The sequence below is a fragment of the Nipponia nippon genome, unplaced genomic scaffold (genome assembly GCF_047370975.1).
Source record: "Nipponia nippon isolate SJK-2023a ecotype South Korea unplaced genomic scaffold, ASM4737097v1 scaffold_1, whole genome shotgun sequence".
Classification (NCBI taxonomy): domain Eukaryota; kingdom Metazoa; phylum Chordata; class Aves; order Pelecaniformes; family Threskiornithidae; genus Nipponia; species Nipponia nippon.
Window position 1 is genome coordinate 51,659,933 of NW_028262290.1, and position 72,089 is coordinate 51,732,021.

Below are 72,089 nucleotides of genomic sequence, written 5' to 3' on the forward strand. Positions count from 1 at the left end.
CCGACACGCGTTTTATTGACGTTTACTGCCATTTCCGTTCACAACGGCTCTTCCCACCCTCCCTGCAAAGAAAGGTTCTTTAGCACTTCCAAAATGAACATCAGTGCAAAAATCCCAGCTTTTGTCACCTTACCTTTAAGTGTTCCCAGTATAGTTTGATCATTTACCAACTTACTGTGAAATTTACTCTTTCTGATAGTTCTTAAAAATAGGATTTATAATAATTCTTTAAGAAACTTTTTCATATAGCCTGCTTTATAGCAAATTTTACATTTGATGAGTTACAATGTGTCTCCACTTTTCTTTTTCTGGACATAACTTCTACTTTGTAAAGCTTCTCCCTAGTTAAAAGCAGCCTCCTACCTTACTTTCTGTGTCAAAAGCTTTTTTTTGATGGATAAATATTTATTCAGACCATGTAATAATTGTCTTAAAACAATTTTCAAGATACCTGCAAGAATTCCACCTTTTTGGCAGCACCTGTTAATTTTCTTCAAAGCTTTCTAATTTTCAGGTAACTGGACCTTCCTTGGCATGGATTCTTTGACTACCTGCTCCAAGAAATGAACATTTACAGTGTGTAAGCATTTATTGTCATATGGGAATGACTGAAGATTTTAATTGTTATTTGGCTTTGTGCCTTTGCTATTCCTTAGGATATATCCCTGTGAAATGCTAGAGCAAATCAATCAGCTAAGCAGGTAGGAGGGGGACAGTGCCTAGTGATACACCGTCTTCTATTTTTCTGCAAGGCCTGTGGTTTCAGCCTAAGAGGATTTTGTGTTACTTAGTTTTACAGTTAAATTAATCAAATATTTTTAGTTTTCTTTTTAGGCATATGCCATAACCTCTCCACCAGCAGAACCTACCACAACTCCTATATAACTACACCTGGAATTAAATGGTCTTATCCACCAAGTTTTTACACACATATCTTTTTATACACACACACACATATATATAAAATAGAAGAACAGAAAGTACAGATACTTTTATTTAGATATATATATATAAATATCTGTACTTTCTTTTATTTTGGTTTAAGACATTTTAACAGTTGCTTGCTTTATGATCTTTTTAAAGAGAATTCTTACTGGTTGAACCTACCTCCTATTGTATGCTGCTTGAACATTTTATTCTATCCTAGAATGCTATTTTATTCTTAAGTATCTTATAGTGATCTTTGGCCTGCCTACCTATGTAAAAGCATTACCCTGCCTCTGTGATACTGTATGCTTTTAGTTTCCAAAAGCAAGTATGAAACTATATCCCCTGCTAGAAAAAATTAATTTAAAATACCTCTGGAGAATTGTTGATAATCTAGCGGACAGCAATGGTCATCACCTAGGAGAACTCCATGCATACCTGTCATCCAGCTTTAGAAATAACAATGCTTATCTCCTCATCAATAAATGAGACATAGATACACAAAACAGATCCAAATTAAAAAAAAAAAAATTGGATATTCTAATTTAAATGCTGAGGAAAACGTGGTCCTGTACATATAAAAGAAAAATTTAAGAAAGACACAGACTACATGGTTTTTATACCTCCAAACTATTAACAGTAGATACCTTTCATATTTAATACAGCTTTATTACAAGCAGATATAACCATTATTGTCAAAAGAGAAAGGCTATATAAAAAAATCCAGTGCAAAATAGAAGCATCCTACAAAATCTGCATTTCTGTTCCCATTGACAGGCATTTAGACCTTGCAAGAACAACTGATTTCAGTGACTTCAAAGCAGTTACTCACTGACACAAAGTTTACACAGGATTTGCTGGAATTTTAGCTGTTGACTTCAAAGAAAAAAATGGGAGACTCTGTCTGACAGGTGCAAAAATTAATACAAAATGTATTAACACAATATGAAACAAACATACATTAAATAGTTTTGTGTCCTGGTACATCAGATTTTCAAATGAATTTTATAAAATTTACATATTTAATGAAATGATTTATCTATCATTGTGGAAAACAGTTCTTTATTTCAAGTTTATATTACCTATAAATATCTAAGGACAGGAAAGATACTCTTCAAGTTGGCGTGCCTTACTTCGCCATCCTTTATGTCTTCTGCTCTTTGCCTTTCGGAGAAAACATTACAGCATAAGGCTGCCGTCTTTTTGGACGTTGACAGGGAGCAAGATCCTCTTTAATATATCCTTAAAAGAATAAGAACAAATCTGAGGTAAGAAAGACAATATAAAAACACACATAACTTTAGTTTCATTTTTTGTTTACCCTCAGAAACCAACTTGTTACTTTTTTTTCCTTTTGTGGCAACTGGTTCTCACTTGACAGAAAGGTAGAGATCCCAAGGTGCAATATCATGAATGAAAACGCTCAGCTGCTTTCTAGTAGATGACTGCATAGTAATGCAATACAGACAGATAATACTGGAGAATGGAAACTATGAACTGTTCATCTATTCAAAACAAAATTGCATTTGTCGTTGTCTTTTCTACTGAAGATTTTTACGTAAGAGTAACAAAGTATGTAAGTACTGCAAATTCCGTTGACTAATAAAAAATCACTTTTTGAAATGTATTTCCTAGTCACACACAGGAAACTTCAGCCGTGCATGCTTTGTGGGTCTAAATAGTACATCCCTCTGTTTTGAGGTCATTCTCATTTACTGAAGATTTATCCATCTGGAAAAGGGCAAACATGAACCTGTGGATCAAACACACCTTGAAAACTCTGATAAAGAAAAGTATATAGAAATTTTCTATAACACGCTCAACTTGGCTAACACTGGTAGGAAGCAGACATTTTATGCAAATCAGTTACAGCACCTGGCTTTTGTCAAACCCTTACTGTTTATCAGCACTAACATCTGCTGAAGTGAGAGTAGTAGATTCCTACTTCATAGTTGGAAAATGCTGTCTATGCAACTCAGTTATTTAAAAAAACCAACAGAAATCACAATTGGTTCAAGATACCAGTAAGAAGTAGAAAATACATCCTTTGTACTCCACTATCTCTGAATGACAGCTGCAATTGCTCATCATGGGAACTCTCTCTGGTGTTTTGGTGGTCTTGCTGCACTCTTGTATAATACGTCTTTTTACCAAGAAAGGGCTGATCTAAAGTCTGCCTCTGATATGCTGTTGAGGACCCTTAACAACTGAACAGCTCTTACTCTAGCAGAACAAGGAGATAGCCAAGAAGATAATTTTAACGAGATTGCAAGCAGATTCCAAATGGGTAGTAACAGACAGTCTCCCTAACAGGATCTCTCGATCACCTGAAGTTATAAATGGACATGCCTAGTTTAGACCAGCTTTCTCACCGGCTGGAACAGGTAAGAGGCAACCAGGTTGGAAGAGGAAGGACTATGATTTGTTCATCTTAAAAGGTAATGATCAAGAACCAAAAGATGATTGTAGAATGGTGAGAACTCTCTCATTACTTAAGGTAAAGGAGGAATGGATTAGCCCCAGCCAAGCCCTCTCTAACTGGATACACAAGAGAGGAAAGAGACTACTCACAGAGGAAGCGGCAATTCAGCAGCGTTCCTGAGGTGCTGGCTAGCTGGACTGAGGGATTCACTTTCCCTTATGTGATACCAGAGACAAACTGATGGGAAAAAAGAACCATTTTCCTCAAGCCTAACCAAGCCCAAGGAAGCTTAACGGCCTGTAAATTCTATAACTAGCTTAACCCTTTGCAGTGGATATTTACGAAGGGGGAAACTTGATTAGGGCTTCAAGAGCAAATTTGACATTTGTCCCCCACAATGCGGGGGAGGCTTAAAGTTCTGAACATCGTGTTTGAAATACACATATTTCTTGGAAATACAGCTTTAAATTTAAATGAACTCAACTCAGTATTATCTTGATTGAGCAGTATGATTTGCACTAAGAAAGTCATGTAAGTCCCTAAAAATCCAGGCTCCCTGATCCGAGAGATTAAGGATGATACTGCAACACTATCACACAAGAACACATACGCATCTCTGGCTACATTTTCCTATGCCTGACCTGCAACTGTTACAAGAATAGATAAAAATAAAGGAAGATTAATGCTTCACAGCTAATAACATATGCACAAATAAAGACCTAAGTAACTCAGAGTTCATATAGGGCTCCTTACCTCAGAGTTTCACCACTTCTGAAGAAATGTACATATAGTACACTACAAACTCACCATGTTTTAACATCATTAGTAAAAATTCATTTTTATACCAAGCTCTAGGATTTAGAAGAATTATGTAGGAAGAACAATCTCCTGTGTGAAGAGGAGTCAAAAAACCCAAAACAAAACCAAAACCAAACAACCCAGCTTTTGAGTGTTACTAACAAGCAGGGTACCCGTATTAAAAACTATTTAATGACACCCTACCTTCAACATTTCCATTATCATGTGGTATTATGGAGCTCTAAAGATACAGACAAAGGACATGAACAGGGCTGCCTGTCTCTCCTCAGTAAGTACAATCTCTCAGCCTTTGCCTTTGAAAGTGTTGACCCAATTCTTGCTTTGGTTCAAAGACATGTAGGGTTTTAATTAAGTTCTATGAAAATCCCATTATTTCTGCCTTCTCTGTCTAGGCTCTAAGAAAGTTTCCTTTTATTCCCTTCTTATTAGTAGTACAGGAGCTGCTAAAAAAAAGAAAATATGTATTTAAAATAATGGCTGCTGATAAGTAAACAGACCTCAACAAGACTGGCTAAGAAAGGCTGCTCTAGGAACTAGAGATATTTCAGGGAACTATTTTAGGAGGAAAAAAAAATAGGCTTTAAAAAGTGCTTTGGAAGCCTTTTTTGCACAAACCTCTTTCCACACAAGTTTGGGTGGAAGGAAATCCAACCTCCCAGAAATTTTCAGGAGTATTTGGAGGAGTGTAGCGAAATCTGTGTCTTGAACAGGAAGCTAGTTTCTTTTCTCTCTCTTCTTCTGGAATGTCTGCGTAATACTGAATGTCAGGGGAAAAAAAAAAATCAAGTTTACAAATTCATACATATGGAGCAATTGCTTTACACAATGACATTGTCAATCACTGTTTATTAACACAGTTATCTAAAAATAATGGTGAGGATAGCCAGGAGTAGACATCTGTTATCCAAAATGACAAACACCTGGCCATTATCCTAAAAGCTTACTGAATTTACAGATTAAGTGTAACCTTATGGTGGCAAGTTTGTTAGCTTTATATCTTTTAACATACCATAGATATAAGGTTTAGGCTTGTCTACAATTACTTATGTCAACAGTTTTACTGACTGATTTTACAAAGCTAAGTAGCACAGGTGTTGAAGTAGATGGGAATTTTCTAATACTCTTTTCTAAGTATCAGCTCGCATTTTCAAATAAAATAGAAAAGTGAAAAAATGCACTACAAAATCCATACTGCAGAATTATTTCCCGTGTCTAAATTTACAGTAGTAACAGCAAACTTAAGTCAAAATGCTTCTTACTTTATTACCCTCAAATTAGGAGTAAATAAAGAGCTAGTTTAACTAGCTGACTGACAGTGGGGCTCCAGAAACTACTTGCCACCTGGGCATTTTCTAGAGTACATAGTAAATTGGCTAGCTACTCTTTCATCCCTGTCAGCTGTACTGGGGGCTGCAACAAGAAAAGTATCTACACTCTCCAAACTTTTTTGCTGGGTGTTCCCACGAGTAGCATTATAGAAAGACAGGTTTTTTTTCATGCAGTTTTCTACTGTTTTAGTTTGTGATTCTAGTTAGCATCTCCTGAAAATATCAATCTGGCACTTAGATATCATAGAGTACCAAAATACTTTCAAAGCAAATGCACTATCTCATTCAAGTGGCAAGCCAACAGTCACCATCTGGATTGCACAAGAAACCTGACCCTCATAAAAGTGGTAAAATAATTCTACTGAAACGACAGTGTTACAATTCAAAAAGGCAAACTAAAGTTTAAAACCTCATCCAATCAGCTGGAAAGTGATCTAGACTGGGGAAATCAGGAAAGGAACAGAGATTACTTCCTGTCTCCACCTACTGGTAGGATTTCAGAAAACCTACTTACTTGGAATCATAAAGTACACTAATAAACCCCTTTTTTCCTACTAGATGGCAGACAGAGTATAAAATAGGCATAAAAATCCTCCTCCAAAAAATCATGAGAGATAAATACTGATGATTGCATAGAAAAGAGTAATCACAGCTGTGAAAATGTCAGTGACAAAACTGCATGAACTAGGAAAAATAGACTTGTTTCATTTTGTGATTCTGTAGTTTGTGGAAACTGCAACTCTGCCTGAAACTGAGGTACATTTTCTTCCCTCCCCAAATCAATTCACATTTCTTGCCGTTTTACAAAGTGTGACACCAGAACATATTCTGCTCTTGAAGCCCTTACTAGTACAGGAATCTGATGTAGTAACACATGCGTCTCCTGGTCAAGAACAGAGATTCAGGTTGTTAGCAGGTTGCACCCAAAATTTCAGATGACTGGTCTGCCTACAAGTCCTGGTACGCAGGATAGAGGAAACTGTCAGTTCCAAAGATAGTATTCAGGAATGGTTATGAGCTCCTAGTAAAAGGTTCTTCAAAATGTATTGTGTATAAGCCCAGGATACTCCCACACTTCTGACAGCAGAACTCCTTTCAGTCACTGAATTTGGAGGCACTTAGTTTGAAAAAGTTTGCCACTGCCTTATACAATGTTCCCTTAAACAAGAAAAAGCCTGTGCCAAGACCAGAACTTAAGTGGACATCAGTAGCTTGGGGACTGAGTGAGATAGAGTAGGGTCACTTATGCAGCTGGACTTCAGAGACCCAGCTAGAAAAATGTCTGTGTCACTCAGTTGAAGATCTAGAGACTAATGAAAGAAAAGGAACAGGTAATTATCATCTAATACACATCAGTCTTCACTGATAAAAGTTAAGAAATGACATGGCGTTAAGTCAACAAAATTAATTATAAGAATTCTACAGTATCTGTGTAAACCAAATAGATTAATAGCTGAGTCTTATTTAGGGATAATTAGCAGTGCACCTTATGTTTGTCCTTTAAATAGCCTGGAATTTTCGAAATCGGCCTACTAAAAGTTTACAGTGTGCTGCATTTTTTTTGGAATTAAAATGTTTATGATTGATGAGGAATATTTATGGATCAAACAATGAAAAATACAGTACAGTTTGTAGGAACAGAAAATAAAAAGACCAATCAATAATCAAGCTAAGTATGTATTCAAAAGAAATTTGAAAGTAACTTTTTTTAATTTTGGCTTGTTTAGAAATCTATTAGGGTTGACAAAGAATGACACAGCTACGTGTCTGCTAAAGAGCAAAAAACTCTCAGCTGTTTTCTAGATTGATTTCACTATCCACAGCATTTTCAACCCACACAAAACATTCGAGCTAGGCTTTTACATATGTGAAAAGATATGCAAAATCTCATCCTGCAGTATCTTCACTGTAAAAGAATTGTTTACAGAACTCTACAACTTGCAGTCTCTAAAAAGAGAACAAACCCTTAAAATGTTCCTCTCATTAGTTTAGCACAAAGATACTTATAGAGTATTTTTTGTAATCTAAATATATATGAAAACATCTGACTGATTCTCCTACTTATCTAAAGCGCAGCTAGACTTAATAACAACACTAACGAACGTTACTTTTACAAGCTACCAGTAACTCCTGCATACAATCTTTCTCTGATTGCATTGCAAAGTCATAACAAACCAAAACAAGACCTCTTATCAAATGTTCTACACTGTAAAGTGAATGAGATGCTTCCACAAAGTTTTAAGATAAGGGCCTATAAAGGACTTTGATATCAGTCTGCTATGCTATGTACAGAAGTCAAGTCTCTCACGTCTTCTCAAAATGACAGATAACTCTCCCCACTCTCATACTGCATGCAGCACATAGCCAGAAACAATCTACTGATTTCTACCGACTCCCTAAGTATTTCCTTAGACCTTGGAGACTCTTCAAACCCACATGACTAATAAGTAAGCCAAGACTTTTTTAAAGCATCATTTATGCTTTGTCTAATACTCTTTTTCCATAGGCATTTCATTCAAAGCTAGTTTTATTATGGTGCAATGACACAGCCAAGCATTCCACGCATTCCAAGACATTCGTCTAGATGGCATAGACTTAAAAAAAACCCAACACCCCCCCCCCCCCCCCCGAAAACCCAAAACCCGTTTGTAAGGTTTAATGTAGAAATTTAATGTTTAATATTGTAAAAATGGAGCTGTAAATGTTTCCAACACCATAGTTACCACTCTTAACTTGCCAGAAAGTAACAAGAACTGGATTTGCTGAGAGATCTGTAGCTTACAGAGACAGGAAATTAAAACACTCAACACATGTCTCTTGGGCCAAGAAACAGACTGAAAGTGTGGGGTTTTTTGGTTTTGTTTTGGTTTTTTTCCAACATCTTGTTTTCTTTCAAACTTTTAAAATCAAACATATTTTTGAAAATGGTAGTTATAGTTGACTGTAAAACTTAATTATTTGTATTTAATGAGTTTTACCAAAGCTATTTTTCAGGAATGTGTTTTTGTTAAAAATAAACTCTAATACATTTCTTCAGCTAAGTAAACGTGACTTAACTACAAAGTGAACAGCAGGAGAATCTATGAAAAAATGTTGGTTCTATATAGGTGTGGAAATTAAGTGAGAAGATTCCAGAAAATCCATCACTATTCAGTCATTAATCCATACTCCTGGCAAGTCATAATGTATAAGATCATGACCTAATTAACTCCAGCCTCAAAATCTATTAACGGCCAAATGAAATATGTCCTTATTACACATGTAATTACTTCAATATTCTGTCTCTATACCAAGTATCTGAAAGAAATATAGTAATTTGAAAGGGAAGAAAAAAGTGTAACGTGAAACCTAAAATTTCATACTTTTTAACCTGCTAATGTAAACATTTTTGCATGCATTTGCACATATATACACATTGGCACCTATGCTGGTGCAATTATCTGAAAATGCAGACGCCCCAGAAAACAAGAAAAAAACCAAAACAAAACCAAATCAAGATATACCTATATATAGCGGTACAACAGGACATAGAACTTACTTATTCCAGTACCTGTAAATTTCAGTAGAGTTTCTGAGCTGAAGTTTTGAAACTTGTAATCATTCTTTGACTAGCTAGTGTATTTTTCATTAACAAAAATCTTACTGGAACCATGATGTGAAAAGTTTCTATCCTCATACAGATATGCACAAAAAAAAAAGACTTTTTAAGTTATATGCAGTTACTACAGTTAAAAACAAACCAACCAACCCAAAACTTGGTAAAACAGCTTTGGTAAATGCTTACTTCTCTGCTACTGTAGGTACTGACGATGATGCAACCAGATTCACAATTTCAACAGCACTTTAGCACTTAGATACTAGCAGAGTTAAAAAAATGGAAGACAGCTTTTAACGCACTACTTACTATTTCACATTCCTTACAAGTATGGCCAGGCAATTTTCTTCTTTCTTCTTTTTTTCGAATAACCTCAATATGAGGAAAATCTAACACAGTATTCTTTCTGAAAAAGAAAAATGTTTTCACACGATAGTACATTTATTTCTCTTACATGTCTGGAAATTTTTGGTGTTTAGAACACAATGAAGGAGAGTCTCAAGAAAAGAAAAAATATCAGAAAGTGCCTGCAAAACCCAATCATACTGCATTTCACAGCTGAATACAACTATTTTTGTAACTAAAACAGTTCCAGGGTCTTTTAAATGTAATATGGTCTTTTACATAAACAGAGACGTGCAGCTCCTCATTATGGCTTTTCATAGTGTGAAAGTAATTATTATATCAAAATTACTCAAATATAGATCTTCTGTAGAATATTTATTTTGTCCATGACACAGCTGTGCTTGCACTGACTTCTGGAAGAGGAATGTATGTTGGGGTTCAAGAACAGAACTAACAGATTCTTTTCAACTTATCTGCTCACAAAACACTAAACAAGTTTTCCTCTACAAAGAAAACATATGCTGAGGTGAAAAACAAGCTAACAACTATTTAACTGAAGGGGTTGGTATCATCATGAAATGACGATTCAGACTACCAATGATGATTATACAGAAAGGCAATAGAGGAAGCACTAAGAGGTACAGTTGTTAAACATTACTCATTTATTGCCTAGAGGAAGGGGCAAAAAATGCCAGAGAAGGAAAGGTTTTTATTTGTACAAGCAACCCTTAGGCTCTTTGCTCATAAACTCATGCATGACCACATGCCTGTAAGAAACAATGTGGATTACAAAATACTGCATTAAATAAAATTATAAAAAGCAGAAGAGGCAATTCCTTCTCTTCAGCAAATGTGATAGATAAACATATTGAGATGCCTATTTTTCCCCCCCCTGCCCCAGCTTTTATCTAAGGCTTTTATCTAATTCACTAGATCTTTTACCTGTGCATCTTCAGCCGCTAGTACAGTATACACAAACACATTTATTTTATGGAAGAACAAGTTCCCAATAGGGAGGATGTAAAAAGCCTTAAAATGCCTATACAGAACAAACTAAATTACCTGTCATCACTTTTGAAATATGGCTCTACAAAAGCTTTCTGCTTGGTTCTATCTTGTTTATCCTCATGTTCTGTAAATATACATGCAAAACAAAAAATTACATGTCATTTAAGGTTAACAGACTGCCTGGAGAAACGTCTGTAAAATTATTAGCCAGCTATTAAGAAATACAAAAATATCATGTACGTTCAGTCTGAGACAACAGATTCAAACAGATACTAAAAATACATAGGATTGAACCAGGGATCAAAAAGCATTACTGGAGTAGAAGGAAAACAGCAGCAAGACAAGTAAAAAAGTAGCAAAGGAAAGGTTGCTTAAAATACAAAACACTGCGAAACCTTCGATTGAACCTAGGATAGGGAGAAGAAAGGAAGCAAGTAATCTGCAGCCAAAACCTGGTGTTTTCTGTAAGAGTCACTTTGCTGTACACCTCCTATGCCAACTTCCATTACACGTCCCATATTTGTGTGGTGGCTATATAAATGAACTACCAAAATAATTTTCATATTCGTTTATGTTATGTCCTTACAATGAACAAATTTTCCCATGTATTTACGAAAAATGAACTCATGGTTTATTTAGCATATTTGTTCCTAGAGAACAGAGCTGCATTTCAAATCAACTTTTGTAGTTTATCCAGGCTAGCAAAGACAAAACAAATTATATCCCACTCTTTAGTTTCTTGCTTGCTGCTGTTATTCCCTTATCCTGTTCTTCATCATGAAGAGTTTCTTTTTCATCACATGCAGCAGAAAGACTGTCTTCTGGTAGGTGGGATTCATATTCTTCATGGGTTGTCCGATCAAACATTTCTGTTAAAGTATCATTCATTTTTTTTTCTCCTCCTATTACAAAAAGCATAATGAACATCCAAATCAGTCTCTCAACAATTTAAGTCAAGAAAGCGTATTTTGATTGAATGTGTATCAAACGAACTAACATTTACTTCCTACTCCAGTACTGCTTAACTAAACACCAGTGATACGTTTATTCTTTCTGCAACTTCTCTGTCAATCTTTTAAATGTGGACAATGCTCATCTATTTTTCATAAAGATACCTTGATTGCATTTCTAAAATTTTATTAATTACTAAATCACTTTGATATACCTTTAACCTTAATACTGGATACATGAAATTTTTGTTCTTGTAATTAGGGAGTTATCCAAGCAGAAAGAAATACTTTCTGCGGGTAGGAGATAAACTACGGAAATGTGATCAAGTTGCAACAGCTTAAAAAAACAAAACACACCATTAAAAGTCACTGCCCTGCAGCTGTGATTCACCACATACCATAAATTAAATGTGATAGAAACACATTTGGATTTAAGTATACTAGTTCTATTTATATGCCATTAAAAATGAAATTAGTCTTCCCACAGAAAGTCTGATATGATTACATAGTGAACTTTCAAAGCTGTCGTAAGAGTGATTGTTGCAGGTGAGATCAGAACTATTATATGGTTAAGTATTTAACTCTAAGCACTATAAAAGCATAGATACTGGCTCTATCTCAGCACAATACCTATCATTTTCTTAATTGATGTTAAAAAAACCCCTCAACAACAAGCACTGATTCTACTAGGAAACAGACTGATCTTTGTAACTTACAAAAATACATCTGTGCTGTTTTGCTGCAAACCATTTTCTACTATTTATTCATACAGGGGGAAAAAATTGCCCTTCACTCTTTCCTCCTCCTCCTCCAAAAAAAAATGCAAACCAAAGGGGGGAAAAAAAAAAAAAAAAGTCTTACTTGGACTGCCTTCCTGGTTTTGCTCTTGATTTTTCAATTTTAATAGCACACTGTCATTAACATATGTATAATCCATATCAACAGCTTCCCCTCCGACTCTTGACTGAGAACCACCCTAGGAAAAGCAAACATGACAATTGCACTCAGAAGCAACTGGTGTAGTCAGTGTCATCGCTGTATATCTGAAACACTTTCACAACAGTTACTGGCATCTTTTTGGACACTTTCTGTGATGTTTTTTCTGCAGTAATGTCTGTATGATAAAGACCTAATATCTAGGTAAGAGAATAACATGTTTTGAAATTCAAATGTGAAGCATTCATCTGGTGGATTACATTACCTGATAGGCAAGAAATGCCTTAAAAGTTTTCATGTTAAATTCTACAAAGATAAAAAGTGACAATGAAACATACAGAAATTAAAACGTGGTCAAATGAAGACCTTTTCAGAGACAAAACAAATAGACTTCAGGAAAATTCTCAGAGATCCTAATAACCAATGTACACCCAACTCATAGAAAGACAATAGTCATTATCTGCACATTTTCTATTACTTAAGATAAAGAGCTATCACAGTGAACATTTTCACAGAAAAAAATTATGAGATTTAGAACATTTTTTGGTCTTAACAGAAACCCCAAACCACCCCCAAACGCATCAGTTTCATACTGAGTAGCCACCTGGCTGAGTTTATCAAATACAACTAGACAGTGGAAATGTTTTAGGATAACTAGTGTACTATGCATAAACAAACATTTCAGGAGTGCAAACAAATATCAAATGAGCTGAATTTAGATTTTTGTTAAAAAGTGGTTTTGGTCTGCCCAGAATAAAGTTCATGATACTAATTTCATAGGCTTTTTTCAATATCATAGAATATGCAGACTTGTTACACAAGTTTACCTTTGTATCAATCACGGTAACGTCCATTTTGTACTGTGAAAGGTCAGCTCCTGGGTCTATGCTCCACTGGAGGTTTTCTAAAGAAGATTTATCTTTCAGGTCTGGGAGCACAGAACATGAGAAAAAAGGGAAATAATCAGAATCCAATTCTGCAAACAGCATCCTATAGTGTCCAAATTATAAGTCAGCTTTCTGTTTATCAATTCATCTTTGGGTTTAGGGATTGATTTTTCTCAAAAAATAAACATGCTCATTTGGTGTAAATCACATTTTGTCTGAAGAGTTAGAGATAGATCTTTAAGTTTTTTGTCATATTCAGGGAGCATACCACTCTTGTGTTTGTATGAGGTATGTAATATATAAAATACTCTTCCAGGTAAAACCTCTGTACTGTGTAAATCAAGTAGTATTACTACTGGACAGAAGACACTAGACCAATAAGAATACAAAAGTCAGGTCTTAAAACATGAAAGAGTACAAAAGTGTCTGGTCATTTTTCCAGAGATGGCTCATGACTTAGCTGTGAAGTAGAGGTTTAGATTCCAAGCTACATGGCCACACTAACAGCTGACAGATTTTTTTTTTTTTAAATTCACAATGCAAGTATTTCTAAATAAGTATGCAGTGTAACAGCTCAGCTAAGGAGTACAGAACCAGTGAGTCTACAATCCCAGTCCAAAAAATAAGTTTTCAGACTGGGACCACTTAACAGGAAAGAAGATACAACTTCTAGGAAGAGTATTTGGCAGCATCTGTTCATTATCATTAAAGGTACAAATGTAACAGATCATCAGGAATCATGAAAAATATTAACAAAATGGTTTATCCTTACACTTAAGTGCAGTTTTCAGGCATTTGATATAGATAGTTTAAACTCAAGCTTCCTGAGATTTTATTTCAGTATCTGTTATTCACATGCTGCAGTAAACAACAACGCTAAATGAGAAAGAACAAGATTCCTAGCCTGTTGAGTTTAAAGACAGATTAAAAATGTGGAGGGTAATCTTGAGAAGTCCTGAATAGGATGAGACTAAGTTAGAAGCAGAATAGAGAAAATGGTTAAGTGGAAGAAAAGAAGATATGAAAAATTCTATTCAACCACAGCACAGGCTGGAAGGGCAGGAGGCAACAAAAGGAACATTTTCATCAAGTTACCTTGCTCATTTTGCAGTGCTTTATTTTTTGATAGTCTACAAGGGTTTGGTTGAAGTACAGATGCTGGTTCAGACTCTCCATGTCCTGTCCTTGTTTTCTTTCTATTTGGTACATGGCCACTGGCAACCTAACAACATATTGCAATTTTACTATATCCCAAGACTTAAATATAATATTTCAAAGGAGAAGAAAAAAAAAAAAGTCAGAAAAGCATACCTTCACATCATCAAAAAGCTGCTCTGTCTCTGCGGAACTCGGCAGTGGTGCAGTTCTGAAGGGAGGAACTTCTTCTTTCATTTGGATCTCGTTTTTCTTATCTGGGAATGTTTTTCCTAGCATTGCCTCCTGTACATAGGATTCCTCTTGTAAATCTCTGCCAAACAAACAGCTCTCATTGTTGGTATTTTGAATGGATGATGAACCTTCAGGAATGGGCTTCCCTAGCTGTGAAAAAATGTCATGCAGAGTCACCTGTTTCAGTCTATTTTTACAGGTCTCCTCACTTCCTTGTTTTTTCTCTTGACAACGAACTCCAGAGAAGCGATCAGACAGATCCAAGGGCTTATCAACTGTATGTTCCCCATTAATATGGTGAACATCTGATCGAAAGGGCATAGAGTTCTCTTTGTTGAAGGATGTTTTTTCACAGCTAATTGCATGCTCATCTTCAGCTTTCCTTCTCTTAGCACACCTGCTTTCTAGCTGCCTCTGGCGCATGAGAAGGAAATCGCTCTTGGTCACCTCATTTTTAGCTGCACAAGTGTTTCCAACACAGGTTACAGCCTCATTAGTATTCTTTTGCACAACCATTTGCCTACTGATGGAGGCCTGGCTGATAACTGAGTTAATTTCAGTTCCAAGATTCAGTGGTGCAACAAAAGCAACATCTTCAGATTTTGATCTACTTTTATGAGATCTGGAACTGGAAGGATTGTTGAAGAGGTTGGTTTTGAGATTAGGCTTCAATCCTGAATCTAAAATACAAGAGGCATGACTTGTACTGGCGTTATTCTTCATATTGCTAGGAGCTCCAAAAACAGGAGAGGCTACCTGAGAATCCCAGTCAACGTGTGGTGGAGTGTTCTGAGATGGATCTGAAAGACTGAATACAATGAGAGATGAGATATTTTTCTGGAGTACGGAGGGGGCTGGGAGGAGAGAAAGGGATATACGAAAACTAAGTTTCCTATCAGTGATCTACTTTAAAGCTGTCAGAGCTGCTAGTATTAACTGAAAACAGAAGGAAAAAGAAAAGGGAAATTTTTGGTCTAGGAGGTAAGTACTGTTGCATTTAGAGCTGTAAAAGGCAAACAAAACACAGACCTTGTCCTTCATTTGAGTATGGTGTGAAATTCTGTCCCACGTTCAACTGAGAACCAAGGACAGAATGAAGCCTACCTAGGAATCTCTCCTACCAAAGGACTCCCTACCTTTCAATGCAGTGAAATGGAAGAAAGTGAGAATGGTTGTGATAGCAGTATAACCACGATAACAGATGCTCAAAGCTTCTGCAAGTGAAGGAAAAATGTGCAAGCTTCCTTCAGGCACTCTGTTTATAAAACATAGATTTAAGATGACAAATAGGGGCTAAAAGATATATCAGTTTAGATGACAACATCCTGAGAAGACTGGGAAGGGCAACAGTCAACTGGTATGATACCTAGTCAGCAGAAAAGTTTTATGATCATTTTCCTACCCCAGCTCCAGGCCCCTTACCCCCAGGTTTATGGGCCTCAGAAGATACCTCGCAATAACAAGAAGTCAGTGAGGGAGGGACTGTGTACATAGAAAGCCCAAATCAGAAGTTTGAGAATGAAGTAAAAGTCTGCAGTTTTGCATTCTATCAGCTCCTTTGCTTCTGATGTTATTTACTTGAAAGAAGCCTGCATAATATGAAAATATTTATTTCCATGTATGTACCTTTAAAGTAAACTGCTGTAAGTTTTTAAATTCTACTAAAACCAGAACTTCATATAAGCCTGTTTAAAACAGTATTATTATAAACAAGTGGAAACACACCCTAAATTGTTGTCATCCTTTCTTGATTCAGAAGCTGGATGGACTTCAGTATTAGTGCAGGGAGGACTCAGTACACTCTGGGACTCCTTGCAAGTGGTGAAGGAAAACAAAGAAAGGAAGTGGGAGAAGCTATTAGAATTAAACATTAGAAATATGCTAGGTTTGCACATATATACTCTGAAGACCCATTCAAATTGAACCATTCAAAACTCTGAAAAATAAAACAAGTTACAAGAGAGATGAGATTTTGACCAACAACTTTAAAGAAATCTTATGGAAATTAAAAAAATTTAATCATTCAAATGCACACACACACAAAAAAATAGTCTGCATACTATAATTTTCACTGCAGTTACCAAGCAAAAACATCAAATAATCTCACCTGAGTCACCAGTCTCACTGCCAAATAATCTTTTTTAGTGTCTTAGACTTGATTATTGCACAAAGGGAGTTTGGCAGACCCAAGGATTGAGTCCACTGTCTTAGTCAAACTTGAAAGTTGTATACCCCAGCAGGAACTGCACCCCTACCCTCCTCCCCAACCCCAGGACAGGTCAGCAGAGTTATATCTCTTCTTGCTAGAGCAATTCTGTAATAAGCAAGCAAAAGCAAATCAAAGTGAGATTATTTGAACTCTGAATACTTTTGCAGAATTTTAATGCAAAAGAGAAAAATACCGTTTTCGAAAACAACTGGCACAAAAAGCTGATTATATAAGAAATCTGGGAATACTACTTACAGATTCCTCTTGAACAGCAAGTCCAATTGTTTCTGCCACAACTGCAGCCAAGTTAAAAGATGGCTTTGGAATAGGATAGCCTCCCATCCTTGGTTTATCTTTACGAGTAAAAAGAAGTTCACAGTAAGTTACATATACATTATATCTTACTCACATAGATGGTACAAACACAGAACTAAAAAGATCACAAATTAAAATCGGTAATTATGGAAATAGTTTGACCTGTGTCAGATAAAAATCGTATCTGGAAGCATAAGTGGAGAAGGGGGGCAAAAGAATTTCTGATGAGAGCAAACTGCTGCATCATCACAGAGAAATATGCTTCCAATTTGAACACAGCTCCCCAAAATTAAAATACAAAGACAAGTCAATGTAAAAGTTGCTTTTCAAACTCCCAGTCCAGGGCATGAATAGTCAGAGAAAAGCATATAGAACAGCGATAATGTATATTTATAGTAAAATGCTTGTGTTGCATATTTCCGAGGCGACACTTATAATTATTCTTCCTGTGTTTTTTATTAGGAAAACAAATAGATGAGTTTCCCTTATTTCAGGGGTTTAACATTACTCAGTTTATTAAACTGGGGCAGGGTAATATGATGGGAAAGTACAAGAACTACAACCACCACAACCCTGACCTGCACGAATGATTCCAAAATGCTGATTCTCACAGTCATTTATAGTTAAATAGTTCACAGAAAAAAATCAGGGACACAGAAAGTTCCTATCAAAGAACTGTTTATGGAGAAGGACTTAAGACTTAAAGACTTATACCAATTCATAATTGCAAAAAAGGGAATAATTAACAGAAGCACTTCTAAATGTTACATATTCATGTCAGACAGAACTGCAATTCTCAGAATATTTTATCTTCTGTATGGTTGGAAAATCAGACGTAAGACAATGGGAAAAGTCACCTAAAATATAAGATATCTGCACAGTAAGAGCTGCGCTGAGCTTCTTTTTATTTCTTGACTCTAAGCCCTGATGCTATGCCACTAGATCATGTATCTAGTGGCATACAGACAGGCATTACAAGATAAGCATTTCAGCAGCAATTCTGTGATTAAATATAATATCCTTTTTCTAGCTCCTGTGTTTAAAGAGATAAACCCTCAGCTGTTGATGAACCCTCAGTTTTACAACATTTTTGCCTTATTTTGAATGGAATTAGAACTAAATCTCTTAATACACTTACTTGGTACAGGGGACAGTTGTGGATCACAGGTGTCTGGCACTAGTATCTCTTCTCCGTGGTGACTGTTGACTTGTGTGGAATACAGCGGAATTTTTCCAAACTCTTGGAGAAGATGTAGAAACATTTTCACAGAGTGAAATTAGGTATCCTGTTGTGATAATTTTGTGTAGATACAGACAATGATCCTGATCTTAAAAGCACTCGAATGTGAATTTTTATATGTCAGTAGATCCAGTAACCTAAGCACATGTGATTATTTTTACTGAGGTATCACTATGACAAATTAGCCACAAATATTTCATACTAATCCTTTCTCTCACAAATATGAGTCTAGCCAGTCAGCCATAAAACAATACTGACACATAGTTACATCACTTTCTACACTAACCACATAAAAAGTATGTATTCAATCTATATTTGACCTGTTAATATGGCAATAAAACTATTAAAGAGTAAACCATCCAATGGAATGATTTTTTGCATCAGCTAAGGTCATAAAAAGGTGAAAAACCTGAGATTTTAATCATGACCAACTTTGTGCCATGTAGTCCTTTCTATCTGGACACCAACAGCTTTTCATAGCCATTAACTCTAATAGGTATTTACACCACTACCTACGTATTTAACTTTGGTTTAATTTAGCAGCTCAATTTTTTTATTCAGAAAATGGAGAGAAGTAGGTATGTTTAGAAAGGAGAAACTATTCACAGCACTAAAATTACATATGCAAAACAAAGGGCATGAATAACCAACCCACCCTCTTCTCCCTACAATTGTGCTATTTTTATTCTTGGAAAGAAGCTTTTAGTCAAGACTTATATTTAGATATAATCATATATTATTTAAACTATTTTTCTATTCCACAAGATAAATTAACACATTAAGAGCACCTGGATTGCTTCTTATATTTCCTGTGTATCATTAAAATACAAGCCTGAAGTCCCTTATTTCACAAAAATATTTCTTACAGTTAAAATACATTAGAGCTATTTCTATGACATTACAGGATGAAGTTTAGAAATTAAATGTGCACAATACTTCTGAACTTAGACACAAAACAAATGCAAACAGAGTATCAGTACCAGAAAAAGAAAGATCACATAGCTGCTAGAATTAGATATCTATCAGTTTCAGTAATACTACTTTAATTGCAGAATAATTGCCGAATGTGGCAAAACATTTATTTCAGTCTCCACTAGGTGGTGACATAGCTGTATGCACAAGTCAAACACTAACATTTTTTTAGTTTGGAGTTACAGAAGAGATACAGGTTGGAAAACTGTTATATTTGCATGTGTATGTGGATGAAGAAAGGTAGGACGTTGAGATAAGCTTTGAGCACATTGCTGATATAACAGTTAATACTAAAGACGTTTTTCCCCTGACTCATGTATTATAGCATAAATGGAAAAAAGCCAAACCAAAAAAACCACAAGACTTTTTTTTTTTTTTTTTTTAGTTTTCACCCTTTGCAATCAAATTCATACATCATCTTTTTCTTTAGCCTTAAAAATAGATTTTAAAATTAATTAAAAAAATAAAATACAATACTCTTACCACTGTTGCTCTCTGCAAGTTCTAAATCTGGGTGTGTATGTTCTGTGTATCGGATATGCCTATTCTCTTTTTTTCTTCTCATACGATTAACGACAGAAAATGAAGAAGTCAGAACTGGAGAATCTGGAATGACTCCTTCTTCTAATTCCACTGCTTGTTGCTTTCGCTCCCTGGAGACCAAATTAGGTGGTCAAATAAAACCCCAAGTCAGCAAGATGAAGAGCTTTCATTTCAGCAAGCAGGACAATCATATGGTTCAAGAAAGCAAGAGTTTAGAAAATACAGCCATCTCAGTAACATCACGGTTAGGCACATCTAACAACAAATTCACACTTGCTCCATCAAGCTTAAGAACGGCATACAACCCTAGCTCTTCACATTTGAAGTCAGCATTTAACTACTGCACTATGGAAGACTTTTTCCCCAGAAGAAATTAGGGACAGTAGAGTTTCTAGCTTGTCCTCTGAAGCATGTGCTACTTGAATGAAAGAATGCTGAAACAGATGGACTAGTGTCTCTCTCCCTGCAAGGAAGTCCCTGCATACGCCAAGAATACTAACTGTCTTAAAACAAAAGCTTTTGAACAATTTTAAATGGTTAAAATGTTAAAAACAATCCCTCTCCACACTGTTGGAGGATCTCTCTTATTCACTGCACAAAGGTCTTCAGAGAGGAGTGTAAAAAGCAATGTAAACCAAGTAATGTAAAACACAACACGATGAAGTTTATCTTCTCTCGCACTGTCAGCTCTAATAGCATGTTGCAGAGTCAGTATATAAAAATTAGTGTAACAAATAACTATGTCTATTCTCTTTCTCTCTGTCTCTCTCGATCTAGACATGGCAAGGAAATAACAACAAAAATGCATTAATTTCAGTTCTTTTAACTTAAATACAGTTTGTTTAGTACTTAATAAGGGCACTGCTACCTGTTGTATGGTGGTGGTAGTAAGACATGGAAGAGGCAATAGAAGAAAAACAGAAGGAAATCTAACTCAGCCTGCTTGGTCATCTTTCTGCAGTAGCACTTTTCCCTACGACTCTCAAGAGAAAACATGGGCCAAAAGATCATTTCCTAACTATAAAGAGAAGGATGTAAGGTTTTGATCTAAGGGAAGAAGAGGAAATATGGACATATTTCTGCTTGCATTGAAATGAACCACAAGATCTCATATAAAATAAGTTAATAACATTATGGAGAACTGTAGAAAGCTGCCTGGCTTGAGGCAACAAGCATGTTTGCATTTAGGCTTTTTACCATGACTACGTTGGAACACTTAATGACAAACATTGATGCACTGAAGCTCTGAAGTCTTGACGAATCCTATTGTGTGATTTTGTAATTTCTCTTTTCTAGCATGTTTACAAAGAAAGCACCATAACTGGAAAACTATATCAGCTACTAACAATATCTTAAGAAACAATTTAAAACAAACAACATATTCATCCAGTTACTTTGCAAATTTAAGTTAGCTGTTGGAGTTCTCTTTAAATTTACTGGCACATGTGGCCTTGTATGACAAATTAGCCTGCTATAAATATATTTTTCTGTACCTTACTCACATGCAAACCAAGAGGTAGTTCCTACATGCCACCACAAAAAACTATCAAATGAAGAAGCTGCCATACATATTAGACATCATAAATACACAATAAATAATTTCTGAATCATGGAAACATTTATCTGAGATCCCAGAAAAGATTTTTGCAGAAATTTCCTTGCTGTTTCCATCCATTGGTAATGAAATTCTAATCTGATAAAGGACCAGATAATACAATTCTTCTAAAGTTTCATTGATTTCACTTTTATGAAGTAGTATTGGATTTTTTTTCCCAAAACATTAAACCTTGGTAACAAAATACAGAAGATTGCAAAAATCTAATTTCATGTCATACACCAGAAACAATCTGTTACCTTGCACTTATGTGATGATGTTACATTGATGTAAGTTGTTCATTCTAAACAAAGTAACATGACTACAGTTCAACCGAAACAAATACAGTGGCTATATCACAAACAGCAGGACCATCCTTGTTAATTACTGTTTGTCCAACTCAACTGTGCACTCATTTAAATGACCACCTTACATGCAGAGCAAATAACTTGGTGTTACATCGTTCATTCTCAACTTCCCTACAGTGGCTGGAGATTTGTATTGGAAAGTAAATTTCAAGACTGAGGATCAAACTAATACATTTGGATGGATCTGTCAGGTGTCAATTTTTTTAACGTCACCTCCTAACTGCTGTCAAGCTGCATAGGAGAAGCATTATTGAGAAGCATATAGAAATTTGTTGCTACTTGGTATTAAAAAGGAGTACTCCTAGGGTCATGAAATACATTATTCCGAGAAGATGAAACGCATACAGAAAAAGAAAGAATGATTAGCGCAAATGATGGGAGACAAACCAAGAAATACAAAGCAATAGGTCCACAGTCATTTTTAACTGAACTCTAAGTTGTTTCACTCCTCTACCAAAGTTACTTTCTGACAAAGACAAGAAAAAATTACATGCAGAAAAAGCCTTATGTATCAAGTCCACACATCCTGTCCCTCTCCCCCCATGCACGTACGCAGCTTGTTCACGGACAGACAAAACTGAGATAAGTTTCAGATTATGTCAGACCACAGCTACACAAGAAAGGAGTACTACCTCTGCCTTGCACAGTACACCATATGTGCATATTAACCACAACATTATATGGCATATTCTTGCTATCAGATCAGATTACAGTTTGACAGTCAATTTGTAGCTCATTATTTTTATGGTTTTCTTTTGAAATTTACTATTTTTTTTCTTTTTAAAATCACAAAATTATCATAAGTTTATTTAAAAAATTTATTGCAAGATCCTGGGACTTTCTGACTAGCTGAGAAACTACTTTTCTAAAGTCTTAACCTAGGAGGAAAGAATTGGTGACGAGTCAAGAGTGATAAGAGTGAGACATAAGGCTTTGCTATGCACTGTGACCAGAATAATCTTGAACAATCATGAAGTCAAACAGAATTTCTATGACAAATTTATGTCTCTCTCTCAGTTTAAAAAAAGAAAGATGCACAGAGTTAAAAAAAAGCAAAAATTCTGCACAATACAAGGCTGCTAGTTTTACGTTGTTATAGTGGCTGTAGACTATCTTTTCACAATCTATTAAGGAAGAGGAAACTCAAATTTTAAACACTTGAAAGCTGATACTTATATTCTCAGACATTACTACTCGGGAATGGGGGGGGATATCCAAAAAACCTCCAAACTTACCCCAGCTCCTTCTGTAATTGCTGGAACTGTTCAGTTATCTTTTTATTTTCATCCTGTAGGTTGTTTTTTTCATTCACTGTAATTTATAGAAAAAAAAAAAAGAAAAAATCCATGCACACATGTTAACATCTTATCATATCTAATTTTGTCAGGTCCTTTAAGGAAACAGAACTAATTCTAAAACATAATACCATAGACCCTCTATGGCTTACCAAAATGAATTTTCAAGCTAGTCATTAAAAAGGTTGTAAAATGATGTGTTAGAAAAGGCAAATGTGTCACAATTACTGGATCATAATATTAGTGCCACACAATCATTAATTACTTTTGTCCATCTACATGCAAGTGAGATGGTGTTGTAAAGATGAATTAATTGCTCACTCAGCTCCATGGACAAAATTGCTTCCTTGGGTTGAAGACAGCCTATGAAGTATAAAGTAATTAGAATTTGGTTTTAGCCACAAAAGCAACCAGCTAATTGGAGAGAATGGAAAAAAAAAAAACAACCAAACAAAACAAACCAATTTCTTAAAATCAGTTAAATATTTTGTCAGAAATTTTTTATTTACTTTTCTTAATTTCCAATTCATTCTGCCCATACTACACAAGCTTACTGCATCACCTTCAGCCTTTTTTTTTCCATGCTGTCTCAAACTAATGTAATGATAGCTCCCACCTTTTCTGTTCACTTTAATTTTTATTTTCTTGTTCTTATTTTTTTGTTTTATATATTACCTCTGGATTATTCTTCACTGACCTTTATTGCTGGTTTCAGGAAATACCTAAGTTGTCATATAGATCTCAACCCAAGCCCATGGAAGACTATTGTTCTGTCAGACAGCGTTCAAGAAGATTTGTACCTAATAGGCCTCACCTCGATTTTTAAGGCTCCGAGATTTATTTAAAGATTGTTTGTACCCTCTTTGTTATTAATCATTGAACTCAAGAATTCAGAATATTTTCATATTAATATCCAATACTAAAAGTCCTTGAAAAATTGATGTATTTTATATTAGTACAGAATCTAATATTTCTATAATTTAAGCACTTAAAAGCTACTTTTTGTGTCTGGCATTTCCCATGTTTTAAATCTCACTGAATGTCTGCTTGTTCTTGATCAAGCTAGACAACTAAAGGACACAAAATAATTAATTAATGGGAAAGATATCATTAACATTTTAAAATCCTGTTCTGTATTTTTTAGCACTTTATACAACCAATCTTTCCAAACTCTCTTTATGAAGACATTTGTTGCGTCCTGCCTTCATGTCACCCAGAAGAGTTTATTTTTTCCTGTCCCATATGTACGACTTCCTGATTTCAAAATGAGCTGGCTACAACCTACGGGGCATGAAGCGATTCTTTTGTGGCTTCAGAGGGTTATGCGAAGGTTATGGGTTACTGCAGTTAAACTCCAAGACCAACTACAGGACACAAGCTGGACCCAGGGAACTTCTGTTTGGACTTGCTACTTTGTGATCACCAGTGACTTTTGAAATCAGGGTTTCCTTAGGAAAACTGGCAATCAGTCATTCTATGCTTTAGCTGTAGGAATAAACAGAAGCAGCCACATTTTATCTACAGTAGCTACTTCACACTGTAAGATTTTCCACGTCAGTTCACTTTCAGTATCAGCACTTGAAACTAAGAAGGTGGGTCAAATGACTAGTAATTGGTATGTTACGTATTTTCAGACTGTAGAGTTAAGTGTCCCCCAACTGAACTTCTTGGGCTTACTAAACACACCATATGTAAATTATATCGAGTTACAGGAATTCATGAAGAACTAGTTTACAAAATAGTATGTTCTGTCTTCAAACTCGTGGGTAAAACTCACTAAGCTCAGTGATAAGTTTAAGATTCTGCTGCCGGATATTTTCAAACTCTTGCTGCTTCTTTCTCATATGTTCTTCAGTTACAGCACAACGATCACATAATCCCGCTCTTAATCTACAATAAAATTAAGAGAAAAAAGTCCCTCCGTTAAGAAAATATTGCCATATGTGAAGCAGATACCCACACTTAACTAGCCTTTTGAACAATGAAAACCAGAACATTTGTGACAACTATGCAGAACACCACTAAGTACTGTGGTTTTGTATGTTGACACAGCAATATTTTGAGATTTCTGAACAATGTAATACTACATGTACTAACATTTGCATAAATGACTGTAGGTACTGGATACTTCTAAAGCAACACGCATTACTTTAATAAAGCGGAGCATGCTACACCTTGCCACTGAAAGCCTTTGTGCGTTGTCCTACTAAGAATACTGTCAGATATAAATTACCATTCATTATAAGTAAAGTTCATTCAAGTAAATACAAATAAGCAAATCATTTCAGTAAATACTACTTCATCTAGGAAGGATATATTGCTGTCATTAAGCAAAGTAATCAAATAAAAAGGACAAATAGTAAGTTCGCTCTGTAACAAACACCAAGCAAATGTGAAATCCTTCTCTAGACAGCAATAATTAGAAGTGGATCCAGAAGTCCATGTGAGGCATTGCCTCCACTGTCTCTAATGGTTTAGATCAGCTGTTTAAAGCATATCCACTATATCAGAAAAGGACTTATGATCACTCCATCTTACTTGACACATTCATTCATGCAACAAAATGTGTGTTCACTTTACAGGTGATAACTGAAGCATATTTATCTCTGGTACACAACAAAAAGCTAACAATATTACCAAAGTGAAAACCAGACTCTCTTTTGCCTGCTAAATAAGAGACCAATTAGTTAAGAATTCTGCATTGCTGCTGCTAGCACATGAAGCATTAAAAACCAACCAAACAAAACACCTAAGTTTCCAATTCCACAGTTGAATACTGGAAGCAAAAGCCATCTTGGCTTATGGGTATTTTAATATTGGGGAATTATGGAAGGAGTAAAATACTGAAATGCCTCTTCATACTAGCTTATCTGACTAACTGTGTAATAAACACAGTATTATCATCTCCTTTTATTAAACCACTTTAAATACTCTTTTTGTTTTCCACAATGTGAGTACTTCATCTGCTAAGAGATTAGAAAAGTCCATCCACTCTGCAAATGTCTCTCCACCTACGTGCTGTGAAAGTTTATTACCTGCATGGCTACAAGTTTATCCCTAATGCCTTTCACAGAGAAATAGAGTTGAAAGCAAAATTTGAGTACTACAGCTCTAAAATTTGAGGTAACACAGGAATGTGGGAAAATAATTTACTATGCAATGATCTCCTGTTCCCAGAAAGCTTCTGAGAGACTATTAGCAGCAAATTTAACACACAGTTTCCAAAACAGGTATCATTTTTAAAGATGAAAAAATGCACTGTAATTTCATGTCTATTTGGCTTTGCTTTGTTATACCGGATTAAACAGGAACAAATAAGGGAAAGGCAGAATGGCTCAAAAGGTGATCAGAATGTCTAAGTTCAAAAGAAGGCAAAAGACAGAACCTGTGATTAAATTTAGGTAAAACAGACAACGGGTAAAAAAGACCCCCTGGAATCTGACAGATTTCCTAGTGAGTTATTTCATGAGTTTCAGAGTATATTATATAGGTTACCCATGGGTTTTATACTTGTATTACACCTTGATTGATATCAAATATACCTCTACAAAAATGGATGGAAAAGAATGTGCTTGAAAATGGCTGTCTGCCTCCCAAGTTGATCTATTTAACTTCTATTTATCTTAGCTGATCTAAGCAAGCTAAGCACTTTGAAAATAATAAAAATAACAAAAAACTAATTCAGTCAGAAGAATCTAAATGCTATACTTTTCTTTAAAACACACTATTTGGATTGTATTGGAAAAGGACTGGTTTGCTAAAAAAACAAAACAAAACAAACCCAACTTGCAAAGTATCCAGAGCTACTCTGTAAGAGCAAAACACAACAAACCCAAAATCTAAAAGACACTACTTCACCTGTCTTCTAAAACCTTGATAGTGTCATGAAGTGCTTTTTGCTGTTCTCTGAGCTGTTGGTTCTTGGTATAAAACTCTTCGAGCCTCTCTGCATCCCTAAAAATCAAACAGAGAAAAAATTAGTTCTAGCTTTAAATTACAGCTATTAGTTTTTCAATAGAGCATTCTCTCTGGCATGTTTCTTTCATATTCTTGGGAAATGTGATTATCACTGGCACAAAGATTAAGTTGAAGATAAATGAAGCAAGTGTTTCTGATGAACGTTAATTTAGAAATGTCCGAGTTAGGAAAGGAGCAGCTAGTTTCTAACTCATATTACAGTTGAGCTTCTGTTGATAAATCTGATTTTTGCTCAGGACAAAAGTTAGAGTTGATGACAGTCAAGGCATAAAAGCTAATAGTATTCAAGCAACAATTTCAGGGAATATATGCTCAAGTAATTCTCTTATTTTACTGTGTTGCGAAGCTGTTGGGAAGCTAACTGGGGTCTTTTACAATCAGGTCATTTTGGTCTTGCCTTAGCAGTGAGGGCATCTTGCTGTGTGGCAAACCACATTAGCTTTGTAAAGCTCTGACAAGTCTTTAGATCCATTAGAGGTTTAGTCCCTCAAGAAGCAATTCTCAGAGTCTATAGAACATGGATTCCCATAATATGAATACAGATAAGAGAACTCTCTTCCCAAAAACCTCAGAAATCAAAGATCTTGGGGAAAATACCTTCTCTAAAAGCCAGGACTATTTACTTAACAAAGAACATCTCCTCAAAAGAGCTAAGGAAAAGCAGTAACATTGACTTCCCAATTTTAGCTCCCCTTCACTTTTATTATTGGATCACAACACCTCTTCAAGATGCAAACAAGGTATGAGCAACAAGCACACAATTTTTTTCTACAAGGAAATTAACTTTCAGTAAAAGCTAAGCAGCTGAATCTATGTAACGTGACAATGACTAACTTCCGAGAATTCATGCCCAGCTCTTCTTTTTACCATGGAATCCTTTGTATATTCCATGAAAGCGGGTGTTTGTTTTCAGTGTGCCCGAGATGTATTACTTGAGGAAGCCACGAAATTAGCTCACAAAAAGCTGCTAAGCACACACACAACAGGAAATGAAAACATATTTATTAACTTGTTGATACATTTCTTTTACATAGACATACTTTTAAATTGGCACTATCCCTTTAAGATACATTAGTCAAACGCATTTTCCTATTGCTGGTATTAGACTAATACAAGAAATTAACAATCAGGGGTCATGAAGTGAATGGGACAGCCGGAAGCTTCCACAGTGTACAATCACAGACATTATTTTATTCATTCTGAAATTTAAGTACAGATATTTCATTTTTCTATACTACCATCCAGACCAATATTGTCCTTTTCAGCTGCATATACAACACATAAAACAGTTACATGCAAACAGCACGAGGGACCATTTAAGACTTGTACTTTCACTTGGGGTGGACAAAGTGTTAAAGTTCTGTTACCTCAGTTCATTAACCAAGTACAGCCAGACATTGCAAAATTTGAAGTATGACAAAAGCAGTCTGTATTTCTCTGATGTTTATGGCATAAAAAAAGATCTCATTTTTTTCAGTTTATGCAACTTACAGAAGGCCTAAAATATCAAATTTTTAAATCTTTTCTCAAGCTACCTTTAAGTCACATTCTATGGCATTAAGTTATTGGGGGGGGAGGGGGGAAAGACATTAACATACACTAATACTCCATGCCTTCCACCTAAACCCTGCAAAATGTCACATTAAGATAGTAAAGATAGAGACATTCAGATAGGTTTATTTGGGTTTTTTTGTTTGGTTTTTTTTTTGTGTGTGTGTTGTTTTTTGTGTTGGTTTTTTTTTCCTCTCCAGAATTCCAGTGCACCTGATAAACATGGCAGACATTTTTGGTTATGAAGGCACTCTGCATAATGAACAGTCTCTGACCTGGCATTTACAAGTCATTAGCTCCAGTGCTGGAGTGGGATACAAAATAAGGTGCTCATTGTCAGCTGATTACCAAGTCTGAAATACTAAACCTCAGGTATTCAGATGCACCAAGGAGAACAAGACCTCCTATGTAAGAGTACTATATCTACAATGTGGTAATTGTAGAAAGATTGCAACAAACAATAATTAAACCATTCAGTATGTGTTCAGTCACATCACTGATAATCTTCATCAACTAGACAATTAACTGATCAATTCAAGATTTCAGAACACGGAAGCAACTCATGACACACCAGGTTATGTTAACAATAACAGCAAGAGATAATTTCATCCTTTTAGATTAAAAATGAAATAACTAGTTAATTTATGAATCATACATAAGAAATAACAAGATGTTAAATTGAGTTTTTCACAGGACAGTAAGTGTAGCCCCTAAGTATAAAACATAGCACCAAATATTTGCTAACTGAAAGCCATCTAATAACCTAACATAATTTTATCTGCTAATATATTCCTTGTGATACTGCAATATCGATGTTCAGAAAGCATTTCTTTAAAATGTAAACAACACATACACAGTTTGGATTTTAAGGAAAGATCTGAATTCATATTTCCAATTGACTAAAAATTCAATGACAGACCAAATAAGCAACTGGACTCTATTGGCACTTTTTTTTTTGTTTTAAGTAATTTGTGAACTCTTACGCACAATTAAACAGCAGCTGCAAATAGTATACACTGTGTTCCACTAGTGCTGGAGATTGAACAAGAAGCCATATAAAAGCTGACAAATCTTGATCCTGAGGAGCAGGTGAATAAGCAGGGGAACAGGGAGTTAGCCACATAGGTACTCGTGGGACTGTAAACCCTGCGGTAGGTTTGGTGAATGGCTTGGTAAATGCAGGGAATCCTGATGGTACCAGAATAAGGTGGATACTGTTGCAGAATTGATTAATCAATCTTTCCTTTTGTGATCCTGTCCTGAACTGTTCCTTCAGCTGCCACTGCTACCTTCTAGCAGCTTCTCTGCAGTCTTTAGTCCTCAGAAAGTGCAAAGAAAACACTTGCACCTGCTCTGCAAGCAGAGTGACACCATGCAGACAAAAGTCAAAACCATAGGCAATTATCTACAGCCTTCACAAATGCTATCTGCATTAATGCAGCTGAAATGTGAGAACACACAACACTGCGCAGCTCAAAGTGCTACCGTGGGTTATCAAATGCCAGAAGGATGGGTGATATTTAACTGAAATAAGCAAAACAGAAGCTCAGAGGAGCTCTGAGCACTACAAAGGATAAACAAAATCCAAAAATGTATCTAGGGAAGACAGCAACACAGGTGTTACAAAACTGAAGGCAATTTCTTCCAAAAGCCTAGTGAAAAGAAACAACAATTTCCCTGGAAGTGAGACACAGTTTTAATTACAGAAGAACAGTTATAATAAAAGTGGACAGCAAGTGAAGTACACCCTGTAGTACGACCGAATTATAGTAGAAAAGCCAGTATCATTATAAGATGCATTTACATACCTTATGTTACAGGAAAAGGAAAGATGGATTCCACTAGAGGGAATTTATTCCTATGGAAAAAACACCTTCGCTTCCCTCCCAACCAGAAATATAAGCACATCAGGGAGTTTAGACAATAACTGTCAAAAATGCTTGAGAGTTGCTTGAGTTACTATTTTACAAAAAAGCACATGATGACTTAATTTTTCTAGACTAGGGGAGGGTTATTTCCTGCTTATACAATTTGAAAAATGTAACTAAAGAAAAGAAACAACTAGAAAACCTAATATGGATTAATGAGGAAGAAAACTGCCTAGATAATAGAAATGTTAATTCTGAAAAAGCACAAACTATGTTTGAGAGCACCGTCGCTACACTTTAAAACTAAGATTGTATATCTTTGACTTCAGATGGCAATGCTGGGAATGCAAATATGGAGGTTTTCTTGCTAATTTTAAGAAAAGTTTAATTTCTTTAACATATCTAATATAATTATATTGTTTTCCAAAGTGGAAAAAGACCAAGTAATTTATTTTTATTCCTCCTACACAGCACTTTATAAAGTGCAACTCATAAAACAGGTCATACGTAATATTAACATAATATTAATATAATTAAACCTGAGGTAGAAATTTGAATAAAGAATCACATTAGCATATCTCATCATTTAATTAAATACGGCTTTAGTCAGCAGAAGGAAAATAAAAGCTGATTTAGTGCTGTAAATACATATTGTGATTCTACTGCACATGTAAATCTTGTAACTCAGATTTTTTCCCTAAATTGCTTCTAATGAACAGAACTAAGAATTAGTAGCAAATAATGACTGCAAAAGAAGTTACATACGCCTTAAGATATAAGAACTGAGTGAAAATTAGCAAGGTTACTACCAGAATCTTTACTGAATGACTGAAAGCTGGGTTAAGGCACAACACCTGATACTGAAAGCAAATGTGTAGCAAAAAAAAAAAAAAAAAATTCTAAAAAAAGTTGGCTTGTCTTGTCACTTACTTCTCTTCTACAGATTAGACCTCAATTTTAAAATGTCTCCCTAATTATCTTTTGTATTAGATATGTCAACATCTTGATAGGCATTCTAAAAATACTGCAGATAAGAAAACCCTACAAGTCATTTGTTCAAGGAAGGCAACCTAGTGTTCAGGTTACACACCCTATAGAGCGCTACATATATTTTTAGATGACCACAGCTGAATGATTAAAGTGAACAGAGTTTTGTAAACGTCTGAAGGAAGAATCCATGAAACCTCAATTGATCTCACAAGAATTACGGCTCATTAATGGTACTCAGACTCTCCTTTAATAAATGAGATCATTAGGATGAGTACTTACAAGCATCTTTCCTTTTTCAATTTAGATATTTTCAGCTGTAAGCCTGAAAAGTGGAAAGAAGAAAATAAATGTTATAGAATTCTGATTAAAAAAAAAATAAAAAAAATCAGTGAAACAAACTAACTCCCCTTTTGCCAATGACATCTGCAAAAAAGAGAAAAAATGTCACTAATTTGGAGAGAAAATGGTTTGTTCTAGACTTCTTGAGTATGTTCTACAGGATCTTGGAAACAAATATAGCTATTACGATCCCTAGGAAACAGGGAATTCTTAAACAAACATGCAGATTCCCATTTAAACAGGTATAAAAACACCTTTGCAAAAAACCCACACATGAACACCAAGCACTGTCAATATATTTTCATTAACTACGCCTACATAAGTACCACAGAATATGGTCTGTGTACATACAAATGGATAATACTACACTTGAAACGTAGCATCCAACCACCGAACTGAAAAATGTATTACAATGTATATGCATAAAGGAAACAGTAAAAATACATGATTCTAGGTTTTAAGGCACAAAAGGACAACATAATCTATTGCAGGTATGCTACCAGACCCTCTCAGCCAAAGCTTCTTTGGAACACCTTAAGGTGAACTGAGGAATGGTATTTCATCTTTCCCCCACTAAGGCCCACACACTCCTAAATGTACGTTCTGTGCAGAAGTAAAAAGGCTTGCAAAAACAACTGATGCTCCCAGCAGGAGTGGCCAGCTGACAGCCCAGGGGCTAGACAGAAGTCCAGCCAACCTGCCCGCAAGGTTTTGGGTGCGTGTGTATGTGCACAGGGGCAGGAAGATAAACATGCTTTAAGTACGGCACAGCTTAACAAGTGGGATGCAGTGCTATGGAAATTTATGTGATACTACCCACACACAAGCTGGCCGTTGCTACTCCAAAAAAATCGTCAGAAATCATCAGACTCCATTGGTATATTTTCTTAAATACAAATCCAACAGAAATTTTTGTAAGACATCAGAAACTAACATAACACAATTTTTTCTTAACGCCATATTTTCTTCAAACTATGAAAAGCTGTGAGCAAATTCAGTTTGAATATGAGGTGTCTTGTGAGCTTTCTTGCAAAAGCATTAGTCATTTAGGGTAATATGATAAACTTATGAAACCAGAACACTTTTAAGAAAACTTCTGATAATTTTGAATTTAAACCAAAACAAATACCTCATACTACATCTTACTATAGAAAAATGTAGGTTAAGGCAGCTAATAGACTTATTTTCTCTCTTCCCTACCACACTGAACTAGGAACAGCTCAAAGGTGAAAACTACTTGCTTGAGAAGGTTCACTTTTCAGGCCATTTACAATGTAACAGCCAGGCCAGCCAGAGCCTCAGTGAACTCATGCCACAGACTGCTACAAGATGCCAGTGAGACAATGAGGTAAAAACGCGCAGAGACTGCTTAAAAAAAAGTTCTTAGGAAATATAGCAAGATTTCTTTCATCTCTAAGTGTTCAACACCTGTGAGATGTTATGTTCTATCATGCAGATCAGCATAGAAAGAGGGTTTATTTTTTTAAGTAGTTGCTATTCATCAAGTCAATTAGGCATCTGCAATTAGAACCCCTATAAAGCATGCTTTAATGCTGCTCCACGCCCATCGGAAGGAATGAAGCTGCACAACAATGCATCTCCTGTATGAACAGGTAGTCTGTTCAGCAAGTACTTAGGATTGTAACATTGGCAACCTGAGCCACAAATTGAAGAGGCAGCACTCAAAAGGCCGAGTACTGTGCTACAGGTAACACTATCTCCCCTCTCACCTGAATTCAGGAGGAACCAAACTAGTTACTTAAAGGTTGCATTTTTTCTTAATTCAAATGACTTTCACGAGAAGGCAGGAAACCAGTTTGTTACATTTATCCAAGAGCATTGAATTACTATGTCGGATGCAATATCTTCCTTTTGCTTTTCCAGAGCATTGGGAGGTTTTAAGCATACTCATTAAGGCAGCTTAGCTTTTTCAGATTTCCTTATTTAATGATCTAGTTCGCATATAAACTTACGTGACACCACACTATGTACATTCCCAATTCAATTTTGTCTTTCACACAATATTTCTACGAAATAGACAAGCTGCAGACTATATAAATCTACACTACCTAAAGCTCATAAGTGCTTTAGTGAATGACATTAAAGTGATGGAGACTTTCTTTAAACTATCATTAGGCAGATTAATTAACCGCACAACAGTACTTTATGAAACTTGCAACTTGATTAGACTATGTACCTGTAATATTTCAATTAACGGCTCTGACAATTTCTGTTCTGATGAATTTTCAAATGCATTAAATCCACTTTCTTAAAACTGACAGTGCTTGGGAAGACTGCAGCATCTTTATTGCTGAAGTTCTCTCAGAAGGGGTTGGACAAGCTTCTGTCAGCAATGACACAGACATAATCCTACCTTAAGGGTATAGAGATGGACTAGATGACCTCTTAACATCCCTTCCAGCCCTGTTTTCTATAATTGTTTACTTCTGAGGAGCTTCCAGCCATTTCCTTTCCTACAGCAATCTATCAATGAGATTGCTTTCCTCATAATTTTCTCTGCATCTGTGACTATGTTTTTTTCCCCATTGATATCTTCTGCTTTTCAGAGGTAAGGAATAGTTGAAGAGAATTAGGCTATTTCTTGTACACAAAACTCTCCTCACATTTCTATGCTGAAATACGTTTCTGTTTAGTATAGAGCTTTAGACTTGAATTCATCCTCAGGAATCATGTTGATAGGACACACATGCAACAAGTATCCATATAATTATTTTGAGCTACATGAAAGTATTAACACCTGCAGAAATGAATCACTTTATAAACAGCATTATTAAATTCCTTTCTAATTTGTGAGCACTATGCAAGTATTCCACACATTCTACAGGTAGGAAATAAAAGTAAATATAGTTTTAATGACCATTATTCTGAGTTGCTGAGCACTTCTGAATTCCATGAAAAGTCAACTGACATTGACCATGCCCAAAAATCTTTGGAAACTGGGTTGTAGGAGTCCTACCCATTGTCACATAATGAATTTGAGAGAAAATGATAGCTATTTTGTCTGAAGAGGGACAAAACTTGTAATTTTTTTGCAAGCGATCAGTTTAAAAGAATAAGAAGCTGCCTTTGTTTAGCTAACATGGTGGAAAAATATACACCCTTTACAATATAGCAATATAAAAAAACCCAACAATAAAATCCATTTCAAACTGTACGAGTTTGAAGTATTCTCTAGTCTATATTCTATAGGTGTATAAATATTCTAACCTGTATAATATGCCTGACCATTGCAAGCTCATGTGTCATAAATCCTACTTTTCACGGATTTGTAATAAATAATAAGAATTCCACCATTACAGTGGGCAGTACATTGTGCATTATACATGCAAAAAGCTTTTTCTCCATCTAATAACTTTCCCTTAATCCACCTTCCACCATCTTTAAAATAATTTTTTGCTGACATTTAGATTGGAAACTCATGAGTCAATTTTCTTATTTATAGACTTCAGAAACAAGCAAAGTCCAGGCAAGCCTGTGTTTGATGTTTCTAAAATATCCTCCAGTACCATTTTCTATAAGAGGATCCCCACCTTTTGAAAAAATTAACTATCCTTCAGGCATGTCTTTGATGTTATCATGGAAGACCTAATTTTACCTAACACTGTGCGGGACATACTGACAAAGGGCTAGGCATGAAAAAGAGTGCCTAGTGGCAAAATTATCTGGCCCCACCCAGCATGCATTCTAAGGAGTATCTTCACTTGTATAAAGAAAACCAAAACTTTAAAATCATGTGCTGCATATCCCAAGAAACTAGAGAAGGGGTCACTTAACATAACCTTCTACATTAGAGCTTTTTGTTTGTTCAGTTTTTGTTGTTCAGACATGCCATAGATTGCCAGATCCCATTCTGTCAGTACTTCCGCATTTATCTGCAGTTGACATCACACCCACTCTGAAAAGAACCACTGAGAATTAAAAAAAAAAAAAGTCATAAAAAATAAATAATTTCTTTGATTTTTGGGACACAATATAAAATTATATTTCATGTGGTCGCACATACTTTTTTTAATGTAACAAAATGCTACTATCTGGTACATCTTCCCTTTCAGTTGCCAAACTGATAGAAGTTTTTTTTGTTTGGTTTTTTTTTTTTTTTTCTTAAATTACTAACACACAGTGTCAAGGCCCAGTGTTGCAAATTGTTGAGTCAAGACTTTCAGTAGGAGGTAGGTATGAAACATCTACACATTATAAAACAGTCCCCCACAGTTTTTGAAATTAAGAAGTGATGATACAACTGGACCTAAATGGACAGACCTGGAACAGTTTTGAGGCTGGTGGAAATGACCAAGGCCACTGGAATGGTCTGACTACAAAGGTCCACTTGCATGACTAAAGCTCTTAATTCACAAAAACTCACCTGCTTTTATTCCAGCCTAATATAAATACTATTTCATGCATAAGGATATGCTTGTTGGAAGATTCAGATACTGTTCTAATTCCATCCAAGTAATGGATCATGTGACTTAAGATTAGCAGAACAAAATCTTAACTTCTTAAGAAGTATTTTTAGCAATACATTTTATGAATACTACTTGTGAAACAATATTAGTAATATAAATTTGGAAACTTTGAATCATAACCCATTAAAGGTAAAGTAACATTTAAATATTTCCTAAGCAAACACAGATCCCATGTAACATTGTGTTACTTTTTCTTCACTGTCCTAGCAAGTGATTTATACTTGTTGATAGTTTAAATCTAATCCTGTTAAGCCAGGCTTCGACAATCAATCTGTAAGGATCACTTGTAATCATCCAATCCAACTTTCTGCATAACATAAGACATTAAAAATCTATTTAGTTCCATGCAGGTGGAGTGGTACTCTGGTTCAAAGTTCTCCTGTGATAACAGACAGCCTTCTGTAAACCCAAACTTTAACACATTTACCTTGTACTTCTTTATCATGACATTCTTTCAGTTTGGACCACAATTCCTTGAAGAAATCTCCAGTCGGTTCTGCAGAACTAGGGCTCCCACAGCTTCCTCCAGATGTATTCATCTTGCTTTTTTCTGCTCCCAGCTTCTTTGACTTATTTGCAGAAGTGGCTCACTTTCACACTTTAAGTTTTAAATTACATAGTTATGAAGCTGTTTCTGAAGACACGTGTATGCCTGTAATGACAGATCGACAACACTTATGTTTGCATTTAGCAGTGTAACTTGCAGCCATGGATGAAATACAAAGATTACTGCCTATCCTCGTTGAGTGGTACTTATACACTGACAGTCACTCTGAAAAGTGCGGAAGATGCTAAGTATCTTGCTACAAGTAATTATAAACTAACAGAATTCCCCCCCTGCCTTAAACAGCTATCAACTTAAAATTAGATTAAGATGCTTAGGAGTCTTTATTCTTTTCCTACGTAAAGCTACAGTTAAACAGAATTCCTGTTTTCCAGAAGTAACCCATGCTTCCAAAATCTTGCTGTCAGCAAAAGCATTTGTCAAAAGTTTTATCAGGGATATATTTGTGTACATACATCCTGTACATAAACATGGATTCAAACGACACCCTTCTGCAAGAAAAGTTCACATCCCCTTGAAGACTTTGTGATTCTACATTGAAATTATTCCTACTCCCTCATGAAAAGGAAATAGGAGAGTAATCTCAAAATCTATAAATCTCAAAAAAATTAGTATTTGAGAACTATCAAATTCAGGCAGCCCCATCTTAAAAGCCAGACTGCCTACACAACTCAGAACAATCTTACCCATAATTCTTCTTTGTTTTGAAGGGTTTCTTAGCACAGATGATGCCCTCCAGTAAACTACAGGGGAAGCATGGTACTCAGATCTGGGTCTGAGCTAAGGTAAGAGTCCATTCTATTGGCACTGGGTGTCCAATATTGAAATACTCACAGAATCTCTTTGTCCTTCATTTTCCTGCGTGTGAAACTGGACTTTCAAAGTCTTCCCCATTTCTATGTGGTCAATGTCAAACAAACACTTTTGAACAGGGACTGTGTCATTACCAGGTGGACATCGCTACCTCTATTACTCAGTAATATAAATTACAATAAGAAAAAAAAAATCCAAGGTATTTTGTACTACTCCTAAAGTAGCAGCCTAAGCAAGCAAACCACAATGTCTATATAGACAAATAAAAGGAGCAATTGGCTCTCAAATTTTTGAGGCACAAGTTATAGTTGTAGTTCAGACAACACACGGTCTACAACCAGTCAAGAAGCTGCATTTCCTATGTTGAGAGCCTTCAAGCAACTTAGAATATGTGAATGCAGCTACTGGTTTAGCTGGTCCCCTAGATTCACCATGATAAAATATTTAGTCCGGTGTTCGGTGACCTAGTGTAGGGCCTGGAGGCCTTAGTTCCGGCCTCCTTTCTCACATCGCTGTGCACAGTCTTAAGCAAGGCATTTTTCTTTCAGTATGGCTGTCTTTAAAATGGAATAAAAATAATGGAATAAATGGAACGAAGCATTATTCTCGACAACACAGGAACACTTGAACTGTATGTTTTCTATAGTATAAGGATACTTAAACACTACAGTAAGGGAGCTGACAGAACCTTCAGTAACCATTAGGTAGCTCCAGATTTGCTTTTAGCATGCTCTGTCTATAGAAAATTCAGTGTTCGTTTCAGTACTCGGTTTAAAGTTAGCTAATGTTCTTACATTAAGAAAAGTCCTTAATAGACAATAAAATTACCTTTTCAACTTAGCAATGCCTACAATTCTTCAGCGGAAGTTGTACAGTAATCTGCTTGCATCTTGCAGCTGAAACGCTCCACTTTGTGTGCAGTCACATTAAGCCATCTTACAACGCTTCTTTGTGGAATCGATTGCCTAGTGACATTAGGAACGTCTTTTAAACTCTTATTTTTCTACCTTCAAGCACAGATATCGCAGAAACCATCTTTTTCTCTGTCAAGCGCTAGGGCAGTTGAAATCAACAAACTTGCTCTCACTTACTGGCCTAGATTTGAGCATGTCAGACGAACCATTTTCAATAAAAGGGTGTCTGACTCTATAATTATTAAAAGCTGTCCCTAGTGTTTTTTTTTTTTGGTTCTTTCCCCCCCCCCCCCCCCCCCAAAGATGACTGTAAGAAAAAATGCACAAAACTTGCTCAGAGTTTCTGCAAATGATTAGTACCTCAACTGAATACAAACAGGGGAAAAAAAGAGCAATGAGTTTTCCCAAGCTTCACCTGCTTCAAGATCCCAAAATGACACATTGCTTTCTACAGGTGTTCAACCTGCCTTCAAATAGAGGGCCCCCAACAAGTGTTCAGGTAGAGCCTTTGACAGGTCTGGGCAGTTGCACAGGTGTAGAAGGCATTCAGTCATGTCAGCTTCTTAGCTTACTCTCTAGTCCTAAGGAAGGGCTTTCCAGTCCTTAGGGAGAAAAAACACCTGAGCTAGATGTACAGCCACTTGCAGGCAGGGAGAGAACTGGAAGCTGCCCGAGGGGGGAAGGAACCGCGATGCCAGCCCCTCTCCCAAACGTCCTGCTGCTCTCTCAGACAGGGCTTTGCTCCTATCCTCCCGACTAACCCTTTCACAGAACAACATTTCTATTTCCCTCTTCTTCCAACCACCAGCTCCCTCCGGCACCGTAAGACTTTGCGCAGCTTCATAAACGATTGCCTTCCTACACACGCCTTCATCGGCACCGGCAGTTAGCGCCGATAAAGCACTGAAGCTGCTTATCTGTATTTATACTTCGCCGAGAGGAACACGTTGCCTCTCCGTGATTCTGGAGGGCATAAAGCTTCCTGAACCCCTGACCCCCACCAGAAAGCCTGAGCACCAGCTGCTCCTACAAACTCAGCTCTCCTGTACCTCCCAGCGGCGATTTTTTTTTTTTCCTCCTCCTTTCCTTTTGCACGAACAGCATAGAGAAAACTCACTCGTAAGACACGCCGGGGTGCTCTGAGAAATCCTGCCATGACCAGCGCCTGAGTTTGCCAGGCGGCAGCGAGCACCCGCGCCTCAGCCGCTCCAGCCTCCCGCCAGGCTGGTGTCACGCCCAGGAGCCAGGACGGCAAAGGAGGGGTCGGGCATCTCCCCCCACACGCCCTTTCTCCCGGGCGGCAGCAAGGCCGGCCGCAGCCTCCCAAACGGAGAGAAGGGGCAAGCGCGGCCCGCTCCCGGCGGAAGGAGGGCCAGCGTTTGCAACGTGTCCCGCGGGAACCCAAGGGGACCAGGGGCCGGGGGGGGGGGGCGAGGGAGAGGCCCCCACCGGCGGCGCGGAGCTGTGGCGGAGCCCGTCCCCGCGGCGGGCTGGCGGCCGTTACCAGGCGGCGCCGGTGAGGAGAGCGCACGCCGTTACCTGGTTGGCTCCCGGCGGCTCCGCGCGAAACGGCGGGAAAAGGGAAAGCCGGGGCCCGGCGCCTTTCCCGCGGAGGGAGGCGGGGCCCGCGCAGTTCTCGCGAGGCTCCCGCACCGCTCTCGCGAGAGCAGGGCTGTGAGGGGCTCCCGCCGCGGGGGCCGCCCTCCATCCCGGGCCCTGGGGCTGCGCCCCGGGCCTCGCCGTTTCCAACAGCCGTCGAGTCCGACAGCCGTGGTCCCGGCCCTTTCCTCCTCAGCCTGTGTCTGGCCTGGCCTCAGAAGAGCCGAGGGGGCGAGCCAGGCTTTGGCAGGTGCCGCGGTTAAGCATGGCAGGCACGAAGCATTATGGAAAAGCAAAAGTGTGTGTGGGAGCCTGCATTAAAGCAAATGCTGCCCGTACAGGAGGAGCCTACCTGAAAGAAAGTCTTGCTCCTTTAGGTGCAAAGAGGCTCTTTGATGCTCCTGTGGCAGAAGTGGCCTTGCTAGTATTCAGGCTGTGCTGCCAAATCTACCTTTTCCACAGGATTTGTAATCTGCTGACTGCTGGGGTTTAGACACAGAAGATATATTTGCAATGCTTCCCTCCACACACCCTTCTTGATCTTAACAGATTCCATGGATTTGTCATTTTAGCATACAGCAGAACAGCCTAGAGCATATTTTAATGTTTTATATAGGCTCATATAACTAGTGTGGCATAAGGCAGCTGAACTTTGGTGTCACTTTTGAGATTTTTGCCAGCGTAATTTTTTTGCCCAAATTGCAGATCAATGTTCTTTCATTCATTGGGACCAACCCTGCTGTCTGCCATGAGATAAACCCCTTGGTTTTCAGTTTGTAGTTGTCCTTAGTAATGAAATAGAAACAAAACACAGCTTTTCACTATTACTATTCTGCCTTCACACGATTCCACTGCACCATTTTGGTATGTGTAGGAACACTTGCAGAGACAGCTTAGTGATGTGATTAGAGGACACAATGGCGATCAGTTTGCAAGAGCCAGTGCTGCAAACCACATGCTTTCTAGATTATTAATAGTGGTATGAAAGAAGTTAGGTGTTCGGGTATTTAATAATTGTTACTAACTGTTCCATCTTACTCTTGTTTCATTACTCAGATTACTCAGATCTCCAGAAGGTATCATAAATATGGAGCTACAGCATAAATAAAACTGAATCTGAAATACTATTCTGACATTTCTGAAGTATTTTGAAATACTGTCAGACAGGAGTCCAAGACAACCTGTGATTAAGCAGGCTTTAAACCTGTGGTTCACCTTTCTTGAAAATACTTTTGGTTTCCTGTCAAATATGTGCCTTGAATTTTGAAGTATTTTGAAAAATCTTGTAGTTAACTTTGCTCATTCCTTGCAATTGTTTAACCACTTATTTTTCAACTAAAATAAAATAAATCCAGTGTTCAGTAGCTCAACGGCAGGTAAGTTACATTGTAAGTTTGGTCCGTTATCATATCAGTACACATATGGTAGAACTAAAATTAGCTACATCTAATGGAAGAAATGTCATAATAGGTTGTGGTAGACACTCCAGTCTTCTTAAATAATGTTGTTGGCAGCTTTTTATTCTACTTTTGAAACTTCTATAATCTAAAAGTTTGTGATGTAGGAAAGTAATCATTTCCTCAGAGGTAAGAGAAACAGATATCTTAAATATGTACACAGATCTGATAAGTAGCAATAAAATAGCACTCTTGCCGATTGTTCAGCTATTTTACCATAAACTGGACCCTTCTTTCTATTTATAGGAAGCAGTCTGGAAAGTAATTATGTCATCCATTTTATTTCCCAGTAAACTGCGTGAGCAGTTTATTCTCATATTCTCTCATGTTGAACTTTACAGCAATATAAATCCATTGACTTCTGCAGTGTTATCTACTCAACAGTAAGTGATAACGGATTAAGACCAGCAGTTGAACTTTATCTCCCTTCCAGATTTGATTTTATGTATTCCATAATCACATACTTGGCCACCAATTACTGAATAGATACTTGGCTCGTTAAACGTACTAGAAAACTACTGAAGAGTCTGCTGTTCCACATTCACTTATATTGAATGTCTTAAGCTGACTAGTCTAACTGGAACTGCATCTCATTCATCTCATAAGAGTAAACACACACACCTAGACAATAAAACTGTGGGAAAAATACTTCACCGTTGTTGCGCTTGAAGAGATATGAAACTTTCAATGGTGTCATGGCTCATGTCCAGACTTCAAAATAACCCTTAATATGGCACATTAAACCAGGTGACAGAATACTTATCCGTGAGCAACTCTGCAAAAAGGGAATCTAATTTAATCCTAGCCCATTTTAGACCTGGCTGGTCTGAAATGTTTAATCTTACTAATAGTATTTGAAGCAGTTGATTTTCAATTACACTTTAGTGGTAATGCCTTCCTTCTTGATGACTGGACTATTTACCACCAAATCAACTAATGACTGAATTTCTCTTGTAAGAGTACTGCAATGTTGCAGCACAGATAAAGTTAAAAATAGCCTTTAATTCCCCCCACCCCCTTTTTGGGGGGTAATACAGAGGCTGCATCAGTGTTTCTAGCCATTCAAGTAGCAGAAGGTGACCTAGCTCCCTGCATATGCATTCAGAATAGGGTTAAAAGAGATTAGCAGAAAGCTTATGTTTTTTGCTTCTATTACCTTAAATTTAGATGTAGAGATTAAAACCAGCTTTGAATTACACTGAGGAACTCCAATTTAAATATTTTAATTGTTTTAAACACAGTGGTAAATATATCACTCTTTCCCTGTATATATAAATGTATATATACATATATATATAATAGTGAAGTCCTTATTTATTCTCATGAGATTTAGTAGATTGCACATATGCATACATGGGCAGTGTGCTCACAACCTCCTTGACTTGCAGATCTGCATTGAGGGATAAATGTATTGCTTAACTCTCTAGTCCTGTTCATTTAATGAACTTTACGTTGCAGTTGCCAATGAGGACATCAAAGAAGCCCAACTTCAGATACAGCAAATAAGACCATGTGGCACAGTTCAGCTGCTACCTAAACGGGATTTGAACTGGGAGTGTGGGAACTGGCAGTCCTCCGAATGGTACGATTTCTTACAGCTGGGGGTGGGCACACAGAGCACACCACTGCTGGCTGGCACAGGTAGCTGCTTTCTCTGGAAAAATAGGGAGGAGCCACTCCATCACCCCCACTAGTTAGTTGAATTTGATTCTTCTCAAGCTGCTTTCGTAGCCACTTTTGAAATCGAGCCAAGATCAAATTCCCTGATGCCAGTAACATTGTTCACTTTAAGAAACCCTCTTCTTTGAAGTGCTTTCACTGCTCCTCATCTGTAGTCAGAAACAGCCAGGATTTATTCAACTGAAACTCTCAGGTCTTTTAGAGAGCCTTGATGGAGGGAAAAAAAAAAGCAACCTGAGGGATGCTGTTGCAGGACCCCAGTGCAGTGTTCCTCATCCTCAGACTCTAAGCAACAGCACCTATTTGTGTTAGCTGCATGCGGAAATGTTTTGCTCCTACTGATGTTTCTCAGGTTAACGTGAATAGTCTGAGTAGTTACGCATGTTTGTCTCAGCATTGGAAGGCTGTTTCAGGCTTGGAAGGCTGAAGCAAAAGTTTACAGGTCTGTGTACAGAATCATGCCACCTATCTTTTACTGTAGTGAACGACAAGAATTCAGGACAGCAAAACAAGGAAAAGAGAAACAACATATGGGAAATAATACTTTACTTACCTTTTGAGAAAAAAATCCTCAGACAATGGCCCCTGCCCTTCCTGCCCCCTAAAAAAAAGCTGAGGAAAACCCAAATAAAACAGAACACGCAAACTGGAGAGAGAGAGGATGGCAAGCAGGATTTTGAAAAACTGATTTGTTTGGTTTGAATCTTAAAAATGTGCTGTGTTAAAACCCTGTAGCTTTAGAAATCAAAGCTCTCTTGTATCATTTTATAGGCTCTATAGAGAATCCCTGTGCAAACCATACAGTTCAGCCAGCTGTAATTTTTTCTTTTGAAAATGGTTTATTCTGTAGGAAGTTTTCCTTCCATATTTGATAGCAAAATCAACAGAGATGATAAAAATGAAATGTTTTTTCCTGATGAATATTTTTAGCTTCTGTGAGAGTACAAAACTTTCCCTATGTTCTTTTCCATTTTCCCACATTGAAAAAAAAAATTTACACACAGATACAATGTTGGTAATGAGCAGGTCATTTCAATCTGCTCTTTATTGAGGTTTTAAGCTTCTCAAGAGGCCTTTTTATTGTCACTCTACAAAAGAATAATAGTGTTCATTTTTGCATCAACCTGGAAATTGCTGGCAGTAAACACCTCCATAACTGAAGCTTCCTGTTATGTGACTACCATAAAGTCTTACATAATCCTGTATAGATATTTTTGTATCTAGTGGTTTATGTGCACTGGGGATTCTGATTTCTTTTTTTTACGTCATGAAAGAGAACAGTAATTGTTTCACTTAAAGGTAGACAAAATTAAGATTTCCAGGGAGATGGAAGTAGCTATGTGAGGGTTTTCAAAAATGTAGTTACACAGATGGCGAGAAGATTCACATTTACTTAAGTTAAAGAGTTATTTTGTCCTAACAGGCATGATAAAACCTGTCTTCATTCCTTTCTATTCAGCTCAGCAAGTACTTCTGTGCTCCAGTAGTTAATCAGTTACTAGATTCCACAGCTTTTGTTTTCACACTGTTTAATTTTTCTTATTTGACACAGAACCTGTGAATGGATTCAGTTGCAGATGCAGGTACAACTTTCAGGTCTGCCTACTCTTTATGATTAGAACTGCTTTTCGTTACCGTTGCCACCACCGTTACTCATTCTAAACAGGTAAATTTCTAATAAGTGTATAGAAAGAAGGCAGTAAGAATGACAAGTATGTTTCTTATCTTACCATGAAGCCAACTCTGATTATATAAATCTAGATTTAATTTAACTCACTCCATAAAATTGAACAATTAAAAAAGTTAGTCTGGCAAGAATTAGTAACCACACATCTTACTGTAATGGCACTATGCCTTGTCACAACAGTGCTGTTACGAGACAGGGATTATAAGAACACCGTAATAAAGAGAAGACCAACAGGCAATACTTAAATGACCTGCTCAAAATACTAAGTCATTGGCAGTGGAGTTTCTCTCTCTCACTCCCATGCTTAGTTCATTGAACCGTCTCTCCAGTAAATACTCTTGCAGACAGAGCAGATGATGTTGAGCTGCACACAGAAGGGTCAAAATGCTGCGCTCACAAAAATCCTGTCAACAAGCACCATAGAGACTGGCAGTACTCAGACACATTAAGGAGATAGCCATTATACCACTTCAAGCATAAGAGAAATTTTTGCTTAAGGTTATCTTAATTTTAAAGAAAGACTTTCAAAACTCACCCTTCTGTTTGAATTGTGAAAAGTTCTGTTCTTGATCGGGGTGATAAATATTTACTATTGACTTCCCCTCCAGCTATAAACCTCAAGTGTAAGTAAGATGAGGAAGCCACTGTGGACCACACTAGAGAATGCCGAGAGGAGATCTGCTGCACCTAAGATATATACAATGTGCAATGGATAACCTAATATGCCTTTCATTTAACTGGCTGGGCAGGTTTCTGCATTCTGGAGAGCATGGAATCATACCAGAATTTGTTGGCATAACAGGCCCGTCAGACCGGTTCCCGGGGCGCCCAGGAACCTGCCCAACCAGTCTGCATCAAAGGCCGGCCCAACATGCTGCAGCTCAGCTCGGCTCAGGGAGGCTTCATACACTGTGAATTATTCACGCCTCTGTCAACTCTCAACATACTACTCGGAGAGAATGATGTAGCCTCCAGCAAAATAATTTACTGAGGGGTGGGGGAGTGATACATCCTTGTTAAGTGTAGCAAGATCTTATTGTTATAAATTTTCTTTCATTTTATATGCAGATGCACTGGGCTAGAGGTCTTGCCCAGCATAAGTACAAAGAGAAACAGGAAAGAAAATACCTTTTTTTTATAACACTAACCATACAGACTTATTATAATCAAATAACACCAAATTTTCAGTGTGACCAGCTAAAAAAACCCCAAATTATGCTCTAATTCAGATTTATTTCCAGTCCTGCTCTAGGTGTTTAAGTATACCTACTGTATGTATAGGATTCAGCATAGCTTTGTTACAGGTGGGAGACAGGACACTGGGAACTTGCATGTGGAATATCCACCTTGTGACTTCGGTGGAGCCCTAGGTCAGTGCAAGCTCACCCTGAATTACTACACAGGATATTTCAAGGTGAAACAGGTCAGAGAACACGGAGTGTATGGGACACGCATCCATAACCACGAGGAACTACTTGTGAGGCAACACCCTGCTTCTCCGAAGGGTACAGCAGCTGCCCTGTTACAATAGCACATGGGCTGCAGCAGCAGCTGTGCTGCTTCTTGTTCATGGCTGGGGGGCAAGAATACTTGCACGTCAGTCCTACATATAGCATAGTTATTCAAGCTGTAGGCAGAGATCAGGATATGCCCCAACAGAAGCCTGCATCTGTGTAAACTTATTACTTCTTTTTTTTCAAATGCAAATATAGATCATAACTTTTAGATCTCCTGCTGTGATTGTCAGAGATGTTGCCTAAAATCAGTAGGAGTTGTAGAAGTTTAACACTTCTGGAAATGTGTCATGGATACATACAATCAGTGTGCTAAACCTATGCTTAGGCAAGTTTCCTTTATTTTTTTATTTAGGCACCTAAATTGAAACACTCAGGCTTGAATAAATCGGCTTTAATGTTGTCAGAAGCTCTGAGTAACTGGAGAAACCTGTGTTTGTTCATGAAATGATCCCACACTGGTATCCTTTTTATCCTTTTTTAGATCATTTCTTACTTACCCATTTTAATAATAGTTACTAGACAACTAGTGGTCAGAACAGGAAGTTACCATCAAATTCAACGAGTGTTGTGCAACATGGGCAGTTTTTTCATCATTGACCACAATACGTGAATGAAAAAATGCTGGTACTTGAATATACTCTACTCAGATTATTTTACTACAGGAAAGTAACCATTCTTATAAGACTACATCTTATGACAGCCTTGAAAGGAAGGCTTAATTGTGAAGAAGGCAACTGGATTACTAACTGAGCTGAAATGACAGATGTACGCTGTTTGTGCTTGCAGTCACACCACCTTAGGCTATGATCTCATACAATGAAGCAGGGCTGGGCTTGGTCAATACTTGGATAAGAGATTTACAAAAAGTCCGCTGCAGGAAGTGGTTTTGGTGATTCAGTAGGCTATACTGAATAATTGGGCATCAGTGCCAAATGTGATGGAGACATTGGGTCCTGGATATGCCACAGTCTTGGTGCCATATAAAATTGAAGTTTTTAAAGACTCCAAAGCGCTTTCCACAGGTACTACATCTTGAACTGTAAATCCCTGTCCAATGTGAATGTACTATGTCTGCCTACAGTTTGTTTTTATGAGTGTCACATAATTGGATAAACTGTGTAACTGATTAACACAGGTAAATTACCACCCAAAATAGCTGTTAGACTATCGAATGTGGAAAAGGTTCTGCTTGCATAATAGGCTTAAGGAGGGCTGGGGTGCTTCAAAGCTGGTATACACCTTCCAACTATGTCAGCTGGTCTCATAAAAGATACTGTCTGAAATTTTACGTCCTGCATTCTGAGCTCATCATGGCAACACCAGGGCTGAGGAAAGAACATTTTGACCATTTTTGAATGGATAGAATAAATGACGGCTTTCTTGATAACTCTTCTCCAGATTAAACCTGGAGCATTGTAGTGAATCTGATGGTGGGCCTTTAAAAGGCATTGGGCTTGCCATTTAACTGTTTACTGGAGTCTGAAGAGTATAGGGTAACAGGGATCTTTACTATCTCTTACTTTGACTTGGTAGCTTAAAGAAGAGTTTGAACACTTTTTCTCGTCTCCAGCCTCTTGCTCCCCCAAGCCAAAACCATTGTGTACACACCTTGCAGATTCAGCAGGGTCTTCTCAGCGGTAGGGGCTTCTCATATAGGGTTGCTGGCAGGGTTGAGGCATTAAATTAGGCTTTTGCATTCACTTTCACAAGTTACAGACATTTAATTTTTCATAAGTAAAAAAGAAAAGTGTAGGACAAAGAAGTCATTGTATGTACCAATACATTCTTGGATAAACATCACTTGACTGTTGGTCTCAGCCTTATAACTCATGACAGTTCTAAAAATACATATAACAAATAAATATTGTAGTATCAGACTTGCTCGGAGTTCTCTGTGAGACAGATTACTTTTCCTCCTACAGAAGGCAGTATAATTATCTAAAGTAGTGAATCCTCTCTTATTTCAAATATAATTTGCAATAAAGGTATCTTACAGATGAATGCTCCTTCAAATCAAACCTATTATTAAATGCTTTTCCAATTTAGAAAAATTTATAAGTTGTTTGTCATCTCCAGCTTCAGTCAAGAAAAGTCCCATAATGCTTATCTGTGAACTCTTCCAATTTATACAATGATCACATAAAATCTTCTTGAGGAGAAGAGGCTCAGAGAGGTGCAATTCTGAAAAGTAAGACAATCCGAATGGCGCAGGCTCCAACTTGTTCTTATAGTGAAGGTATGCACAAACATTCATGTCTACAAGTATTCATTACAGAGAGTTTACAACATACCTCCCCGTAGCTATCAAAAGCTGCTCAGTACTTTCACAAACAAATTCAGATGCCCCCACCCCCCTATCTCAGAGTTAGGTAATATCTCTCTCCTCTCGGCTGGTTGTGTAGCAGTGTAAGGACAGGGAGGCCGTTGGTTCATAAAGGGCATATTGAAAAATAGGCCAAGTCCTACCTTGGGTAGGGAAGAGAGGTAGCAGCAGTTTATTTCTGACCTAGAGGCTAGCTAGAGAAAAATGCCTCCAAGTGAGCCAAAGGATGCAACCTAAAGCATTTTTTGATGCTTTTCTGAGCAAGAACAGGTTTAGAATTTGTTGCAACTAATTTGCTGATGACAACAATTTCTCATTTACCTCAGCTGAGACAGCAGGGCTGGGCGCTGGCAAGATACCAAAAAAAAATTACAAGAGAACTATCACTACTCTCACTGCAAGAGTAAGCCTAGTATAAAAGCCTGGCTATTTTTCTCTGAGAGGAAGAAGCCGTGAAATGTTGTTATTCTTGGTGTCAGACTACCTCTTTCTCCACAATTCTCAAGACTGTCTTTAACAGTTGGTCCCATTCAGTATTTCAAGAAGGGAAATCAGTTTTGTGAACTTTTGGATGTAGAGAGGTCTCCCTGTGGGCTGTAATGCTACAGGAATGTTGTGAGGAAATGTAAGAGAAGAATGAATTCCTAGGAAATTCCAGCATTGCCTTCTGCTCTCAGAGAGGAGGAGGGAAAGAAAGGAAATACAAACAGAAAGTAGCAGAAGCATCTCAGACCATTACACTGGAATAGTTAGTTACTCTGGAATGAGATTGCACAAATGGCTGAAACCTCCATTTTTGTGTAATACAACGAAGTCCTCTCTACAAATAGTCCTTTCCACCACACTCTTACATAGGGAGTGACTGGTTTTTACTTTCTTCTTGTCTATTGTCTGTATTTGACCGGGTTTGAATTATGACTATGAAGCATTGCAGCTTATCCTCCTACAGACATTTAGGAATACTTGGCCTTTTTTGTGGAGATTAATCTTTACAGGAAGATATTTGCTACAAAGAGAGTTATAAACCAGGAACCAGAAGTGGCATTGCTGTAATTGTTTGGGGGTCTGAATAATAAATATTTTTCTGTTATTTGTCTTCTTTTTCGGATGATACCATATTAAGCAACAGGCTTCCTATGTGGAGACATAGAAGCATGGAATATCAGGGACCTCACAGTTATCTTTTCCCATGCTGACATTAGATATTTTATTTCTCCGTTTTGTCTCCTACATCTTCAGTTTTTTTAAACATGAGAATTACTTTGTCACCTCATGGTGATTTAGCTTGTACTTACAGTCTCTTCTGCAGTCCTTTGTCAAAGACCTTGGACAATCCAAGTAAATTATCTACTACTCATTTATCTGCTGTTTTACTATCTGTTTACACCAGATAGTTTTAATAAGGAGCTACAGTGTTCTCTCGCAGGAGGCTTGCTGAAATGTCCTTAGCATATTAAGTTTCTCATTGTGTTTCACATTGCTAAATGTAATAATAATTTAAATCAAGCTGTTACTGAAGAAAGACGCACTAAAAATTCCCAAGATTATTCACTAGGTCTATTTTTTTAAAAAAAAGAATATGTATTTGTTGCTTTCTGGTGCTTTGAGTATTAGTGAGAAAATATCTTTTGGTAGAAACTTAAAATACCACTTTGTTATGAAGCATCTTCATAATTCAGAACATCAAGAGAAACCCAACCAGTCTTATGTTCTGTTACTTTTTGTTCAGCAGTTTTTCATGTTTCTTGTACTTAGAAACAGCAAGAGCAGGAGAGTATTGGGAAAATACTAGATGGAAGTAAATGTAGGTTCCAACTTTTGAAAAAGAAAAGCAGACTTTTGCAATTAGCATCTGTCAGGTAAAATTCTGAACTTTTGATGTTAGAAGGAGCTTTGCTAATGACTTTACTGAAACCAGATATTTAATCCTCTTATGCTACCTTTCTTCTATGATAAAATAACGAAACAATCTTTTGAAAAAATTACTGTTCCAGTATGTTTCTGGCTTGAGCTGTTAAGGGTGCTACTTGCTTTTTGAAGCAAGGCGGAAATAAACTTGAGTTTCCCCTGCAGTGCTAGTCAGTACAGAGAATACAGGACCATGCTTTATTGTAACCCGAGAATCCCTTCCAGCCCTTGCATGATAAAAGCAGCAAATCAAGACACAGACCCATCAAGCCTCCAGCTTTGACCTTCAGCCTGTGACTTGAACCATAAGCATGCTTGCATCAGTTCAGCACATCATCCAGCGGATCGCTAGCCAGCTGTAATCCAGTGACCATCTACCTCTGGTGAATTTGATTCCGTGGGAGAAGTCTAGCAGCATCCCATTGCAATAAGCAGGAAAGCATACGGTTTAGCAATGCCTTGTGCTCAGATAAACCCATTAAGTGGCAGACTCCCCAGCTGCATTGTAGGGTTTTTCCATCATGCCTCTTGCCTGCCAGGTAACACTATGTGTCAGATGTGTCCTTTTGTCTCGAAACGGGTTGAGGTACTGTCTTGCATGTCAGAAAAGAGGAATCATAAGAACATTTTCAATGAAATGCACTTCATCATACTTCGTTCTTTTTCTTCCTTAGTGACAGCGCTTCTAAGGCTAAATGACAGTAATTCGTCAAGGGCTACTAATGTGTATCTAGAAGACATAGAATAAGACCAGTCTTGCTTCATCGATCTCCAAAATAGCTTTTTAATCCACTTTGCAAGCTACAATATATTGAAATCACAAGGCACCATGAATCTGAAGTTAACTGCTGTTGTTTCAAAAGCAGTCACTCTCAGAACAACTGAATAACCTATAGAAAACACGGGGAAACTGATGTTTATATAGCTTTTATGTCTGATTCCTTAACAATGATGTTTTGTGTTTCTTGTGGATATCCATAATCAAAAAGAAATTGGTTCTTTTCTCATATTCCTTTATTTGCTCTTTTTATGAAAAGGTCCTCTGACTTTTGAGAGCCTTTTTTTTCATCTTATTTGTCATTGTTTCTTATATTAAATTCAATTTTGTGACCTCTAATAGGTATCCACTGTCCCCACTTACATGTCTGAGCAGTTATTTATGTCTTGGCTTAATCACACTGAACTAAATTAATTACTGTTAAAATTAATGTAACTAACAGGGAGATGAATTGGGCCTACTTGTTTCATCTGATCTCCTCCTCTCCCTCTCTCATTTCTTCAACTTCTGTCATCTATGGTCAGTTGTTTATATTCAGCAGCTACAACAGAGTCATATCTTCATTGCTTAACCTGTTGTCAGCTCTCTCAGGACTTTAAAAGGAAAAAGTTCACACCAGTATGGCAACATTATTTAAATGGGATGAACAGAAGGGCTTGTTTTTATGCCTTATCCAGTATTTCTTCTTTATCCTGTTTAAAAATATAGATGAGCTACCTTCTGGGCAATCCCAGGAGGAGGTAGCTTCTGGCAGAGGGAGGGGAAGAGCAGCAGGAGGTGGGAGAAGGTGAGGTAGTGCCTTCCCGGAGCACAGCTCTCTGCAGAGCTTCTGTCCACCTTCCTCTGAAGCACCCAGCTGGAGCCCTGACTCTCGTGAATGGCAGAGAGGCTGTCGCTCCCCTTCTTGATTTACCCAGAAGCCAAGTTTGCCATTGTCTCCCAATCGTGCTGATGAAAGTGTCTGTTTCTTGGTGGAGGGCATCAGTGAAATAATCTGGTTAAAAAATTCTATACTTTAGCAAAAGGAACTTTTAAACAAAAATTATTACATTAATATAATAGCACAGCCCCACAAACCCTGTATTAGGGTAGCTGCAGTACTGGCAAACCTTGGCAAGAGAGAGGGGCCCACAGGATTATTTTTTAAACAAAACCTATATTTCATTTTAAAACAAAACCATAAGTGGCAGAATGTCTGAGGGGGCACTTTCTTAGACTTTTTCAATATATGAAAGGGATCAAACTTTTGGGAAACTAGCACATGCACAGTAACCAAAACCTTATTTAATATGAGATGAATGCTGTTCAGGTCTTAATTTCATGAGGAAACTGTATAATGGACTTACAGCTACAATGTAAGAGCATTACTGGACTAATTCTAGAAACGACACAATACATTTTCCTCATTCCCAGCTTGTTTATCACTGAAGAGATGGGATCAACTGGAAAAAAAAAACAACAAAAACAAACAAACACAGAAAAGGTAATTGTGATTTAACAATGTCTTTTGTGTTAGATTTATTCTCCTCCCTCAGGAAAGCTGTATAGCTAAAACATAAACTCTTCACCTGCACAGGAAAGATTTAAACTTTGAAGTGATTCTTCGTTACATGGTGCCGGTCAAGTTTCTTTTTGCACTGTGGTTACTGTGCTGTGCATAACACCACAGTATTTTCAATGCTCTAGTGATCAAAAAAAGAGGTACAATACAGACACAATGTAAGTATTGTTGTTTCTGTACGTACTTATAAGCTTCTGAAAATTCCAAGGGAAGTGGGAATTTGCCTTAAGGAAAGCATAGTTTTCCTGGTACTTCCATAAGCTCCTGACAGAAGGCAGTTGTGTCAGGACAGACGGCTCAGGTAGTCTTTACCCAAGCCTTGACCTCAGAGAAGACCAGAATCCAGCTGATAGCTCCTCAGGGTTCTGAGTCATGCTGTCTGAGAAAACAGATACTACAGGATTTCAGTGTAGAAGGGCTTTTTAAATGATTCAGTTAAGCTAGACAAAATTCATCTGCAGCCACTTACATTGATTTCCATCCCTAATCGGCTAAGCTAAGCCAGGAAGTCTAGTTTGAATGTGAACTTCAGTGATCAGACAACTTCTTGGATTTGATCAGTGCAATCAGTTTAAAATCTCATCTTTAATCAGTGTGTCTGACATAGGAAGATTAGAGATAAGTAAGCTCAGGTGTGAATTTACAGCACTGTAGCTACTTTGCCCTAGTCCTTTCTGAACGAACACTTGTAATAAGTGTAAGTGTATCGTACTTTCAAAGTGGACTAACTAGTGAACTCTGATGGCGTTCCCTAGTCCACTTGGTAGTGGTTACCCTGTGTAGCTGAGACCTAAGTTAATCTATTGAAACTAGCTCATATCCCTTGTGCGAGATTCATTTGTATTCCATGGTTAGCACAAAGTGGGCAGAAATGTTCGGAAGCCTGACCTGGAGCACCTTCTCTAAAACTGGTGCTTGTACAGATGAAGTGTCTAAATGAATTGGGTGCTATGTAATTCAGGTATCTAAAAGGGACTTCCCTACCATCCCTTGTGCAAGTTCTCCCAGTATTTTCTTCTTTAGGAAATAAATCATATTTTAATGGATGCTTTTTCAAAAGTAAGATAATTGGAGTTTGATCTAGACTAATAAAATGGATCTACTTGTATAATGTGGAGGCCTTGAGTGTTTCTATTTGCAAATCAGCAGTGTGGTTTTCTTCTTAGGTAAGCATCTAGAAATGCAAAATCAGAACATGCTGGTGAGGCCCTTCTTTGTTTGGCCCAACACTGTGGAAAAGAACTCTGATGCACCCTGTAGAATTAACAAAACCACATTTATAAGGAAAAAAACCCCTGACAATCCATTTCTAGCCAAACCTAACTGGGTAAGCATCACTCCCCTTAGCTGGCCCAAACACAGACTCTCCACCTACCTTCTTATAACTGGGCTGACTCATAGACAGTCAGGACCAGACAGTATGCCCTATAAAATGGTGGCAAATAGGAACCTAAAAGACAGCAAAGAATACTGTCTAACAAACCCCTTTAGAATTCAGTACATGAAAATGTGTGAGCTAAATGCAAATCTGAGAGAACACCTTCCCCCACCCAAAGCAATTTAAAGTAGGTATGGAATAGTGAACAAACAGTGTATATGTACCTCCGGTCATATATTTTTTCTGACACTCATGTCTGCAGTTCGCTCCTGGCTCATATTCAAGCAAATACAGGAATATGATTAGTTCTAAGAACAAATATCAGGGACTCATATCTGAGTTATGCTTTAAAAGGGACTGAAACAAAAGTATAAGGTATTAAACCACATCCGAGGTATTGATCTAGGCTCTGCTACTATTTAAGCAAACTTCCTCGTTATATATTAAGGTACAAAATATTTGACTAATGAAATGCATAAAATTATTTTCCAGCCTGAAATGGATGATCTCAGTGTAGGTGAGGGAAGAATTTGTCTTGTTGTGCTTTCTTCTTTCATTGATTTGTTGCTTTTTAAGTTTTGTGTTTTAGGATTCTTCAAAGAACTGTCTCTATTTATTGTGTGAGGGCACACAGAATTGAGGGATGAAATCGGTTCCTCTGTTTTATAAACTGGGCTGGCAAGGATCCTGCTGCCTGAATGTCTGTGCTGGAAGGGACCAGGCGTGCTTGTTGCCCACACAGACAATTGCTGCTTCCCCTGTGCAGCCAGATATCTAGCTGCTCCTCAGTAAAAGGTCAAGGAAATAGATGGGTGGTGGCTATTTTGGGGTGAGAGCAGAGGGGAGGGTGGGCTTATATCTCCTTGCAGGAGCAATCTACTGCTTCCAGTTTCTTCACTGCAGCAGCAGGGGTTAAACCCTCAGCTCTTGAGTTTTGTCAGCACATGTGAGTTACTTTATCCTCTTTTTTAGGGTGCCAAGATCCAATCTTCTCTACATGCTGAGAAGCCTTGGGACAGCCCAGTGTCAGCAATGCTGGTTTCTAAGAATTCGGCACACTTATATACTTACTGCTCAGATGATATCTTTGTTGTTTTTCCAATCATGTCTGCCTCTTGTATTTTAAACACAAAGCAGTACAAGGATTAATGCAAGTGGAATGTGAGTACTGGAACATGGCCTATTTGTTACAGGAAACTATTGTCACGCGTTACTGACGATCTGACATAGGCTCGATTGTCTGAATTGCAGCGTAAAACTGGAAACTTACCTTTGAGGAAATATAAACCATTTATCAATGGCTAATCGCCAGGTTGTTTTCTTAATGTCAGTGAGAAACTGTAATTCAGTGACAGAGAGAAGTTGGGGTTTTGTCATAGGTACTCTACCTGGGTCACCAGTAATACGAGGTGGATTTTCTTCAGAAAATAACTTTTTTTTTTTCTTTTTTGCATTGATTGTAGCCATTTACAATACTAGGCAAGAGGAATAGCACCAAGAAAAGACATTCTGGTCTCAGTGAATTTCATGGCACAATGGGTTTGATTTCAACTGGAATTGGTTTAAAAACTGAAAACAGTCACTTTGGTTTCCCCTCTCTCCTTTTTGGAAGCGTCTAGACCATGTTTGGCCCATTCCTGGACTGTGAAAGAAAGTGAAGGTTCAAGCGTGCCCTGGCTCCCCGCCACCTTTTTGGCTTAAAAACTAGGCAGAATCTGGCCCAGCCTCTGTCATTTAGATCGAAATGCCCTTTTTAATGTAAAAAGAAGTTTATTGGTGGGTCATAAGTTACCGCATTGAATTGCCTTGCAAAGTTTCTTTTAAGGGACACGAGAATTACTGAGAATTCAAATAATATTTAGCTTCAGTAAAACTGTGGGAGTTTCTGCCTGCCATAGGCATGACATAAGGGTTAGACTGAACCCCTGGGGGTGAGGGATATCAGGAGTGATCAAGGGCAGGAAAGCTGGACCAGGTGCTACATTTTGTTTTGCTTCAGGCTTATGACAGCCCTATTGCTCTGCTGCTTGGAGGCTTGGCATCCTCTCTTTTTCAGCTGGCCTAACTAAATAGTCCACCTCTTCTTCTGGATGCATATCTATGTGTTGTAGGAAGAGAGGGAGCATAGACAGCACTGAAAATCCCATGGGGGATCACAGAGCACACTCCAAAGCACGTGGCTGATGAGCTGCAGCCTGTACGGCAGCACCGTGTGCTGTAGTTGTTGACAAGTGTTGTTGAGGCCAGGGTTGGAGAAGGCAGCAGCTCACACCAGTGGTAGTATTCAGGGTGCGAATAGGAAGGAGGGCATGGGAACAGCAGGGATGACAGCTGACACAGCAACTGAAGTATGAATTGGGGTGCAGGAAGAGGGAAGGAACTTGCACAAGAACACAGACAATTTGGATTTGAGTTCAAAAGTTTTCTTCTTGTGAAAGTAAATGCCTGCTGCTACTTATTCTAAATATACTCATTCTCCGGGGCATTTATACTGTTACCCAACTGCTTATGAAACATTTCACTAGTACTGGTCAGAAGCCACCTGAATATTCATTTTCTAAAGAGAAATGAATCTTGTTTCTGTGTAGGAAGTGATTAGCACCTTGGCTAGGCGTATTGCAATCCTTACAGAAACCAGACCATTCCAATGTCTGAAAAACAGTAACACAAATGTTTCCAATCATCAGCATTTTCAGCAGTATCAATCAAGCAGCATGCTTAAGAAATCAGGAAAACATCTTTATCGGAGCAACTTTTTCCTGTTTCTGTTCTGGTTCGGATTTTCCTCTGATTCAGCTCCAGAATAATCACCTTATGGCAATTGTTAGGAAGGTTGGAAGAGTTAAACCAGGGTGAATATGGCCCTTTTGTTTGTGCTATCTGTACTTTTTGTACTCTAAAGCCCAGGGTGACACTTGATATTGTACTTAGTCAAAGCCTTTCAAGCAGTGCTCTCTGTATCAGATTAATGATGCTCTGACTTACACAGGCAGCAAATCAACCAAATCAATACACATATAATAGTTCAGGTGGCTTTTTGTCAAAAGAATGAAGGACTTGCTGTGACAACAACACCGGAAAGATAGAAATATGTGGGCAGATGGCAGTACAGCCTCGTTCGGACAAGTGAACAGCCTGAACTAGTGTCATCTCACCTGGCATGTGACCTGAGAGAATTTGGCTCCGAGTTCGTTGCTCCCTTTTGTGTGGCCCTTTGTTCATTGTCTTTCAGCAGTGACTGATGTTTGAAATCCATATGCTACTGCTGCGTACAGAACTCTAGCACCAGAGGAAAGCAACCTGAGCTTTAGAGACACTTCAGAAGCAAAAGGACATAATATCTATCTTGGAACAGCCATTTAGGCTGGGGTTTTTTTATAAAGTTTTGCCCCTGAGAACATGGCAGTTGTCTAATTTTGAGCAGCCATTACCTTTATTTTGAGGGATCACTCAGCTCAGCTGGGACCTCTGTGCTTCTATCAAGGAGGCTAGCCATCTCAATACCTAAGTACAAATAGACGTGTGAAATACTTTTCAAAAAATCCTGATGCTAGGAGGAAAAAAGAGATAAAACTGCCCATTTTAATGTAAATATTTAGGTCAGAACAGGAGGAAGGACTCTGTTGGTAGCCTGAGGAGTTTGCCTCTGCAGGGTCCGACTACAAGCCTTCCAGAGAAATTCCAAAGAGATTGTTGTTACAAATGCTAAATCATCTTTTCTGTTTCTTCTCTTATTTTTTTTTATTAGATTATCTGGTTTTATCATGCAGGAAGATCAAAAGACATATAAACACCATGAAAAAAAGCTAGGAAAAGACACAAGTGCAGAGAACGTGGCAAAAGACTACCAGGTGAGTGACCTCGGGGAGTCTGAGCTGGCTTCTGGCTGGGTCTGAGATTCCAGGGTTAAATCGAGCGAGTTACTTGTACTGGCCGCTTAGGAAAGGCAGATACACAACAAGTGGAATTTTATTTCTGTGCTTCTTGTCCCCCTGTAACTGGAAGACAACTAAAAGCAGGAATGCTGTTGCCTCAGATCCCTGCCAGAGGAGATGATTGCTTAAGGCAGAGCGTGCATGAAGAAAGATGTTGGCTTCCTATTCTGTAGTACTTTCCCTGATGTGTTACACAGCATGACAAATAGAACAACACTTTCATGATGTTTATATGTTTTATAATACATGTTAGCAGTAGAATTAAGGCCAAGTGCCAAGATAGTTAATTAATTCCACTTTCCTGAATTGCCCATAAGGTTTAAGTTATGTATGGCAATTATCTCCTTTAAACTGTTAAGCGTGCAGAAAGGGGTTATTGCCTGCTGTCTTTCTACCTGAACCATGGCAGGGGCAGCAAACCTTGCTGTGTGTTTGCTCGTGTGATGACACAGAAGTGCCGCACGCCTTCCTGCTGCTGTTAGAGCCATGACGAGCTGCGCTGGCAGCCCCACAGTGCTGGGCTGCGTGCGTGCACGCAGCTGCCAGCAGCTTACTGCCTGGGGAGTTCCCATTCCAAGAGATGAGGCAGAAAAGGGTAAGGCACCGGTGTATCATCATCATGGCTGTTATATGGAGGAAGAGACAGAGAGAGATGAAGTGGCAGGCCCAAGGTTGCCCTGAAGAGCCAGAGTCACTGTAAGGAACTGAATCCCCCATTTAACCTACGACTCCATCCCACGACCTACCCACAGAGCTCCATGTTAAATCACACAAATCTTACAGATTTCTTTTACAGTTTAATTTCCTCAGGCTCCTAAAACAATGCCAGTCCCTGGCCATGCTTGCTCCATGTAACTTCAAGGGCTCCAGCAACTTGAGCAAACAAGAAAAACCACAATCAAAGGGCAAAACATGCTACTCCTTGCTTGCATTTCTAGTCTTTTTCTTTCTGTTGAAGGTGCCTCGTTGCTTTTTAATTATCTTAATCTGATTAGCCTTCACTGGACCTGTTGTATGATAATGAACCTAAACTTAAACCTAACAGTCTGAGGCTCCTGTGTTACTCTAGGGTGATAGAGTACCTCCCAATCTGCTTGCAGGACACATTAGAGGGCCTCTGTACCGAAGCTAGTGGACTTACATGGTTCTGGTGTTGTATGCCAACGCATTATCAGATGTTCTGCGGTGGGTCCCATGTCCCAGACAGAGCTCCCTAAGCCACGTGTGCAGGCTTCACCGCATGGAGCCAATGTATCTGAATCTGCTTTGGACTGCACCGTTTGCTTCAGTGGTTCTTTCCTGGGCTTCTTGGCATGATTTGAGATACAGCTCTCTGTCAGTTTACAGGATAAAGATGATGTATCTGACCCATATTTAATAGCTAGACCACCATCCATCCCACCAATCCATAGTGAGTAGGCAAAACCAGAGGACAGTGTACAAGCAGGTGATGAATTTCAGCCCCTTCCCAGAGAGCCAGGCAGGGAGGAGGGGGTCCCTGGAGAGGGATGTAGCTATAAAAATGCACACTCTTAACCTACTAGGAAAATAAAATAGTTAATGGTGAAAAATTAGGGTGTTTTTACAACTGCATTTAAAACCCTAGGGGAGCCTGTAATGGGCTAAATAGACTACTTAGAGAAAAGCCCTCATGTTTTCCTCTTTTTTGTGTGTGTTTTAATTTACTGTGTGTAGCTGCCATTATCCATAAACCAAAACTTACGACTCTGTTACAACAGGAGAAAAGAACACTTTATTGTCTGCTGTTGGCAGATCACCCAAAGTCCCCTCCCAACTTAACAAGCGTTAAGCTTCAATAAGACACAAGACACTTCAGAAAAAAACATTGCCACAAGGCTAATGATGACAACAGCTGCCAGCAAACTTTCCATTGCAAGCAAGTAAAGACTTGAAACAAATTTTAGCTCAAGTTTTGTTTTAGTAGCATCAGTGACATGTCTGTGCCGGCAAAGGCTCAAATTGCATTCCTTAACACTAGGACTGTAGACCTATCTCCTGGAGTCATTACATTGCAACAGCCTGGTAGTCATGAGTAGAGCTGTGAAGCCGTTAACAAATCTGACCTTTTCCTTCTTTTAAGAAAAGGTATTTACACCCTAAAAGGCCAGTGAGGCAAGTCACTGGAGTCTCATATAGATGAAAATTTCTGCATGCCAAAGAAAGTTAAGGAGCCTTTTATGTTTGGAGGAGGGCAGGAGAAAGAGGTTGTGGGTCTCAGCAAAGCTGGAGAGTCAAGAACTTTGTAATTCTGTTTACTTTTCTGATATTGATTTTCTTCTTAGCAAGTCATTTAAAGCCCAGTCTACATCAGTGGCCTTACCTACATGAATCAGAGCTCTGTACAGTATGAGTAGGTGAGGTCTAACCTCTGACCTTTCCCTTAGTTTTTCCAATCTATAGTGCAGTGCCAATTTTACTTGTACACCTCTCCCAACTGGGTGGATCATGAAGTTGCTCTATACGAAGTTGCTCTATACAGAAAGCCTTGAAGATAATTAGATGAAACCAACCCCACACCCTTGGTAACAGTAAAACGTCTGAGCAATATAACTGCAAGATGGTACAACACAGTGCGTACTGTTTGGTAGGAAGAGCAGCTCACACTGTCTGTTATTGATGCACTCTCCCTTCTCAGAACAAGCGTTGCCATTTTGCTCAGCATCTTCAAGGGCTGCAAAGAAATAATGAACAAAAGCAGTCTGGAAAGCCCTTCTGATATCCTGACTATCTTTTCTGTCTTATGAAAAGTATGCTCTTAGAATGGGGACTGTCTTGCAGAGGTGGAATGAGCCATTGGGTAAAAATGGAACTTATTTAACAAATCTGCTCCCTGTGCCACAATCAGGAACATTTACATGTCAGTTTTCTGACTGAAGTACATTTTTGCTATGTGTAACCTAAGACAGAAGCAGAGATTGCATTTGCTCTAAGAAGAATCAAGAAATTCTGGGCCAAATAGCCTGCATCGCCCTTACTTGGTGGAGCACAAGCCAGTAAACTGCCTGAAACTAAATGTACTTTCTCATCTGTGCATCTGCAGTTCTGGCCCTAAAGTACAGTTCAGCAGCCTACATATGCTATAGTGTCTCGCTGCAGACACCAGCCTTTTTAGAAGGCTCCGAGGCTGACTTGTCTGCATTGTATTGACAATATAATTTTGCTGCATGGTGATAAGAGCAGAAAACTTGACATGAGTTAACGTAGCCTATGGGTTGGCACATGCTTGAATCTGGGCTAAGGGATAGTGTGGCTCCAAATCTCTGCTTGTTTGAAGCTCTTGCATTTTGGGTGTTAGTATTCAAATTATTTGGACACAAAATGAATTTGAGCTTAAGCATATGACCCAAGCTTGAAATGCAGTCTAGAAGTAACCATGGTGGTGCCCGTACCCATGCACACTACAGGGCAAAGTCCCATTACCGAAGCTGCATAGGGGCATCATGATCTGACCTTCTACTTTTGTTTATTGATGGTGTCACCAGTAAAATACTAGGATAATATAGCTTGGCCTTTATATCCTATGCTGAATTTGTACTACGTGAAGTTAGAAAAACAACTTTTAAAGAAAACTTAAACCAAGAATATTTGTTATTAAGTCACTAAGCGATCATAAACATCAAGCCCCATGTTACTATTTTTAGTCATTTTTCAGACGGTAAAGGTACTGTACCATTTGCAGCTGGCCAGTAAACAGAACAATATTTAAGTAATTGGCAGATCCACCAAATAAATACAGACCTTCTAAGGGACTTCTACAAAGATGCTTTATATTTGTGGGCCTACCATTAGCACACAAAGAATAGTACGGGCAACAGAAGTGTGTTGTTAAGGGGCTTACACTGACCAAAGTAAAAAATGCTAACTATAAAAAGTAAAGAAGAATATTGGATTTGAGAATTTCTGCAGAGTATTTTGTATAGAAAACCTGATATTAAAGCTGCGAAGAATCCTCATCTGTATTTCAGGGATGTAGTCCTGGTTACTTATATACAAAACGTTTGCCTGTCTTGATTATTTAGGATATATTTCTTAAATTCATTTCTTTTAGAACAGAACAAGACCAAATTCCTATGTTTTTACTTCAAGGCAAAACTCCCACATTTGGCCTAAATGAAACCGACTTGCCTTGATTTATCTTTTATTTATTTTCTATGGGACATGTTGTGGTATTAATTTAGGCAGGACACTCCTCATTGTTTTAAACTGGGGAGCCCTGCTTAAAACATGGATCCACATTACACTATCCTAATGATGGACTTGGAGGGAGTAATCAGATCTGAAGGAAGAGACAACCTGATTTTGGAAATCTGTTACTTTTTGTGCATGCTCGACTTCAAAAAAAGAACAAAGAGGCAAAGTTCAGTTTGCGTTCTGCCACACAAAAGCAGCAGTCCTTCCTATTCTCTGAGAAGGGAGGTTCATTTGGAAAAAAAAAAAAAAAAAAAAAAAAAACGGGAAAAAAAACCCCTGAATTGCATCCTCCCACGAGGACATTTAATTTAATAAAGCAGCCTCCTCGCAATTGCTCCACTGTTGCTTAGGCGCCTCGGGGGGAGGATTCTTCCTCATGAGGGGGAGGATCTTGGCCAGGCATGAGGGAGACACTAAGACTGGGTGTTAGGGAGTGGATTTGTCCCTGAGGGCAACGTTCCCCTTTCCAAACAGCTGTATGGATTTCTAATGCAAATTCTGTCTTCATTATGTGTGCAAGAGGATTCATTTTTAGGTAGGTCAACTGTTTTGCACTCCTTTCTAAATTCCCCTGGCTAGCCTACTTGGCCTGGCAGTTTGCCGAACTGCCCACCCTATGTCCTGGTGTATACCTGCCACCCCTCTCCGTCCTTGCCCCCAGGCAATGGGATGTAGGATGGTAACAGTGTAAATGAATTGTTGGCAAGTTACACAAGGGCAGTGTAAGTTTTGGCTTTGGTGTGCCACTGTCGGTAATCCCAGGAAGAACAAGTTAGCCCTTCTGCCTTTCCAGGTGGACGAGTGGAGTCCCCTACCCTGTCTGTAGCCAGGGTCTGGAGTGGCTTAGTCAGCTGCTACCCCAGCACCAGTCACCCACCAGCTCCCAGGGCCAGAGCTGCTTCTCCTTGTCACACCGCTTTGGGAATTTTTTGTTTCAGCATCAGTTTACAAGGTAGAAGCAAAAAACAAAATCTATTGTATGGTCCTAAAGAAGTGAAAGGGAACTATCTCTGTCAGCCTCAACGTGAGCAAGACTGAAATGAAGCCCCCCTCCCGCCCCAGCCTTTACAGTAGTGCAAAAGTCTTTCAAAATGTGAAACAGGTGCCTGCTTTTGGGAAACTCAATGTATACCTGTTACACACTGCCTTCAACCCAGCAATGGATGCTGTCTAAAAATGGCAAAGCAGAATGTAGAGTTTTACATACACAAATAATACACTCTTCTATCTAGGAGGAATATTCTATGGATATAAAATAAGATGTTATTTGTTACTAAAACATTTCAGGCCAGACAAGCTAAGAACGGAGTCAGGAATGAGCAGGTTTGCAAGAAACTTGCATGGGAGAAACCCCTTGCTAGGTGGTCGGCATTCTTGTGCAGCATCTTGAAGGCTGATCAGATACTTTCCTGACTTTGGGGAATATTGTGAAATACCAGTCCTTTGCTGCTTCTCTCTCTTTTTTTTTTTTTTTTTTTTTTTTTTTGGGGGGGGGGCGGTTGGAAGACTATATGGATGTGTGATTTTGTTCGTTTGGGCTTCTTTGTGCTCTTGCCTCCCATGGCAGTCCCTCTGGTTTGTTCTACCTATTTGATTGAGTTTTCAGGAGGAAGCAAGAAGGAGGAGAAGCCAAAGAGCTATGGAGGAAAGGATGTCAAAACACTCTTACATCCAGCAGCAGGACTGCATTTGGCAGCACATGCATGCCTTTGTCTAAGCCAAACTTTCTCTGATTAAAAGTTTTTGGCCAAAAAATCAGAATTGGTAAGTACATTGCATATTGAACTCCTTTCCAAAAGTATAATGAGAAAGGAGGGGAAATACTCTTCAGTTTAGAAAAACTCGATGACATTGTATTTTGATATCTAGTTATGTATACTTATCGAAAAAAACGTGAAAAGTGATTACTAGTGTCCGGGTCACATAACCCGACTTTTCAAGAAAAAGTCGATAATACCACCAGATGGCGCTTAAAGTACAAAATAACCCTAACAATGCCTAAACCGCAGGGCTTCCAGTGCCATCTAGTGCCGCCACCCGCCTTCCTACTTTGTGGAAGTAACATCTCATTCAAGGAGGCCCCCCAGGATGGCTGACTTCTGAAGGAGCAGGTTACGCTGCCTATGTTCGTCATGAGCAACATATGCAGTGGTTTGAGATGGGGAGTGTGTCTGGAGGAAATATTACTGTCTTGTAATATTCTGACTCTGTTCTCGCACTCCTCCCAAAGCATCCCACCCTCGCGGACAGGCTACTGGTTTAGGTGCACTTTTGGCTGTTCTCGTGGTAATTTTGGCAGCGTTGAAATTTACTATCAAAAATCATCGGTTGCAAGTACAAAGTATAAGTAAAAAGAGGTAGGCTGTGAGAAAATAAATATGTCTTCTTCAGTATCCCTTTCAGAGTGATACTTTGCACACTTACAAGCCTCCAATAGAAGTTTTGCAAACATTAATAAGTTATTATTATAGCTACTGCTATCATACTTTGCTTCCCTTATCCCGTAATGGTGAAGCAAACAGAAGGGAATGACTGTAGACAGTCATTTTCAAGGATTCATTTTGAGCAACAAATCCTCAGTTCCTTCTGCTTTGCTGCTGAGCTTGCAAATACTTACTGGCAATCTCTGTTGTTCATCACAGGGGAAAAATTTTAAAGCAAATGAACATCAAAGAAGTAGTGAGAGGAGAAGGATTGGCAGTTTCCACATTAGACTATCCTATGTAAAAAAAAAAAAAGTTGTTTTATCTCTGAATGGATGGGACTTACTCATCTCTCCACAGCTGCCTGCTTTAGTCCTCCAGCTTGCCTGAGCATGCATGTTTTCTGAGTGGGAAATGTCCTGTCCTGTTATGTCAGCTCCTTTTCTCCTGAAAAAGAAGAGCTAACAGCAACGTTCTTCTCTTGCAGAGCTATGATTTTCTGAGTGATCATTTTCTACATTTAGCTGCTTCATTGCACACGGAACACTTGCCGTTTCTAACAGAATGAAAATCTTCCTAGCAGTTGAAAGAGGTTAATTGCAATTAATTAATACAACAAATGCTTACAGACATTGCCTATTAAGTCATTATTTTGCATAGCAACCTGTTGGTCTTATGATGTTGTTCTCCCATCCATGCCAGTTCTCTATTCCTCCCATGGGTCACAAGCAATAGGCAGATATGGGCGTTGACATGTTTTTGGGCTTTTTTTTTTTCCCCCTCCATTAGAGTGGTTGTGGTGTGGTTTGGCTGTAAAGGACACCTGAGCCACCTAGGGGGCGGAGGGCGAGGAGCCTTCCCCGGGGGAAGGTCAGTGAAGGAGTGAGGAAGAGGTTTTTCTGTCCAACGTGAGTACCCCAGGCGCTCACTGCTTCTTCCTGGTGCAACGGACCCAGCAAGGGTCTCACGAGCCAGCTTGAGTTTTGAGCGTATAACAAAATGAGGAAGAAAATTCCTAATTAGCTCATCTTGAAAAAAGATGGGGAAAATAACAGTCTTTTTTGTCACTATGCTTTTTAATTTTTTTTAAAGGTTCTATTTGCTCTATAGTTAATATGAATTTTTTGACTGTTGATGTCAAAGGTAAGTGCCATATGTGGGTCTCAGGCCCCAGTTTAGGAAAGGGCAGTGACAAACACTGCGCTTCTGCTAGCTTCAGTGGAATGAGTTCTCAAAATTAAATGTATGCTAGAGATTTGGGGGTTTAAGCACTTCTACGCAGTGAGGTCTCCGCTTAAGTATTTTGCTGAGTCGAGGCCTGGGACAAATGTGGGCCTGGACTTGCATGTAAGGCAAGGACACCCATTAGAGTATAAGCATGACTAAGAATGTATTCCCTTGAAGACACTTGGAACCGATACTTGTGCCTGCAGTAAAGATTGTCTGATGCTTCCCAGTGAGAAAATGGGGGCAGAGTAAGTGGGAACAGATGTCAGGATGGAGAGGGAGGCCAGGGAGAACAAGAACAGCGGAGTTTTCCAAAAAGAAAATGCATTTTTCTTCTGTGATTGAACTGCGCTTTCCCAACTTTCATCTTTCATTTGCTGTCTAACAACTAGCTTTGAAATGTACTCAGTAAAGATCTGTCTCATCTCCCTCCCATGGCTGGGCATAGACAATAGTCTTCTACTGTGTCACCAAATGCTCAAGCAGATTAGGACAATCGTAGGCTGTGCTGTGGATCTGATGACTACTCATGAAGTTTTCCAGTACTCTCTCCCTTATTTTTTTTCTTTAATGGAATTGCATGTAAAAACTACATTATTTAGCTTGCAAGTCAAGCACTACAAAGTAACAAAATATCAGAAGTAAGTTGTCTGTGTTACATTAATTTGTCTCCTCCTTCTGTGTCCATGACATTTACGTGATTTTTTCCCACAGGGTCCTTAACTGTATAGGATGGGCTGTATTCTCACAACAAATCAAGTTTCTGTCAGTCTCTGGGAAAATGCAGAGGATGGACCCAAAGCTACAGTCTGAGCCACTGAAGGGTTGCAGTTTGCTATAGTAGTTCTGTTAAAATCCAGCTACAAGAGAAATGAGTATATGCTAGAAGCAAAAGCAATCAAATGCTTACTGTTTTTCATCTTCCTTCTCTTTTTGAAACCTATAAAACTATGTGGTTTTGCTTATGCTTTTTAAGCCAGGCAGGTGGTGAATTCCCAAGTGGATTGAGTGTTGCCTGAATCCTCTGCTGTTTCATTTGTCTGGTAATTAAAATCTCGGGTAAATTACATGGAAAATTTGGCTGACTGATTCCTCTCATGGCTTGGGTAGTCCAGGTGGATCAAGCAGGGGAGAAGAGGTAGGGGCTTCCAGTCAGACAAGAACCATCAAAGCCTGTGGAAGCTGGCACTGGTACTAGGATGGTTCTTTGCAGACAGCACATGAAAAGGAGAGCCCTTCAGGTGCTCATTTCCAACAACTGGTTTCAAAACCTCAACGGGAACTATGTGAAAGGTTTAATTTTTATTCATGACCTTTCTGGGCCAGTGGGGCCAAGTAGGTTTAAGTAGGTGATATTTAAAAGATCCCATTTTGTCTTCCCTGTTGGAGATACCAGAAGACGTGGTTATCTCAGAAAGGATCGAATGCCATAACAGACATTCTTTAGAGGTTCCTGAAAGGAGACCCAAGTGCCACCTGGTATTCCTTGGAGAGAGGATTTGCATGCCTAAATGCAAATGCTTCTCATACTCAGGAGAAGAGTCCGGCTTTGGGACCCTGGGTTTCAAACTTGTCGTGGCAGACTTTCCTTAACTCATTTGATTCCTTCTTCTCAAAGAAAGCTGGACAGAAAAGTGTTTTCAACACAGTTGAGCTGATGATAACTGGAGCTTTTTTGTTTCTGCTGGGCTACTTCTGCATCCCTGTGTAAGCTAATTCTGACTTAAGGATTCATCTTAAGGACTTTCAAATATATCCCCAGCTCCCAGCCAGATGCCATGAGCCAACAGTCCAAGAAGAAATGGTCTCCCTAGGAAAAAATGAAGAGAGGGATGTGAAGGATAATTGATTTAACTGGCTGAGGTAAACCATAGTTGCAATATGCATGACCTCTAGTGCTTTTTCTGGGGAACATAGCCAAAATCTGTTAGACTCAGTTAATTGTGGAAACTCTTGTGGCAAAGAGATATTTTTACAGGTTTGCTAACCCTTCCCCATCGTAAAATTTTGTCTCACCAGATGAAATACATCTTTAAATTAATCAGATTAATTTTTAAAGCAGACACTAAATTATTGTTTGAGCAGGCAAAGACGACCCTGGTGTTGCTTCGTCTTGTCATGGAAGGTCTTTGAGGCCTCATCTGCACTCAACAGTAAATTCATTTCACCCTCGGGGTGGTCTGGCAGACAGGAGAGCACGAGGGGCAGTGCCACTGCTGCCCTGCAATAGCAGAGGAGCTGCTGGCAAGGTTTGGCTGTACAGATGTTTTCTTAAAGCACTTTCAGAAGCAAATACAGACATTTGTCTTTTTGCATGCTCTTCTCAATAGTGGATGTAACTACAGTTCAGGCAAAAGCTGAGCAAGGAGAAATTTTTTCCCAAGACAAAAATGCTGAACTGATGGCTGTCTACTTGAACATAGACATAAGGAAAGGCTGAAGCAGAAGATCTCTCCTCCTTTATCCTTTTTGGCATTGCCCTAGAAACCTTGTTCTCCACTTAATGAAAGAGAGTTCACATGAAGTGCGAGAGAGCCCCTGAAGAGTGTGGATTTAAGATTTATTTATTTGAGCCCTTATTTTTGCTGATGTAGGTTATCCCAGGATATTCAGTGGATAGGAGGCTAGAAACTTAGTACAATGAAGGTTGGCTCAGAGATGGGCCTCAGTGTTCACATAGGGAAAACAAAAGCTTTTCATGTTGTGCATAAACCATCAACCCACTACTCCTCTACTCCTCTCAGAGCATTGGTTTCCTGCTGCCAGTAAAGCACATCAGCATATCTTATAAAAAATGCCTGCTTAACCTCCTTACCAGAATTATCCGCACTGAGTAGCAGTTTCACAGATCTTTTACCCTCCTCTCTCGACCTGCCTGTGCTGGATTCCTTTCCCCCACTATTACTACAGTTTTTCTTACTTATAAAAAGAACACGCACCTTCTCTATAGACACCTCATATGCAAATTGACATATGAGGGAAAAGAGTCTTTAGAGAGGGAAAACTTGGTCTGAGACAAAAGCAAGTGCACCCAAGATACGTGCACTTTTAACTTGCTTTCATACAGAAATGCATTTTATCATCATGCTGCCTGTGTGCCTATCTTTCAGTCCTCTATAACTTCTGAATTTGCTGACTAATTTCAGTCTATTTGATGAGGGAAACTTGACATTAATTTCTCCTGTGTTTAGTGAAAATTAGTAGCCGAGCAGAGCTGAGGGGCCTAACTTATTTTTCTGCTGAGGGAAAGACTTTATTATGAGGAAAACATTATTACTGGACATCAGAAAATCCACATGGGAGAGAAAAGGAGCTGATAGATGCCTCAACCACAGGAAAAGTTTCAATCAGAATTTGCATCTTGTTAGACATGGGATAATCCAACCACAAGACACAAAGCCACAGGAAACTGGACTTCATTTTCTGTAGCTACTTGTTTTCTTAAATCAGAATGTTTGGGGTTTTCCTCTCTCTTCACTTCCAGAGAATTATTACTGCACTGTGATCCTGGGCCTTGAACTTACGGCATCTTTATTTTTCAACTGTAGCTCCCTTTCTATTAGTTTGTAATACAGCATCAATGTAAAATCTAATTGCATAAAATGTGGATAGTAAGTCTGAGTATTAAAAATGTATTTGTGAAGTCTGTCTGCTGATTAACTGTAGAGTTTCACTATGTTTAAAAATAGTAAGCGAAAGTAATTTTCCAAGGACTGATTTCATTTTCCAAACAATAATGTGTGTGCAACTTACTTACAGTAGATGCTATGGTTATGATTACATCAAGATTTCACCATAGCTCTCAGCTTACAATTCCTTGAGAAAAAAATTAGACTTTTGAGTTAAATTGTCTATATTTGTTTAAAGCCCTGAGGATTAATTTACATTCGGGACATTTTTTTTGTTTATTAAATTATTTATTTGGTTATTATATTATTTATTTAGTGAGATCTGTTTTCACTGTTGGCTTACATATGGGAGGAAAAGTGTCGTTTTGAAAGCAGAAACAGGTGAGGTTAAATATTATTTGTATATATTTCTTCATTTTGGTTTCTGTGTTATTTCCTAAAAGAGGCAAGAAGGAAAAGGGTAAGACTTCTTTCCAAGCTACTGCCTGCAGGAATTACTCGATTTACTCTCTCTCTCTCTCTCTTTTTTTTTAAATTCCTTGTAGCCAGTAGGTTGGTGCATGGCACGCTTCTTTGTATGGTGAATCCAGTTCAGTCCAGTTCAAATCACTGTTCAGTTCAGTACTGCCATTTAACACTTAAATAACAAGTTCCTAGTCGTCCCCAAAGGAAGCAATGTAGTTAAATTAAGCTGTCTCCAGCCTGAAGAGTTATTGTGAAATAATGAATATTCCATAATCAGGAAACAGCAGAGTAGAGCAGGCAAATCTTTGAAACCTCATGAAGTTTTGGAATTAGCATCTGTATCAAAATCTAATTAATGTTTCCTTTCTAAATTCATTTTCCATCTAATTGGCCAAGCTTTGATTGGGAACTGGAAATGTCATCCAAAAATATTTCCTCTTACAAGACTACTCTAAACAGAGTGTTTGTAGTCTGTCATTGTATTCCCTGTTCTACGCTTTCCCCCTTCAAGGATTTTCAGCCATCATCACTGTATTGAAATAGCTTCATCTGGGCAAATTTTCAGTCTGAACTAAATTGTAGACTGGACTTCATTTTGGGTCAGCATAACTCAGGTAAAATACATGGTGCCCTGTGCTCGGTGTCAGTGCTGTGTGTCCCCGTGAAGGATTTAGGCTGGTGGGGTTAAGCTCCCTGCCCACCATGCAGACAAAGCCATGGTTCAACTCCCAGCTTCAGTGAACCATAAACCAGGGACAACCTTGTTTAACATATCACTGAATCTGATTGATATGTTAATATCATCCAAGTTCAAAGCAACACGTCCTGGCAAGATAAATGCTATTTTTTTCTTGTAATTTACCATTTCCTTCTTCCGTAAATCCAGCAGAAAAAATAACAATGGAGAGGGGGAGGGGGGCTGGGTCGGACCGATCATTTTAAAAACTAAGAATGCTTTGGCAAAGTCTCTCTAACCTGTTACTGTAAACATCAGCAGTCCTGTCACTGTCTCGGCCCGTATAAATGCGTTCACGGCGCCCCACCTAAATCAGTGAAATATGTACATAGTTCAGACATACAAGTTAAATCCCAGGCAGCAACAATAAGGAGTAGGAACCCGAGGTCTTTTCCCAGGTTTTATCTTTTGCAGGCATCAGTGCTGAGAGCGTAGTAATGTGGTTACTAAATCCTTCTCAGCCCGAATCCTGCTTCCTCTGTTTGTGTGGCACTTCCTCCAAGTGTTGTGGCTGGGGCAGCCGAGCTGGGCCCAACACAATAGGCCTGGGCCGAGATTGTGGTCACCTGTCCTTTTTTGTCTCTTGGTTTTCGACCTACTACACCTAAGCTTGAATAGGAAAGCCCGTGGGCAACTGCTCCTTTTTTTTTTTTATAAAGATAAATTGCATTTACTTGACATTGAAAAACAAAGTCCTGCTCCGTGCGGTCAGGTCTATGCTCTTTCTCCCATTGAAATCAAACTTCTCCTCCGAAGCTTGTGTTGCCTGAGACGCGACCAGCGTACGCCGTGCTGCTCGAGAAACCCCGTGGTCATTCGTTGCTGATTGTATCAGTGGCTATTTTAGAACTGTGGGAGAGAAGTCTTTAAGATGAAGTCCTCCGTGACTTCAAAGGCACTGCTGGCGTGATTAAGGGTTAGCACGCA

The 72,089-nt window shown here is 38.4% G+C and overlaps 1 protein-coding gene across 4 annotated transcripts; it reads right to left on the reverse strand.

Annotated features, from left to right (window-relative positions):
* Window positions 1-1,564: 1,564 nt before the first annotated feature.
* On the reverse strand, window positions 1,565-40,274 carry RBBP8 (RB binding protein 8, endonuclease). 4 transcript variants are annotated; one of them, XM_087736159.1, is made up of 21 exons: window positions 40,187-40,272; window positions 38,562-38,698; window positions 36,783-37,007; window positions 31,809-31,851; window positions 27,001-27,096; window positions 24,920-25,032; window positions 23,464-23,505; window positions 23,083-23,158; window positions 19,826-19,995; window positions 18,269-18,370; window positions 17,071-17,168; window positions 16,332-16,417; window positions 14,529-15,414; window positions 14,313-14,439; window positions 13,158-13,258; window positions 12,256-12,370; window positions 11,173-11,346; window positions 10,499-10,568; window positions 9,401-9,497; window positions 4,784-4,925; window positions 1,565-2,169 (listed from the first exon to the last, which is right to left on the reverse strand). In XM_087736159.1, exons 3-21 carry the CDS (start codon window positions 36,892-36,894, stop codon window positions 2,072-2,074), a joined length of 2,748 nt encoding a protein of 915 aa, XP_087592285.1. In that variant the 5' UTR covers window positions 36,895-37,007; window positions 38,562-38,698; window positions 40,187-40,272; the 3' UTR covers window positions 1,565-2,071. The 4 variants fall into 4 exon arrangements, with proteins under 4 accessions (XP_087592285.1, XP_087592292.1, XP_087592303.1 ...); XM_087736166.1 differs by lacking the exon at window positions 40,187-40,272 and adding an exon at window positions 39,765-39,989; XM_087736177.1 differs by lacking the exon at window positions 38,562-38,698 and having other exon boundaries at window positions 40,187-40,274.
* Window positions 40,275-72,089: the final 31,815 nt, after the last annotated feature.

Excerpts from the sequence above, each read along its gene's own strand:
- RBBP8 (XM_087736177.1), bottom strand. The coding sequence starts at position 36,894 with ATGAATACATCTGGAGGAAGCTGTGGGAGCCCTAGTTCTGCAGAACCG. Across the intron at positions 25,033-27,000 it reads ATCAAGGTTTTAGAAGACAG|ATTAAGAGCGGGATTATGTG; the intron begins GTGAAGTAGTGT and ends ATTTTATTGTAG. Across the intron at positions 17,169-18,268 it reads ACAACTGTCCCCTGTACCAA|ATAAACCAAGGATGGGAGGC; the intron begins GTAAGTGTATTA and ends TTACTCGTAAAG.